Genomic DNA, 72089 nt, shown 5'->3' on the forward strand with positions numbered 1-72089 from the left:
TGTTATGAAATGTACCCAAAAAAAAAAAAAAACTCAATTACAAAGACAAAACAAACAAAAAAAACACCAGTATTTGTTGCAACAAATTGCATAAGAGCATTCGGGCCAATGCGGAGAAAAATGGCAGAATTCTCACTTCCAAATCAGAATTGCAACTCAGGTGTCTTTCATCTCAGAATTTGGACAAAATCGAGAATTGTTACTGTGAAAATCAAAATTTTGACTTGACAGAGTTATGACCAAAATGAAAAAATCTGCTTGCCAGAATTCTGACCATGCTGAGTATTATTCACCTCTTGGGGGTCATAACTCTAAAATTCAGAAATCTGATTAAAACAAGACAGAATTCGTTCTTCATTTGAATATTCTGACCCTAAACCTTGACTGACAAATGAATAGAAAATAAAACTCATTTTTAAAAAAAAACATCTCACGGAAAACAAGTAATTAAAAAAATGGGTAAAAACAAAAAGTCATGCGTAGGAAAAAAACGCATTTTTTCGGTCTAACAAACGTTTAAAGTTGCCAATTCCTGTCATTTCCAAGTCTAGTATCATGTCGTGACGTGGCCAGGCCGCAAGAGGGAGCCCTTCGAAAGACTCCCGTCTGTTGGCCTGCTCCCAAACGATCACATGTACAATAGCTGTGAGTCATTTCGCAGAACCACGTCGTCCTGTTCTTTCCACGTGGTGCTGACTCACCCTCCAACAGGGAACGGACACGCACGCACACACGCACAGCTTCCGGCCAATTCAGATAAGCGAGTGTGGTAGAGTGACCTGAAACACGCTTTGCTGGGAGCGCCGCCTGTTATCACACTTGATTTTGTCCCAGGTTGGTGGAAGAATAAACTGAGCACCTGCCAAAACCTCCAAACCTAAGTGGAAAAATAGGATTAGGAGGTCAGAATTCGCGTTTAGGATATAGAAAATAAAATGATAGCTTTAGCCTGGGTGAAAAAGAGTTCAGCGGTAACTATGACTCACCTTGGCTGTCAAGTCATCAATCACCGCCTACTTGCTCGCCCAACCTTGAACAATCAAAACTTTCAAACTGTAAGCATGCTACAATGAAGACATGAGTACTTTTTATTCAATTTATTTATCTTTAAAGAACCAATAAGAACTGGGGGTTTTCAAAATGGGAACAATTAAAAAAAAAAAAGAACTGACCACCTGTTTCTTATCCACTTTTCCTTTCAGATAGGGGGGCTCTCAGAAGGGGAATCCTATTGTTACTGTGAAGAAAAAAAAAATGAATGTACCTATTTGCAGGTTTCATCCTGTGTCAGATGTAAATTGGTGCGAGTGTTGGGCGTGATGGCGGTTTGGTGGGCTTTAACTGAGGTGGACAGACTATTGCACTCCAAGAAAAAAAATAAAAAATAAAAACATGGCTCTCTCAAAAAAAAAAAAAAAATGTAAATCAGTGTCCTTGCCCCCTGCCAAACTTGAAACTCCCACACAAATCACCTTGTGAATAAATATTGCAGACAAATTCAAACTGTGAACCATGAATACAAAAAAAAATAAAAGTGACATGAAACAAGTGAAAGAAAAGGGAAACAATATTACTGCATTTTCAGGTGCCCCCCAGTGAGGAAAAAAAAACAAATACCAGAAATGGACAGTCATAATAAGTTTCAAAACATTTTATCGGATACATTAATCATTTCCAATTATATTGTTTGCAGAAATAAAAATCTATTTTTTAATATTGCATCCTTTCATCACCACTTATGTGTAAAATAAAAAAAAATAAAAAAAAATCACAAATTGGAAGTATAATATCCCACGATTGTAGCTCAATGAGGTGAGGGGGAGGGAGAAAAAGCAAAAATAAAAATGACAAAAAAAAAAAAAAAAAAAAAACAACCCTACGCCAACAGAATGGACATTAGTTGAAAAGAATCGCGGGCCGTGATTTGACAGTAAAAGCTGGAGGCGGGCCCCGTCTGTGTGCTTTGACCTTGCATTCATTGGTTGGGCTGGTGTTACCCCCACCATCGCAACCGGCTTTCATTGGCTTGCTCTGGGTCCAATTAACCACATGACTCAGTGTTTACAAATCAACACAACAATTAGCGCTAACACTCTCCTGCTTCCCCCCCCCCCCCCCCCCCCCCTTTCCTTCCCCTCCCCCCGAGGTGCATAGGCAGGTGCTGGTGGGCCGGCTTTACTGCACGCAGCAGCTGTGGCCGTTGGGATCCTTGAAGCGCAGGCGCATTTTGGGTCGGTATTTCTCGAGGTAAAGAAGCTGTTTGGAGTTGAAGGCTCCGCGTCTCTTCCTGCGGAACACGCGGGTAACAAAGGTTTTAGGCCTTAGTAAACATAGCACATTCATGTTACTTTTTATATATATATATATATATATATATATATATATATATATATATATATATATATATATATTGATGCATTTTGGGTATTTTGCGTCATTTTCTTCTACATCATTCTGGTAGAATTTTAGTCAATGGATGGCACACTTGGTAGTGTGATAAATTACCATGTTGAACTTCACCATCAAGGTGAAATTTCAGCTTCCTAGTGTTTTCTTTTAATGCGTTCCCTTTCATGTGAAATACCTTTGATGTAAAGATCAAAACATTGGCGTTTTTGGACAATTTGGGGGTCATTTTCTTCCACATCATTTCCACAACATTTTAGCCAATGGGTGTTCCGTTTTGAACTTTGACATGTTGTCATCTTCTGGTTGATTTTTCAGCTCCCTAGTGCCTTTTTTCGATGGTCTTGACATCAAAGGCAAAGGTTTACACAAAATACTGCACAAATAAAACACTTTTTCCCCATTGTGTTTAATTTGATCCATGATTGATGGTATCCTTTCGTGTTATTAGCAGGATTTTACAATTACAATTGTTTGGTGAGTTTTCCTAATGCCGTATGTCTTACTTTTTTTGACAATGACAACAATGACTGGCAAACTGGGTTGCATCACATGAATTTTTCTACAATAGTTCAGACACTTTTGTACAGCAAAATAAAGTGACTTGACTTACTGCCTTATGAACTGCACGGCATCCTCATACTTCATCCCGCTCTCGATGAGAGCCAAGGCCACCAAGACTGGAGCGCTGCGAGGCAGACGGGTCCGGCGCGCAAGGTGAGGGGGGTGAGAATCAAGAAAGAGAAGATTAAATGCCACAGGTTCACATGGCTCGTTGGTGTGACGGCGGGGGCTGGGGTGGGGGGGGGGGGGGGGGGGGGGGGGGGGGCGTGAACCTGGGAAACAGGCCCTGGGAAATCAACGGGAGCGTTCAGGTTCGCGTTGCCCTGCTGGGGCAGCGGGTTCACGCTACGCGCGCTGCAATATGACAGTGGGCTGCTTTCTCACCAGAAAGAGAGCGCGGAAGAAAAATAAATATTGAGCGAAAAAAAAAGAAAAAAAATCATAATAAAAACGGGTCAAATCTCAATGCTGGCAGGGCATTTCCCGAAAGTTTCACCCGGGAATTGGAGAAAGAAGTGGATGGGAGGGAAAGACAATGAAAGAGAACTGACCAAGCCACCCCCCCCCAACCCCCCCAAAAAAAATCCTAAGACTACTAAGTGAGAGTCAGTGTTATACAACATCCAGAATGCAAAATGCTGGAGGCCAAATAGATCTGATTGGCTCCATGTGCCTTTGCGGTCAGGAGACTTGCCCTCATCATGTGTTTCTGTCTACTTTGTTTTCTGGCTTGTTTTTTTTTTTTTTTTTAAACCGAGTACAGCTTGTGTGAAAATCTCTGCCGCGCTGGTCGCGGAGCGAGGCAGCGCCTGGGTGCGCTTCGCCTGGAGAAGCTCATGACCGGCCGGCAGATCACATGCGTATCGAGTTGACTTTCGCAATGTACACGTTTGATAACCTGATCATAACAGTGTAGCTGACAGCCTATTTCACTCATTCAATCCCAAAGACGTGATTTTACGTTTTTTTTTTTTTGTTTCAATCTCAGGTAGTTATGTTTGTCAATGTTTTTTTTGTTGTTGTGCTTTTTTCAGGTAATTGATCACTTTGGGTTATTAGGTACTACAGTCATCAATTTAGGTATTGGGAGTACTATAGTAAAATGTACTTTAAGTACTAAAGTAGAGTGCAGATGTTCAATTCCAGGTAATTACGTTTTTCCAATTATTTTGCTAAAACATGGTCTAAAAATGGCTGGTACAGAGTAATTGATTATTTGGGGTAATTAATCGCCAAAGTAAAAACTACTTTAAGTACTAAAGTACTGAAGTAATCGATTGTGGCGCACTTAATCTATCCTAAAGGCATTATTTTTTTGTTTTTTAAAGCGTGCAGAAATTCACTCCCAGGAAGTCATGCTTTTTTATGAGTTCTTCCAAGTATTTTGTTAAAGCATTGACAAAAATAGCTGTTAGTCATTGATTACTTTTGGTAATTAGGTACTAATGTAATCAATGTATTGTAGTAAAATAATACTTTAGCTACTCAATTGCTCAAGTAATTGATTACTTAATGTAAAATTGATCAATTATTTAAAAAATGAGTTTAGGGATTACTGCAGCCATATTAAAAAAATGCAAAAAAAAACATGAATTGAAAAAAATTAAAAGTAGTTGAATGTCTGGACTTCTTAAAAAAAAAAAACTATTAAATATCTCTTAGGGATTGAGTTCAAGAGAAAAACAAGATGTATACACACGCACGCACAGCCCACCATCATGTGAGTGTGCTAATTTCATTTATCCGTTTTGCATTTACGTGTCATCAAGGTGCAATTTGGTCAACAAAAGTTAGCACATTGAAATCGTTCTATCGTTTGCAGAGTCTACAGCTTGCACGGCTAGCCGGGGCCAACACTAATACGCTAAAAATAACTTCAGTATGTTGAAGGTTGTTGTAGCAACCGGTGGGTTTGAAAGGGATGACGCCAATGGCAGTTGCCATATTAAAACGCACCGCTGCTTGGAGTGTAAGCTCCAAATCTCCCCAAAAATCCAAAGGCTGCCTCTGACATAAAACATACGTGTAGCTAGGCAAACTTAATAAAGTACAGTGGAAACGTACAGCTTTCAAGGTACGACCTATCATTTCAATTTGGATTGTCAAAACTTGACGAACACGTTAAAAAACAACAAAAATTATGGTACTACAGTGACCTCACAAAAGGGCAAACTAAAGTCCAAAACGTATTTTCAGACAGGTTTTCAATAAGGGTTCCACATTCAAAATCCGCCATGTGCCTCTCTCAGTTATGGACTCACCGGCCGAGTCCTGCGACGCAATGCACGGCAATGCAACAGCCAGGTTCCTCTCGAAACTTGGTGTTGAGCAGCTTGAGCCATTCGTCCACGATGTGGGTGGGGGGAGGGGCGCCGTCGTCGAAGGGCCAATCCTTTAGAGACGGAACCAAGAAAAATATCATTAAAAATCACAATATACAGTATAGAAAACATTTATTTAAGAATAGAATTCTTTTGATCCCTCACCAAAACCTGAATCCCTTCCTTCTCCACAGGAGCCTTGTCATAGGTGGCTTCACACACTCTCACCAGTGTGTGCACTGCAAACTTTTTTAGCTCCTGGCGGGCGAAAAATAAGACCACGCATAAGGCAACGCCAGACCGCTTATAAATAAAGACATTTCCAATAGAGAAAAGTTGCTAACATACCTCGGTGAACTTGTTAAGGGTGGCATTGGTGGGATTGTGGGTGATGAGGAACCTCATGCACTCGTAGGTTATCTCGACTGCAGCGGGGCGGTTCATGTTGGCGAGACGGCTTGGGGGAAAAAAACAATTACAATAGAAAACGCTTACAAAAAAAAAAAAAAACTTTTGAGCTCAGAGGTACGTCAAGAAAGATTCACGTGAATGGCTGAATAAATAAAAGACAACAAGGAGATGATGGGTCAACTAATGAGGGCGGATGTACACAAAGGACAGGGAACAAAAACTAGTCCACAACACCCAAAGATGCAAAAATAAAAATACAAAACCAAACCGAATCTTAAAAACAAACAAAAAAAAAGGGGGGGAAAGAAAAAGATTGGAGAGACTATCCGAGAGTCAGTTTACCCCATTCAGGAGAGCTGTTTGTGATTGGCTGTTCAAAGAGAAAGCGGAAAAGCAAAGAGTTGCGCTATTGGCGAGGGCAGTCGGGCCGATGACTGTGTGTTTGTTATCCAGGAGGGCTTTTTTTTTTTTTTTTCCCCAATTCCAAAGTCAGCACTTCAAATGGCAACGGCCAGTCAAGGAGGTTTGTGGGTGGCGTAGTCTTTCAGGGGGCAGCCGATTCACTTCTCCACTGTGGTGAGGTGCTGTGCCTGGCAAAATTCCCCGCTCACACACGCCATATAGGTACGGCCCAAGTTAACACAGAAAGCCTGCGAAGACAGGAAAGAGACAAAGTAGCAATTATTTTAACAAAGTGGTCAAACAGCTAAATTTAGTTGACCCCCCCTTAGAAATTACAGCATGAACCAACATGAATGCAGACCGACCGTGAGAAAAAGAATGCTGATTTTTCAACACAAGCGCCTGTTATGCTCCAACCTCAATGAGGCTCTGAAAGTGTGTGTTTGCTTTCATTTAACGAACAAAACCCTAGTGTCAAAAAAGATGCTCGAAAAAAAAAAACATTTATGAGTCCAAAAAACATTTAATTTATGAGTCCACGCTGACCTGATGCCGCCTTTTATTTAGATCGCTGACTATTATAAGGGCAGACACAGGCGCTTCTCCAAGTCCTTGACAAGTCTAATTCCTGCCGCCACAAACTGGCTGGAGCCGTCTCGAGGCAACATGTGAAAGGGGGCAGGCGAGCGGGGCGGCGCCATGGAACGCTGTGTCTCGTTACGGCGGCTACGTACAAGAGGCGGCGAGCGGGAAGCGCAGGGGGAGAGAGCTTGGACTTTAGCACTATGTCACAGGCTGTAGTCACAAGGTGAGGATTACGGGGTGGGCAAAGCTTCAAACGGCTGCCCGAGTCCAGTCTCACGCTTAAAGTCTTCATTGTCTCTCCAAACTTAAAATGGACTTGAGGCGGCAACACCAATTTTTCACATTTTGGAAAATGTTAGCAAACGTGAATGCCGATAAAACTAGAATGTGACTGTTAGCGAACGTAGCAAATATGGCATTTTGGTTAAGGTTTGTAAAAAGCCTCAGAGATGTTCTCAACTTGAGAATTTTGAAACAAAGATATTTATTCCTGATATTTTTAGAATTTGAAAATATTAAAAGGCTGTTTTAACAAACAAGCTTAAAGTCCCCATCCCGCGGATGTTGACGAGCGTCTGTGAAGGTAGCGACTTTTGCTCTCGTTGGGGTGCTTTCAAAGTCTCCAATGTTCCCAAGATTTTGCCAGGTGTCACAATATTAAAAAAAAAAACAACAACAACAAAACACACACATTAAAACTGTTGTGTTTTGCAAACTTTCGACAACATTTGGCAAAATTTTGGCAAATGACGATCAGCTCCAAACACCGGTCAGCAGCCCCCATGATTGATAATCAGTATCAGCCCTGGGGAAGAAAAAAAAACAAAGAAAAAAAAACACATACACACAGGGGCTTATCTCTAATGCATATAGAATGCAATTGATCCCATCATTGATTTTACCTAAATGGCTTTGTTCCAAAGATGGCAGGTTCATTAGAATCTATTCTGCTCCGATAAAGTGGGTCAAGCCTAGCCTGCTGTCACTGGTAAGGCATGCAAATCACTTGAAAAAAAAAATTGCTACCTCATTCTAGTCATACTGTTTGTGGAAGCCAAAGCTTGTTTACCACACAGGAAACACAATGCAGAGATGAAAAAGGTTGATCGGAATTTACGCATTTGAATGGTTATTAGAACACCGTCAAATGCCTTACAGCTCAAGTAATCGATGCATCATAAAAGTTTTCATTTCAACCCCTTTATTAACCATTAACTACATAAAAAGTGTAAAAAATTTTCGGGAGTGAATGAGTTAAAAAAATGGACATTTTCAAATGAACGATGCAGAAAACAAATGATTTACAATCCGGTTATTGGTTTGGTTTGTAACAAGTCAAAAAATGGGCGGATTGATTTTTTCTCCAAACTAAAAGCAGATGTCATTTATTTATTGTTAAAACAAAGATAATCTGCTATCATGAAGGCCAATCGATGTCAGAGAATATTTACTGTAGAGAGGCGGAGCTGCTGAGTATTTGGAGAATGTTGAATCGAAAAAGGTATGCAAAACATTACTGATCAATTATAATGGGTTTGTTGTCACATTGCACCTCTTTAGATCAACCATGTCATTTTTTTCTTTGCATTCAAAATTAAATAAACAAAAAGGCTGATTTCCAAAGAAATCTTTAATATTTTATTAGTTAACTGATTCAATCCCAAGATGTATTTTTACATTTTTTAATGTAATTGAATTCAATTCTTGGTACATTATAGTACTTGGGTAATTAATCAACTAATTACCACTGTCATAGATGATCTAGTATGTAATCTCACTGTAATCAATTACCTTAGACCTTAATTACCTAAAGCAAACGGGTATTGAATTACCTCAAATAAATCATTTTAGTACTTAATTCATTTAGACCGCAGGTGTCAAACTCAAGGGCCCCCCACATCATTTTATGCTGTTTTGTTTTAAAGTTTCTAGCTGAAATACCGAACTTCCAAGTTGTCTTCGCCTTGTAAAACTTTTGGGGGCCAAAAAAACACGCATTTATTTTTATTCCCAATCTCTTTAGAACAGTTTCTGCAGGCCTCTGATTTCAAAACTAGGTATGTGTGTGACAAACACCATCATCCTGGTTCTCAGACAGAAACTTACTAAAATGTGGCCCACGATAAAAATTAGTCTGACACCTCTAATAGACCATCATTTAACTATATCCTATAACTCACTTGTATTTTATAATAGCCACATTTTAAAAGAACCAAGATAGCTAGCGGCTAAACGTACATAATAAACTGGCTCCTATAGAGTATATGTATACAGTATAAATAAAACTAGGAGAAAGGTCAGCTGAGAAAGGCTGCAACCCAGTGAACGGTCCCTTGGGGAAAGTTCCCTTGGCGCCCACCACATGCTTTACTGGTAAGGGAAAGGCCTACAAATTCAGTATGTGTGTGTGTGTGTGAGAGTAAGTGAGAGGGGGAGGCAGTGAGGAGGGGGGACGGTTATCAAATTGGCGGAGGGTTTCCCAAAATCAGCTGGCCTCCAACAAAAATCAACAGTGACTGAAGAGAAAAAACAGAAGGCGGCCGAGTGAAAAGAGGAATTGTGAGAGAGCCCAAAGAGGCTGCGCTAGCCGATAAGGGGGCCGCGCTATCTGGGAGCAGAAAACAACACGCAAAGCGAAACAGGTGATAATGATAGTGTCAGAACAGAATGAGAAGCAGGGCAAGGGGTATCCTGCAGCTGCTAACTCATCATTTTGCACTAAGGTCCAATAACGCTTCCATTATCTTATATTTAAACAACTGCGAAAGCTGATTCTAAAAAATAGTCGCCCTGAGTGGACTGGAAGAAATTGCATAAATGTCTCAATGTGAACTGTTTACTTGGTAGCTGTGAAGTTATTAAACGTCATGTCTGAGTCCATTTTCTGTGTCTTGATCCAGCCTGTCCTGTCTAGTGGTCTGAGGGTTGTGCCAGAGGCTCGCTCCTGTTTTGTCTGGTTCCAGACTGGGCATGACCAGAACGTCAGGCAGCTGGAGGGCTAATTTGCTGTGTGGGATCTGAGTCAATAGAGCAAAGGGGTGTCGTCGGTTGCAGCTTGCACACGCGGGACATCGAGGGAGGAAGTTGTTCTATTGGGAGTCGGCCTATGCCCTACAATCTGAAGACACCTGTGTGATAGGCACCGTTGTGTTGTTGACAGTTTCACAACTCCAGGGAAACGGTTAAACTATTTCCAAATGGCAGCAAGCCATGTTCTAGGCAAAGGAAACATTAGATTAGCAGTTATGAAATGGGGCGCAAATTCCCTTGGTGGTATGAGAAGACACTTGGCTGCCTATGTTAAATTGTGTAACAATGACCTTTTTGTCAAATGTTGTGTCACTTGAAATTTTACTTGCAGAAATCCGGTATCAGCACATCTAAGGCAGTGACAGTAACAGTCCCTTTTCTTTTCAAATTAAGCGCCTATTTATTGGAACATGAAGTAACTTGTTGCTGTATTGCATTGTAGCGACTCCAATGCAAAATGTTTCACGGCTTTATTTTAAGTTTCCTGCGGATGTGCAGTCCGAGGCAAATTTCCAGTAGATGAGGCAAAAATAAAACTGATGATATAACACGATGAAGCTTCTGGAGTTTCTGAATAAAATACGCCTAGAGAGATAACATGACAAATATAGTTCCAAAGTGTTATTAATCAAACACAGATGGGAGAGGACTCTTACTCATACAATCCCGAGAATGTATTAATCATAATCTCCTAATATTAGGGTAAAACGTAGGTTACGGGTTTGACTATGGCGTTCAGTGTTTCCTCCGGGTATTCCAGTTTCCTCCCATGTTCCCCAAAACATGCATGGTAGGTACACTAGACCCTACAAACTGCCCTTAGGTGGGTTTGTGAGTGTGATTGGTCGTTCTTCCGTGTGCTCTGTGATTGGCTGGCAAACAGTGTAGGGTATACCCTTCCTGTTAGCCGGGTTAAGAAAATGGATGGATGTTTTCAAACCAAAGTAAATATTTTGTTGACATAATTGCAGGGCTCATACGCGCTAATTATATCAAACAGGTCGCAAATGAAGAATGAAGCCGTTTCCAGGTGTTACTGAATTATGTTTCCACACTGCTTAAAAGTTCAGAGGACAAGGATTAAGGCGTTGTCAAAATCTATCCGGAAGAAATTAACATGAGAAATACATGACATGGATATGAACAATAAAGGAGTCAAAGGCATTGAAAAAAAAAGAAAAAAAAAAACGCCTGTGATAAAGCCGAGGATAACACCTGTTGAGTGGCTTTACTGGCTGCGCGCTATGACGTCAGTCTTGTTGACTGTCCGGGTGGGCAGATTACTCGAAATAGAACTCCAACCGTGTGCTCGCATGTAGAGCCCTGAACAAAGGCAATTCACGGGGGCTAGAAAACTCTCAATATGGCTCGAAGCGTTTTTTTTTGTTTGTTTTTTTTACAGTCGCCTAAAAAAAAAAAAAGACTGATCATAGAGCAAATGTGAAAGCAGAGAAAGACCAGGATCGAAAGCCCGTGAGTGACGAGTAACCGTGCCAATTCAAGGAAAAATACCTTGTGGGGTTTTTGTTTCTGCTTGACAGCAACACAAATGATTCAACTGGAATTGGAGCAAAGGCATGATGACTGACATGATGATATAACCACTGCGCTCCTCAAATGTTTCCGTTGGGACATCTGAGACTTCAGATTACCGTTTTAGCTATGTTAACTAGCAAGCGTCAACTTTGATGAGACACCCCAGTTAAGTTTGTAAGGCTGCCTCAGTTGCAGAACGCGCGTCTTTATGGGCATCAAGGACTCTCCACACTTCACTTTTTAGCCACAGTTCATAGAAACTTAAAGCCAATACTAATATCAGTCGTTTTCTTCGAGCAATTTTACGATCAGCAAAAAAAGATTACAAATTAGATGGAAAAAAATGCCATTAACTCACTAACATTGCTGGCTAAAGACTTCAAAGATCCATTCTTACCAGCAGCGAATGAGTAAATTTGATGAAATATTATTGAAAAATGCTGTATTGACATCTATAGATGTTTATTCTAAGATCTATATATCTTGTAAATACAATATGTTCCCGGACAAGTCGGGAAGGACTATTTTGAAAACTGTGTCAAGGGTTTTTAGTGTGCATATATTTGCCGCGCTTTCTTTTGTCTTCAAATATATAAGCATAAACTTATATTTTCCAGGCATGTTGGCATGCCGACGTTTGAGATCACTAAAGCCTGCGATATAATGAAAAAGGGAATGACACCAATATTCTATAACAGATCAGATTTGCAACACACCAGGTTAAAGCAAAACTATTCAGTCGTTCCTTGTAGTCATTCTGGTTTTCAAGTCTGTTAAAATGTGTATGTAAGAAGGAGGGGCAAGTTAATACACAACTGTTCTGAGTTCAATGAAAAAGCAAACATCCCTCACACGCGTGCTCTCACAAATGTTAAAACCCACTTATCAAAGTCCTTAGCGGTCTCTTGAGAGGGCCCGGAAAACAAGTGGGATGATCAAAAGGCTGCTTGCTCCGGCTTGCAAAGCTCTGGGAGCAGCCAGAGCTCCACGATTGCTACCTTTGAGATACCAAATAGTAGCATGATTAGGACCGACATAAATTGAGGGATTACAGTTGACAATCTTACTCATTCAATCTTAGATTTAGGGGATAATATAAACAACAACATTCAAAGGTGGTTTTAGGTAGTTTCCTTTGAATGCCTTCCAAAAAATGCAATGGATTACAGAGTGACTGTTGAAACACAACCATTCAAAACAAGCACTGTTGATGTTGCAAATTGGTCATTTTAAATGTAGGCTTCTTCATGGGGGGGTATTATTTTCATCTGCCAAGTGTTAATCTGCCAAGGAATGAAGATTTCTCTTTTGGACGTCGTGTTCGTAATTTAGGGGAGCGGTTCTAAAACGGGGGTATGTGAAGGCACTTCAGGGGATCTGTGGGACTTTAACAGAAGTCTGTAATGCTTTTTAATACCATGATAGGGACAGTTTTTTTTTTTCAAATTAAGAGCAAATTGATTGGAATAAATGATATGCGCTGTTTAGGGGGGTACTCATCAAACAGTGAACAGTCACACTACTACAAATAAAGGGTGTAATTAATTACATCATTGCTCACTCAACCTATCAATGATCTTAAGATAATCATAAATATTGGCCGATCGCATTCAAGCCGATCCCATCGGCGTAAAATCTGGTATCGTTACTCGGGATGGCAGCTGATACTCAAATTAATTGTGCTTTCGGTGCAGTTTTATGATTGCAGATTGGAAATTACAAACTTGAATCGAAAATTGACAAAATTTTGAGCCAAAAAATGCTTTTTTGGAATATACAGGTCTTCAAAACTGTCTTTTTAGGGTAAAGTTTCAGTCAAATGTATAAGTCATATCGGCAGTCCGTATCAATGACTAGAACAGAGTAGTCATACTGGTATCAGCCGGATAAAAGTGGCACCGAAACAAAAAAGGCAGACAAAAGAAAGTTCTTCGGCTCACATTGTTGCTGAAGAGTTGCTTAGTCCCACTGCAACGTTCATATATTTTTTTCTGACATTTAGAGAGCAACTTGGCCTTCTGACAGCCACATGGGGGAGAGCCTGTTGCTATACCAACAATAATCTCAGTGGTGGTAACAAATGCGTCTACAGGGAATTTAGGTATCCCCTGTGAAGGGATCAGAGAGGACCATCATGGCGCTTTCTAAACATTCGCACAGCCAAACTTAACAGCCGACAGCAGAACATTTCATGTTACTCTTTCACACGAATCTGGTCATTCTGAAACTTTCAAAACCTCTCATTTAAGAAAGTCATAAAAGGAGGCGCGCGCGCATGTCGGTATCGCGGCCCTCATCTTACGATTACGCCCGGTCTTCACAGCTTGAGGTCGTGTTTAGCGTTGTCACACATTTCACGCGTTTAATAAGCTCCTTAAGGATATGAGCAAAATAGCGTGAAGCCAAACATCGCTGTGGCAACCAGAAAATACAGCTTGTTCTTGTGCAACCGCCCCGTCGTTTCTCAGCTGCAGTTGCTTGGGATCGAAAACAACGGCCTGGAAAAGTACAGGCTAACGCCGATAGACGTTGGCTCACAACAACGGCTCCAACTGTACTAGAAAATACTTTGGCCCAGAGAAGTTTAACGCTGACGAGATCCTAGCGCATTTCCTACCTGCCGCTTTAGTGTGAGCAGGTGACTGTGTAGCAACTTCTAGAAGAGTCGTCGGTGTGTCCGACCGTGCCGGCGCTACTGAGCCTGTGCCTTGCTCTATCACAGCGCTGTGGCAACAACGGTAAACGAACATTGTGCTAACAAGGGCATGATTCATTAACTTATACAGGGGCAACTACGCGCAACTACGGCTACGCGCAATTCTCTATGGCCGTCCGCTAACTGCCTTGAAATCAGAGAAAACTTTAAATGTTAGCATTCCGCAACGGACCAAGATCAAATCATGTTCAGAGGGATGCTTGTGATGTTTTGTCAATTGGCCTTTGCAGGATATTTGAGGTTAAAATGTCAGATATGCTCACATGTGAAGCTGCGCAATAACTCGAACTAATTTCGTTATTGATTAATGAATCGTTTGAAAATTAGCTAAATTGTGATCGAGATTTTGCACAAGTGGCAAAATGCTGGATAGCTAGTTCGCAAGATGTCAATAGAATAGAATAAAAAAAATGCCTTTACTGTCATTGAATTACTGGTATACAATAATAGGGGGATTGATAGTCCGATCATATTAATATAGTACTAACAATAAAAAGAATGATATAGAACAAAGAGCATAGTTTTTTTTTTTTCATAGCGTCTAGGATGAGTTATGTCTGACAACGTCCTACGCTTTAACATTAGTGACTTAATTTCGCCACTACTCTGTTTCGAACACTGATTTGCTTAGTACATGCATCGTATCAAGCATTTAACATACTACGGCTGGAGCAAATTTTTCGACTCAAGCATTTAACAATCACTCAATCAGTTCTTCGGATTATAAAATATATTTTCTGTTGTTAAACAGTAATATCAACACATAATAATCACAAATATGCATGTGAAGTACATTTCAGGGATTCCCCCAGAAAGCTTGATTAGCCTGGTGATTAGGGACGGACTGGGAAGAATTAGCCTGGTGGGGGGGCAGTAAAAGCCTGGGAGCAACTACAGATATAGTTGATCACGTGGGGTCTGCATCTAACTTTCTACGCTGTAGTACCTGTAACTGAGTTTGTGTGGCTTACAACAAATTCATAGTGAAATGAAGCAATTAGAAGTACATCCAGCAGAGACCATTTGCGGGGGCATTAAATCTGGATGAGGGCCTTCCGTTCTGCTTGCGTGAATTGAAGACTATTCACTGATAAAAAGATAATCTGCTGATAGTAGATAATAGAGAGCCTTTTCATTAAAAGTCACATTTGACTGTCCTACAAGTTGAACTATACAGTATAGCGTCCATATATCTCCACTGACTGCGCCATTGTGGGATCTGTTACTGCGATATCCGCAGGTGGTTACAGTGCAACGAACCATTCTGTGAAGGTAATTTAGTTACGGATGTGATGAATGACAGGCTTGTACCTTTTGGATAGCTAAGCTGTTTTGGCCCAAGGTGATCACATCGACTTAAGGTTTCATTCAGCGAGTAAAACAACAAGTAGGTGTGCTTTGGATGCACAAATACATAAAACTGCCAAAGTAAAAGTCGGGTTCTGCTCCCGGACAGTAACCAATACGCCAAACAAAATTTGAGACAAAAACGACGGTAAACAAAAGAGCAGACTTTTGCGCATTTCTCCCCCTCGTCGTCAATGCTCATAACTAGTATCATAAGCTACACACCAGAAATTATTACTGACCAAGGGGACTCCGTTAGAAGGTCATACATTGAAAACTGAGAGGCATGGGAATGCGCTGGGCCTTTAGTGTCACAGCTGCTCAAGTCCACTTCCTCTCCAAGTACATTTCCTCCTTTCACCTCGGCCTACATGGCTGACTCTTTTATGCCTACCATTTTACAGTACTATAAAAACACACCTAGTACACAGCACAGTTCTCCATGAAAGGCCAAGAATCTCTCACGTATATACACAGCACAATGAATAAACCTGTGTTGGAAATAAATTCCACAAGTGGCTCATGAAGTTTTTTTTTTCCCCATCACCAGGAATGGGCGAGTATCGATATAGATATTGACCTAATTCCAAGGTATGGGTATTTGCGATGGCTGCTGATATTTGTATTCTCTTGGGAGCATATTTACAATCACGAAGCGAAAATGACAAAAAGAAGGGTATTACATTGCGATCAATTAAATCAAATTTAAAGAAAAATTAAACGACATATAGGTCTGTCTTTTTGTCTTTTTCGGAGGTTAATCGTGTATAAATGTATTGGAGGTTTCGATCATTGATATCAATATTAGTAACTACTCAAAGGTTGAGTCATACTGGTAATGGTCGTGAAGAGAAAAAAGATCATTTCTAGTTTGTGATCATAAAACTGCTCAAAGAAAGCAGCTGAAACTAGTATCAGCTGCCTTAAGAGTATTGACGCCTCGACATAAGGTCAGGTATCTGACAAATATCCATAATTTGTAACAATACTCATCCATCCTAATTTCCAAACTTTGAAAACATGATGATCAAGAAATAAATGCAAGTTAGAATCACACACAGTCACACCTCAAAACTGGAACACTACCGTCTTAACATTAAGACTTTGAACAGCAAACGCTGCATTTACACGGCTTTTATCGAAAGTCATTAATTTTTTTTCCTCAGGAAAATTGCGCTTAAATCACTGGTATATTGTTTCAAAGATCTGATAGCGTTGATCTCGTGTACATCAATTTTCTGCAATTTTATACGCATTCTTACTAAAGTCACAGCAGATACGGTTGTAACCACCAAGAAACGGGTATCTTTTTTTTTTTTTTTTTTTTGCTAGTAATCTGTGAGCATGAATGTTAAATATGAGACAAAATGGGTCAACCATGCCCTGGGTCAAGCTTTGCCACAAAGGGCGGAAGGCAGCTAGCTACATATATTATTCGAGCTCGCAACAGCAAACGAGGACAAAAAAAAACTCACTTCCACACCAAATCTAATATATTTACCTCGAAATGACAACACTCGAACCGATCAAACCCTAAAATTTCCCGTTGAGTTAACGAGGAAATGCTCGTTTTTTCCCCACCCCTAAGCTAATAGCTAGCATTATCTTCATCGTTTGTTGATGAAACAAGCGGAACAAACAGCCTCGATTGTGTTTAGACATTTACACCATGATAGCGGCGTGTCAGATTTGCTTCAAATAAAAACAAAGCCCCGAGGATCATTTTGATTAAGCTTAGTCGTGACCGTAAAAAGTAGCCTCTTTTTGCACCCCCCCCCCCCCCCCCCCCCCCCATGCTGATAGCTAGCGGTGTAGCATCGTTAGCTCGCAAGCTAGCTCCACTTTCGACACTTTTTCACATTACTCAATTATTAACACAGCGGTTGTGCCGCAACAAATTCGCCCCGACAACGTCCCTCAAATAAACCCCATCAGAATTAATACAAAAACCAAAGCGACGCGGTAGTATCAGATTAACGCCGTTAACGGCCGAATGCTAACGTTAACGTGGCTGCATAGTGCTCCACACTGAACTTAAGCTAACCGCGGCTAATGCTAATCTTCGTGTAAGTCTACGTGTAGTGCGGTTCAAAACTACAGCCCCGCTAACGTGTATAAAACGGCCACTTTTCGTTCGCCTCTTTCTAAAGTGTTTTACTTACAAAGCGCAGGATGAACATTGAAATCCAGTGACTAGCCCGGAGAAAGAGGAGCGAGTGCAGAAAGCGCTGTCAAGTTGCCTTTTTGTTCCTCTTCAATGTGGCAGCTTCGTCTGTTGTTTAGGGAGGAACCTTGCTTGGTGGTTACTTTCATGGCGATCGGAAATGTAGGCGTGTGAGGAACTGGCGACAGAGATCCAACCACTTGTCCAGTTATTTTCCTTTATCGAATCCTTGTTTATGATTTATTAATAAATATCTATCTTACACGCATATGTTTTGATTGATTTCACTTATGACAATAAATTAAAAAATAACACGGAGTACGTTAATGGTAAAAAACAACAAAATAGCCCGGATAGTCAAAACAAAACAATAAACGGTTCAATTACGTATGTTGCTATCTAAGGCTGTTTATAAAAGTAAATAGTGCTTGTGTAAAGCGAAGTTGAGTCGTTTTAGCGCACAGGCCGATGTGGATGTCCGTGTTTACGAAGTCCACAAACGTAGCACGAGATGTCTGGCGTCAGTGTGACGTCAAAAGAATCCGGGTCCATGATGACAGTTCCAGAAAGCTCACATTATCTTAGTACTTGTGGCTTATTTTGCGTCATTGGACGACAGACAACGAAAATCCATTGCTAAGAATGGCGTATTGTTCCCTAAAAATATGTTTTAATCTATACAGAACTGGGAGAACGATCCAGTTACAGCGTGTGAATCTAATCGTTTATTTTTTTTAACGTCCAATTCCACTCCATAAAAAAACGCGGTCAGGACTACAAAACAAAAGTGACTACAACAAATTAATAAGTTAATAAGAGCAATTCAATACATTTACAACACCGAACCCCAGGTTGATGTATCTTTGTGTTTTTCATTGTTTATTAGTAAAACATTGTCCAGCAATTTCCAACTTTAACGGATACTGGTGACAGAATATTTGATGACCATATATTCCAAGAAACGGATTCACTCTGGTGATCTCACCCGACACCCGTTGGACTAAGCACGAAAAGGTTTGTAATTTTATGTCTCCCTCTAGCGATCTTTTTTGGCACTGCACCATCAACATTTACGGTAACGCTTAAACACATTCCGTTATTTTACCACAATCCCACACAAATAACAGAAAACGGATCTGACACATAGAAGGTCTTTATTGATATAGTATCAATACAATCACGTACTTGTAGATCTTCGATAAGCAGGAAAAAAAATTCCAAATCAAAACGAGTGCATTTTATACTCACATTTTACTGCGCAAAAAGGAACGCAATAGCCTTGTGTGGAAAACAAATCTGCTAAGTAGATACATCGTACATTACACAAATAATAAAATCTCCACAAATAATCCACAAAACATAACACTAGGGTGCTAACTACATGTTGTAAATGCTTTTAACTCATCGTGTTAAATACCTGTTATACGTTCTTGGCTTCGGTGGTCGGTTTTGGCATCCCTATTTAAATTATCATAAATGTATAAATATCTTAATTAATTTCATGTGCAAATGGGAATGGCCGTATATTTATGAAATGCAACAACAAAAAAATCCCTTCAAAAACCGAAGCAAGGTATTTTTTTATGTTTTTGTTTTTTTTAATATAAAGCAAAACAAAGCGATGTGTGATAAAATGGCGCTTACTGACACTTGTTGAACGATTTGCGCAAAGGACAAACTACAAACAAGTGACATCGTCTCGAAAAAAATAAGGACAGAGAAAAAATAAGCACGTGTTAATTCACATCACCGTTGCATATGTCCAAAAATAAAAGGCTAACAAAATAAGCCAACGTACAGTACAAAACGAGCCTCAAACTGTCTTTGTTGTTATATTGATTCATAGCATTTGCTTGTTTGTGTTATGGAGACAAACAGGATACATATAAGTGCATTTTTTTCTCCCCATTACATAATCATGAAATACTGATTAGGTCTTATCCTAAATTGTCAGAATACGAGTGGGATTTCATGTAAATTGTGATGATAAATCAATATTTTTTTTCTCGCAGTGGTGCCTTGAGATTCGAGTCGACTTTGTTTCCAGAAATGAACAGAAAATGATTCAAACAAGATGATTACGTGGGTGTCCAAACTGTGGCCCGGGGGCCGTTTGTGGCCCGCTGTTCATTTTGAAGCGGTCCGCGGCACATGCTAAAAATGACATTCGATAGTAATAAATTCATTTCATATGCTGTGGAGCTTTTCTTAACACACAAAAAACTACAACCAAACGAAAACAAATTTCCATCAATCTGTAGCGAATAACGATAATAAAGAAAAACGCTTTCACACGGTTAGACACAACAGTATTTAACTCAGCAAGCTGCAATAAGTCATTTTTGCAGAGGATAAATAATGTATGCCTCCGAGTTGTGTGGTATTGTTAGTCTAAAGGTGTTGCTCCACTGTTGGTGTTCAAATATCAAAAGGTCACAACAATGCAACTATTGCTGTTCATTTTTTGTCCGTCTATGGAGTTTTCAATTGTACGTTAGCATAAAGCTAGTGGAGGCATTCCTAAGTTTCTGCATCCCAATTAATTTATCGGGCTGCTCCTTTTGGCCGTGCACACCTTGGCCACCAGGAGGCAGTATAATGTATTCATACAATCAAATGAAACCACGCTACCTTCAGTGACTTAGTAAATTACAATAATAGTTGTTTTTGCAAAAGATAAAGAATATATGCCTTTGAGTTTTGTAATATTACTTGTCTAGTCGTGTTGCTCCACTGTTTGTATTCAAATATCAAAAGTTTGTAACACTGCAATTATCACTGCTATTTTTAGCCCATCTATGGAGTTTTACATTATGTGTTTGCATCAAGCTAGTGGGGGCATTCCAATGTATAATTTGTTCTATGTTTACTTTGACTGTAAGCTATAACTAGGGGTAGTATTAAAAAGATTTTTTTTTACCAAAATGCTGCTTTTTGTGAGGTAGGGACTTGTGATAAAGTTTGGCCTCATAAGTCAAACCAAACAATTTGCAGGTTGGCTCACTCATATCTCAAGACACCACTGCTATGACATTCTTGCATCAAGGTATACCTGATGCTTTTGGGCCGTGTAATTAAACAGAAATATTGTTTTACGATGCTCCTTTTTTTTTTACTGCACTGCACTCCTCAAATGTTTTGTTGACAGAATTATTGCACACAAGTCATTTTGACATAGTCAGTGTTATCATTATTATTTTTTTTTTCAATCCTGGAAAGTCAATTGTTTTGTCAATATTTGCACTTCTGTTCCCTTACTTTACACCATAAATCTGCGTGGGACTTTCTGTCTAAAATAGAGGACGTACAGGTCAACATTCTGATGGAACATTAACAGAGCTGCAAGTTTGATCCGGATTTTGTAACTTCACTCCAGTTTATTATTATCTTTTTCAAAGCGCCCATGACCTGAATGCCTGCGGGACAATTTGACACGCGGAAGGCCACATACAGTACACGCGCAAACAGCATGTATCTTAAACACTTGAGTCATCCGAAATGAATACGTTAGACGGCTCTGATCCTCGGACCTCCCACCTGACAGTGAAATGTGCCAGAGGTTTGTTAAATGTTACACAATTTGTATTTCTCAACCTGCGGGGGGCGCTCAGTCAGTCCCTTTACTTATTTGCAGAGTTAACGCGGAGTGATATGCATTTCCGGCTGGTTCTACTTTTTGTTCGAAAACGTCTTGTCCTTGTCGCCGTGTTTTCTTAAACTGTAACTATTTTGAAAACAGTGGCTTGGGAATTTAAAAAAAAAAAAACACACACATAAATTCTGCAGGTATTCTTTCTCTGGCACCAAATGAATTATGTAAACATTATGCATCATTTGATATAGACTTTGTTTAATCCTATAAAGTCCTGTTTTTAAAAGCTCTAGCTCTAGATGACCTTTTCTTTTGGATAGTTTGATAGAATAAATTAAGTAGTAAAAAGCAACCGATTTACTTTAAGTCAAAACACCATTCTGTGATTTTAAAGTGAAAACTGGACAAAAATGAATAAGCATTAAGTGAACGTGATGTTCCACGTTTAATATTTACAATTGTTCGTCTTCGGTTGTGTGTGATTGTCTGGCCAATCATGGAATAAAAATGTCAGGTGATACACACCTGAGAGCCAGCCTATTCATTTGTGTCCACTGTAGTGGACATTAGTTTTCGGTCTATATTTTCGGACTCTTTCGAGCAGCCCCACTTAGTTCTAGTGTCCTCATTAGAGGACATCCTGGCCTTTGCGATTATGTCTCATGTTGGTGTGTGATACAATTATCAACTTGCTACGACAAGTTGGACACAACAGCGTCCACTGTAGTGGACACTTTTTTTGTGTATCTCTTTCCACATCTGAGCCACCACACTAGGTCCTAGATTGCTAAAAAGAAGACATCCTGGCCTTTCCGATGATGTCTCGTGTTTGGTTGTGATGCATTTATCATTGGTGTCTTGCTAAGACAAGTTGGACACAACTGTGTCCACTGTAGTGGACATTTTTTTGTCTATCTATTTCCACATTTGTGCCACCACACTATGTCTTAGTGTGCCCAAAAGAGGACATCCTGGCCTTTCCGATGATGTCTCATGTGTTTGGGTGGGATGCAAGTGACACTTTGAGAACCAATGAAATGATTCATCAGGAACCAGAACGAGGAGTGCCATCGACGTCGAATGACGTCAACGACTTATTTTTACTTACGGGATGATCGAAGAAAAATTTGGCGGCTCTAGTTTGATCACTGGGAAAAAAACAAACTAACTATGGTCAGTTAGCTTTAAAAGAGTTAAAAAAAGATAATTTGTTGTCTTGCAGAGACAAAATGGACAAACCAGAGGACATAAATAAAAAAGCTGGCTCTTAGAAGGATTTTGGTCCTTGTGATGTCGGCATGCGGTTAAGACAAATGACAAATTTAAGGCACTGAACAGTCCGACTCAAATAAACATCAATGACCAAATAATAATAAAACAATAATTAACATAAAAATACATCCAAAACACTTGAATGACAACAAAACAAAGAACACTGAATAAAACTCCTTCCGCTGCCTTTGAAATCCTCTCCTTTTAAATCTTTCACTGAATCCTATTGACTGTAAGCGGACAAAAAAAAAGAATAGCGAAAACTGACTGAACTATGAACTGTACTTTGAATTTTTATTGCTTATGAAATCGGTATGACCGCAAGTATTTTAGGTTTTGGTCCGCTTGTAAAGGGACCGATTGGAATCAAGGGGAAGGTTATGTGGGGCAGAGCAGGAATCCTGAGAACGAGGAGTGGATGTACTCGGTGGAATAGAGACCGTTGGCCTGATCCGACGGCATCTGGACCCAGACCTGGTCGCCTTCTTTCAGCTCCAGGACCGCACTGCCGGACGCCTGGTCCATGTAGCCTTTCTTGTATTCATCGTAGGTATAAGTCGCCGGTACATTGTTCTTGTACAAGGCCACCCACAAGCTAGTTCCCTTCACATGCACGTGGTACGCAAAGTAGTAAACGCCCGATAAGGGGGCGGTGAAGATACCGGTGGAGGGATTGTAGGCGTTTTGCCCATTGTACAGAGTCCTGTCAAAAATGATCGGCATACCGGAAGGAGGGAAAGGTTTGGAGAGGATGGCGGTGAAGGCCGGCGCTAACGAGGCGGAGAGCGGAACTTGACTGTATGCCGGCCCCTTGCGGTCTCCTGGTACTTCACCCCCTTCCAGCTGAGAATCCGTAGGACCCGCAACGACTGTTTGGCCGTTTCCCGGGAGGCCCGGGGGACCCGGAGGGCCGGGTGGGCCGGGGTTGCCGTTAAGTCCCGTCGGACCTGGTTTCCCCGGAGGACCTTGCGGACCAATGGGGCCTTTCTCGCCCACTTTACCAAGTCCCGGAAGCCCCGGTGGTCCGGAGTCACCCTTCAAGCCAGGGGCCCCCTGAGGTCCCATGGGACCCATGGGCCCCTGAAGCCCAGGGATACCCGACTGACCTCTGGGGCCAGGTGTTCCCATAAATCCCGCTTCACCTTTAGGTCCCTGGACACCTGTCAGCCCAGGATTACCCGGGAGACCAATATGTCCCGCTTCACCTTTGGGCCCAGGTTTTCCAGTCGCCCCATTTGGCCCGGGTAGACCTTTGTCCCCGGGCATACCGGGTTTTCCCGAGATTCCACTTGGACCTTGGTCACCTCTGAGGCCAGGCAGCCCGGGAGGTCCTTGGGGCCCGACTTCTCCCTTCAGTCCTGGCATTCCATGTTTACCTGGGAGTCCCATGGGGCCGTGAAGTCCGGGAGGTCCCGGTTGTCCATTTAGACCCGGTTCACCGATTGGGCCCACCATTCCTTGCTCTCCTTTGTCCCCGGGTTGACCAGTTAACCCAGCATGGCCCTTTTCTCCTTTAGGCCCACTTAGACCAGGTTTCCCATAGCCTGGAGTTCCTGGAAATCCTGGGGAACCCCTGAGGCCTTGCTCACCTTTTTGACCAATGTGACCAGGTGCTCCTGGTGCTCCATCAATTCCAGGCTTTCCTATCCCAATAGGACCTGGTTGACCTTGCAGACCTGGAAGTCCAGCCTCTCCTGGTTCCCCGCGGGTCCCCGGAAGTCCTTGATCACCTTTAGAGCCAGCTGGTCCGGGCAAACCTTTTAGTCCAGGTTTGCCAATACCTGGGAGACCGGGTGGTCCTGAACTACCTTTCAATCCAGGGGGACCCCTTACGCCAGGAGGTCCTGGGGTCCCATTTCCATTCTCACCTTTAACCCCACGCTCACCGGGGGGGCCTGAAATACCTTTTAATCCCGGTTCTCCCCGAGTGCCAGGAGGGCCCCTGACACCCGGAAGACCAGGTTTCCCGTTCAAAGAGAGGCCAGCTGGTCCCGGCAGTCCCGGCTGTCCCGGTTGACCCCTGAGCCCCGGTTCACCGCGGGGACCAACCTCGCCAGTAAGTCCCGGCATCCCCTTCGGGCCAATCTTTCCTGGTAGTCCCGGGAGTCCTGGTTTACCAATCCCTGGAAAGCCGGGAGGCCCCTGAGGTCCTGGCTGCCCGTTGAGGCCGGGGTTCCCAATTCCAGGTTTTCCTGGAATTCCTGGAGGACCAGGGGGCCCTCTTGGTCCGGGTTTGCCTTGGGGCCCTGGCTCCCCCTTCACATCTCCCATGGGTGGCCTGTCTAAAAGAAAAAGAAAAAAAAACTCAAGATCATAAGTTATGTTTTCAATGGTTCTCCGCAAAACAAACTTCATAGAAAATATGCCAGCCCGTGATCTAAATCTATCAAAGTTATCAAAGGTTCCATACAATTAAAAAAAAAAAAATCTATTTTCTTACAATGACTTTTTAACTGTGCTGGACTGACTCAGTCAAAAAGTCTTGTGGAGTGGACTCACAACCAGCAAGTGGCAGCAAAAGCAAAGCATTACTTTCACTCCTCCAGGAGAACCTAGGTGGAGCTTTCCACATGGAAGATTCTTTGACTCAGTGCAAGCGGTCCTATTTTTTTCATCATCTTTTTAGATAATCGTGCATGTATTCCAAAACGGTTTCTCTCTGGGAGAAAACTAAATGATTGATTGGCAAAGCCGACTAAAGGGAATTCTCCTATAGTCTGCTCCATTCCAGAGCGCGAGAATGAGAGATAAACATCACATAAACGGCATCCAGATGGTTACTTCAGGTCAGCTCTGTAAAAAAAAAAAAAAAGCTGCAATCATACCTCCTTAGCTCACCCGTGTTGGACTGGAGAATTCGGATTATAACAGCCGGAATGGAAAGGCTAAAATATCCATCTGAGTATTTTAAAAGGATGGAGTATAAAATAACTCCTAATGGGAAATGCTGCAGTAAAAATAAAAACAAAACAAGCAATTGTTTTTGAATTGACTAAACTTGGTTTCCACCAATTACTCCATAATCATTTTGGATGAAAAAAATGTACCATGTATCATTTATTAAACTTTGAAAGTGCAGTTATAGAGGTATCTCCAGGGGTAATTTATTCATCATCTTTAGAAGATAGATTGCATATTATCATGTGTTTTATTTATAGCTCGCTTATTGTGTCACTAATGACAATGGTTCACATTTTGGAAAGACTTAATATATGGTAATTTAGCATTTGCTTCATGTTACAATTAATTTGCTCTTAATTTGAAAATGTTGCTCTCACAGCATTAAAATGCTTGTTAAAATCTTCGGTACTCCCTCTTAAGTGCCGTCACATACCCTTAGAGGTAATTGTACCCCCATTTAAGAACCTCTGGTTAACAGGACCAATTAGTCAACAGAAGTGTATAAAAACATCTCACTGTGATGCACCAAGGCACGACTCACCGACATAATGTCCCTTGCCCTCTCGGAACGGTGGTCCGACAGGTCCTTTCATCATGGGTTGCATGTACTTCATGTGAGGCATTGGGGGGTAGCCACCGGCAAGAACGTGCCCCCCCAGCATTAGGAGCAGGCAAACGGGGGCCAACAGCATGATGGACGGCATCCCGGGCAGCCAATGTTACACAAAGAACTGAAAAAAATATGAAAAAATTGTGAATATGTACTGATTGTAGTTTCAAGTTGCAATATCACTATTCATCACTAGATGGCAAACACGGTTAAGATACACCTACACTTTTTTATACAGTCCTTTGCTACAGCATTATAGTATACCTAATGTTTTTTTTTTTTTTAGAATTGGACTTATACGCAGGCCATACATATCCAGTATATTATTTTTCATAATAAAAATACAGAATTTGAGTGAGTTGATTGAAAGGTTCTTCCTTGAAAGGTAATTTTTAAGCAAGACCACAAATAATGTTCACATGTATACATTAACTCATTCAATGCCAGGTACGTATTTTGACTTTTTTTTTTTTTAAGTGTTCGGACATTAAATCCCAGATACTTAAGTATTAAATCAATACTTAAGTAAATTAAGGACATTAATTTCCAGATACTTAAGTATTAAATCAATACTTAAGTACTTACAAAATAAGTATCCGTGATTGAAAGTCTGGACTCTTAAAAAAACGTAAAAATACGTCCCTGGCATTGACATGTTTTGATAGTCAAAGTTGAAAGTAAAACGTTCAGCTCGCAAGCTAGCATGCTTTGCCGAATGTTTTCTCAACTGTGGTCAGGTGCGAACCCAAAACCACCAGAGGTCAGCTCATGTCTACCCTTAAGTGTACTGACTCAGCGGGTTGACATTTTGCCAAACGACGTGTGAAATTCACATCCATTTCCACTTTTTTTCTCAAACACAGAGACGTTTTTGTCCGTTTTCCCGACAGATGATGTGCGGCCTCGGCCGGCTAGCATGCGATGCTTACATTAAGCGTGAAATTGTGGAAGCGCCAAAGAAAACATCTGAGGTTAAAAAATGAAAGCGGTACCTCGCAAGCGGGGAACGGACGGATTAAAGGGCCTTTAGAAGTGTACAGGGGATAAGAGTTACTAAACAAACAGGACTATGAGTACTTATGAGAGGCGTTAAAGCAGCCTTACCGTATGAGCAACAAGGACACACGCATTTTTATTTGCGTACATTTGGTCAACCTGCGATTTGGGGGGGGAATTGTGAAAAATCAAAGTTCGAAAGAAGCGGTTTTGCATCGCAGGTTGCTGTGCAAATTTTGGATGACGAAATCCTGTGTGCTTCCTCTAAACATGGGCGGTATCGTGAAAGATTGATTTCCGTTGCTTAAAATTACAAGTATTAAATGTAATGTGTGCAACACTGCCATCCAGTGGTCACAGTTGATCACTACAGGGCTCCATTGGCTTGATATTCAAATAAGCAAGGGTCTCAGCTACCCTTTCATTAAAAAACACGTATTTGATGAGAATTCTTGTCATGTATGTATGGTTTTCTTCCCCAACGTTGCAACACTGCCATCCAGTGGTCACAGTTCATCACTACAGGGCTCCATTGGCTTGATATTAAAGTAAGCAAGGGTGTCAGCTACCCTTTCATTAAAAAAAAAACATATTTGATGAGAATTCTCGTCATTGGCACACAATATAAGTATTTTAAAAGACGAGAATCCTTTTCCGTGGCGCTGAAAGAGTTAATCGATGATCTGTGCAAAATAGTAGGAGGAATAGTCATGGAAAACGCCGCCACAGCTTAACCTAACACACCACCGATGCGCTAAATAGATCCATTTTAAAATAAACACTCCAAATAATACATGGACATCATTGGAATAGCCTTATCAGGCTTTTATTTTGAAAAATTTCCTCTCAGCACTTGCATTCTGATTAGTTTTACACATTCCAAGTCTCCGATGACGTAAGAATGAGACGCATGGTGCATTCAAATGCAGTCCGGCATTTAAAACTCATACAGGATGAAAGTCCATCGATGCATTCAACATTAATAATAAAAACAATTAAAAAAAAACTAATAATTTTTGTTAAAAAAAAATGCTTTAGGTCCTTGGGATAACCTAAAAAATGCTCCACAAAATTAGAAAATTGCTCCTCAATTTCGGCTGTCTTCTTCTCCTTTCGGCTTTCCCCTCCAGGGGTCTCCACAGCCAATCAATCACTCCCACTCTTCCACTCTTAATCTCATTCACACACTCCTTAAAATAAGTCAATGATTCACACAACTGTGCTGCAAAAATACTCAAAGAAATAAATACATTTCAAGCCTCCAAATTAATAACCAAATTGCCTGGTGTCAGCCCCGAAAAACGCCAACCCTGCCGGGATCTGCCCCGCGTACCAGATGCTCCATCCCGCATACCCACTTTTAATCTTTGTGTTGATATAATCAGAAATAATAGAATAAGAACCCCAGACAGACCTACAAAATCCTCACCAGACTGGAGCGGACATTTTGAAGGTGTTTTTGTTGCCACATCTGTGTAGAGCTCAGGTCTGCTTTCCAGCTCGGCTCTCGGTGCCGTCGTCTGCGATTGTTAAGCGACCGCACGATCTCGGCAGGCCAATTCTTATTTTACAGCCGTTTAATAAAGACTTTGCCTGGGTCACTGAGCATTTTTAAATACTTAGTCACACGTCCGCAGTCTCTTTCTGCGACTAAACGGCAATCGAACCAAATTGACGACGAAGCTAAGAATGTAGAAATGGCCGCAAAAGGTGCGCTGTGGCATTTTTTTAATTTACTGGCCGACTTTCAGGCTGGCTGGCAGATAAACACGTCTGGTATGGTGGGGGATCTGCGGTTTTGGTGCTAAACGTGATTCATCAGGAGACCCCAGGTACCCGACATTCATTCAGCAGACCTCTCCAAAGAACCGCAGGGACTCGCATTAAAAACAGAAGCATGAATAGGTAACAGACACAAGCGGGCGGCTCGCAGGCTATTTGTTGAGTGTTTTGCTTGAAAAGTCTCCCCAGACGTCCTCTAAAGTGTCATCGAATCCTTGCTGGCTTGCAGCGGGAACCTTTTGGAGCCCGACTCCAAAACACCCACATAATCAAACAAACATGCTCAGTATGCATGAGAACACAATCTAGCTGAGAGCATTTAAGATTGCAAACTTCAGTGTCAGCCGATGCACTAATATATATATATATATATATATATATATATATATATATATATATATATATATATATATATATATATATATATATATATATATATATATATACATATATATATATATATATATATATATATATATATATATATATATATATATATATATATATATAAGTAGGACTTAGTGGGATCGCTCAAATGATTTCCAAGATTTAGAGTAAAAATATTTAATGTAGTGGTGACAGTTGTGTCCATTGTGTCTGAACAAGACAGCAATGTGAATTTCATCCCACCCAAACATGTGATATGTCATTAAAAAGGCCAGGATGTCCTCTAGTGAGCACACTAGGACTTGATATTGGGATGAGTCAAAAGGCATATACCAAAAACTAGTGTCCGTTACATTGATCACTGCTGTGTCCATTTTGTGTCCCGTCAAAGCATGTGAGACATCACTGTAAAGGCCAGGTGGTCCTCTATTGAGCACACTAGGACTTAGTGGGGTATCTCAAATCAGTCCAAAGATATAGAACAAAAACAAATGTCCACTACAGTGGTATTGTTGTCAATATTGTCTCAAAAAGACAGAAAAGTAATTGTTTCCCAAACCAAACATGCTTCGTTGAAAAGGCTAGGATGTCCTCTACTGAGCACACTGGGACATGGTAATGTATCTCGGATCAGTCAAAAGTCCACTACTGTGGTCATCGTTGTGTCCATTTTGGACACCATTCTCAATAAGACAGCAAAGTGAGTTGCATCCCACGCACACATGCGAGACATCACTGGAAAGGCCAGGATGTCCTCTACCGACGCTCGGATGAGTCAAAATATATCAAACAAAGGACAGCATCCCAAGTGGTCAGCAGAGAGAAGACGGAGACACCGCAAGCAAACCATCAGCACCAGAGACGAAGCCGCTCGACCTTCCCGGCGAGCGCGGATCTAGACGAGCAGCTATTTCCTCAACCGCACGCCCACGGGGAGATGAACGGTAAACCGAGCGAGGATTCAGTGTCACGGCGGAGAGACAAGCTGCTGTTTTTGTGGTGGACATTTGAGCAGCGTCTTTGAGTGCAAGACACTCCTGACTTTGTTTCACCGTGTGACGCCAGGCTTGGCAGAAATTTCCGTTCCTCAATTACATCTTATACATCTTACATCCTTTCGAGAAATACAACCTTGAACTTAACTCATTCAATCCCAAAGACGTATTTTTACGTTATTCAAGAGTTTGTTCATTCAATCCCAGCTGTTTTCTTATTGTTGTCTATTTAAACAAAACAATCTTTTGCAAAAGAGGGAGCGAAAACCGTGGGCATCATAAAGTGGACCGGACCAAAAAAAAAAATCATGATATATATTTATATAATTTTGAAACAACAACTTCAGATGTAGTATTCCCTTTTAATACTGTCCAAAATAATATAAGTATAACATCATTATTAATCATAAAACATTAACATTGCCATTAGCCACAAAACATTGCAAGTTTTTCATCTTTTGAAAAAATTCAGCTCATTTTTATACTTTACATTAAAAAAATCATCAAGCGGGCCGGATCAAACCAGTTTGTGGACCAGAACCGGCCCGCGGGCCGTATGTTGGACACCACTGCTTTAGTACTTCAGTACCAAAAGTAATTGATTCCTTTAGTACTTTTGTATAAATGAACTTAAGGACGAAAGTAAGATTACGAAAATACAAAAGTAAAAGTACAAAAGTAATTTCTTTAATACTCATCCATTTTTTTTCGCAGAGAAATATTGATTATCATTGATAATCATCAAATGGTCCGGATCAAACCTGTTTGTGGGCCAGAACAGGCCCGCGGGCCGTATGTTGGACACCCCTGCTTTAGTCCTTCAGTCCCAAAAGTAATTGATTCCTTTAATACTTTTGTATAAATGAACTTAAGTACAAAAGTAAGATTACTAAAAAACAAAAGTAATTAAAGAACAAATAATTCATCCATTTTTTTTTGCAGAGAAATATTGATTATTTTGGTATTTAATTATCCCAAGTAATCAATTACTTAGTGTACTGAGTACCAGTCATTTTTAGCCAAACATTAAAAATAGAAAAAATATAAACAGATGGGACTGAATATCCGGACTCGCGGGGGGAAAAAAAAAGTCTTTGGGATTGAATGAGTTAATAAAGCAAGATTACACGGTATATGGGTGGTTTAGCTGTCATTCAACCGCGGCCATCCTTATTTAAAATAACATCCTCATGTTTGGAAATTTTAGCACCAGAGGAGAGAAGAGAGAAAAAAAAAACACGTTCTCCATGCTGTAGTCTAGACATATGCATAATAATGATTTGAACAGAAGAGACTAGCAAACACACACAAATACTAGAACGCTATCGCTAACAGCCAAGAGGGAATTGGAAAATGAAGACAAGAACTTTGAGATCTCTTGAGGGAAACGTGTGTGTTCTTGTCATTTTACAGAAGAGATCTGTTTACAAAAATAAATCATTAACTTAATTTTTCATAAATATTTTTCCACAAAAAATAACCAATATAAAGTGTCAGATCGGTTCTAAAAAAAAAGAGTTATAATTATTTGTTCATAGAAAAATAGTCAACATAAAGTATCCTGTTTTGGGATGATAGTAGTGATCTCTTCACAAAAATTTCACAAAATTTCACAAAATTTCCATAAATATTAAAACATATTTGTCCCAGAAAAAAGAATCATCATAAATTGTCAGAAATGTTCAAAAAAAGAAAAAACTATGAATATATACAGTATTTGTCCACAGAAAAATATTCAACTTTTGGGATCATAGTAGCCATGTGTTCACAAAAATAAATCATTAACACGACAGGTAACGAGAGGTGGGTCGAACCATTCTAGCATTGGGGAGAATCTGGCCGTTTACACTAATGAATCTACTGAACATAACATTTGTTTTATCAATTTATATTTTTACTGAAACATTCAATAAACGCAACCATTATGTTTAAAGGATTTATTTTATTCAAAATCTGCAGTAGTTCCTTCAAGTACCCCCATTTGAGAACCACTGTCTCAACTAGCGTTTTAAAGTTTTACAAAGTGCGTACATGAAATTTTTTTTGACCCTTTTGAATATATTTTGTCTCAACGATTGAGTCTCATGAAACCGAGAGGAAAGTGAGGAAAACAGCCTCATCACTTGAGGAAATTGGACTTTTCTGGGGAGCATTTTGGATTCCTCACATCCCCGCAGGTTACGGAGAGCTGAGTGGTCGCCGATGGAGTGCGCGAATCGAGCAATTTAGAAAAGGAAATAGGAGGTAAGAAGGACGGGGGCAAAATAGAATGGGGGGGGTCAGGTGGAGGTTTTTTGATTACTTCATGACATCATTCGGAGGAACATTTTGAATTCCCTGTGCACTCAAGTGCAAAAGCAGATGCGCTATTTTTAAAATGGGGTGAGACATATCCCCGTTTGTTGAACAGGCGCAAATAGGCTGATGGAAGGAAAAGAGAATCTTCCTAGAAGGGTTCGGTCCAAATTCTGCACTCGTGATGTCGAAAAACTAGAAGCCGCAACTTTTTTCTCATGGTGTGAGCCCTGCGGGTTATCTGCAGTTTTTTTTTTTTTTAACTTACCACCAGGGGGCAATCCACCGGGAAAGCAAATGACTGTGCTCAAAACAAGTTTAAAAAATATAGTATTAAAAATACAAAAATTATATATATATGATTTCTATATACAGTGGACCCCCATGTTACAGCGTCCCCGGCTTCCTGTTTGAAGCAATACATGATTTCCATTTTATTTGCTCTTAATTTGAAAAAACATACTGGTTCTCAACATTTCTTCAAAGATGTACCCACTCTGATTTTTTTTCTGCCACATATTACCTTACCAGCACAAAAAAAATAAAAAATTGTGTCACTAATGATAACAAGCATTGGTGTATAACTTAACAAAATAAAGGCAAAAGAGTAACTAGTACACAATGTAGCAAAAATGAGCTTAATGTTCCAATTAATTTACTCTCAATTTGAAAAGAACGCAGTCCCTACCCTCTGACGGCACTAAAAAGGACCGCATTAGTTTTGGCGCCATTTGAGGACCGCGGCTAAAATAAAAATCCACACAGACGTGAAAGGTATTTGTCATTAGCGCACTCACAGCCGAATTGAGAGTCCCACTTGGCAGTTATTTATTATTGATTGACTTCCGATTGCAAGTACTTGTTTGCTTGATACTAAACGGAGACAGAGGATCTTCGCCTTGCCAGAAGCAATAATTAAACTCCGCTCGGCGCAGAGGAGGAAGCGAAAGTGTCAGATGGAATCGGTTTTATCTTCTGCTGATAGAAAGACGAGTGCGGAGAGCGAGGCCGCAGAGTTCATAAAATAAAAGCTGAGTTATAGCTCGCGTTGGCAAACACCGGTCATCAAGTTTATTTCCTGTGTTGCACGTGATTGTACATGCTTAGGAAGATAAATGATAGGTTGAGGACACTTAAATGTATTTAGTATTTGCAACAAAAAAAAAGAAGCAAGTAAAAGAAATTGTCAGAATATATTGCAGTTCAAAGAAGTATAAAAATGATCTAGTCCTACTCCTTGTATTCTATTTCCTCATATGGAGATATTATCTCATATCACAAGACAAGTCATGCTCCTATTATTAGGTGTCAGCATTTATATACTATATTTACAAAAACTTTTTTCTCATGGGAACCCTGAGGCTTATAGTCCAGTGCCGCTTATTTGTGTTCATATTTTTAAAGCCACAGTGACACAATCCGCCCGTAAAGCAAATATATCTGTTCGAAGTGATGATTTATAAAAGAACTAAGAAATAGCACTGGAAACATGTGAATCAATAGCTGTGCTTAAAAAGTGTTTTAAAATTATAGTATTAAAAACTATAAAAGAAATATGTATACGGTGAATAAGATATTCTAATATATATATATATATATATATATATATATATATATATATATATATATATATATATATATATATATATATATATATATATATATATATATATATATATATGTGTGTGTGTGTGTGTGTGTGTGTATGCGAGTAAGTGTGTGTCTGTGTGATTGTAATTGTATATGACAATTATGTGTATATATATATATATATGAGAGAGAGAGAGAGAGAGAGAGAGAGAGAGAGAGAGATGTATGTGTGTGTGTGTGTGTGTGTGTGTGTGTGTGTGTATGTAATATCCAAATACATACAGTATTTGTGGATAAATACATAGTAATATCCACATACATATTTCTAATTTTCACATGTTCAGTACATACAATATTTTAAACAACCATAAACAATTTTTGACCACAGCCATTTTCAGTTCTATTTCCTACCTGCTCCATAACACAGATACACATATTTGCTTTATGTCTGTTCTTATTTTCAATATATTAAAATCACCCATAGCCATTAAATCATAACTAGAACCTTCCCTGATTTCGAACAGCTTCTGAATAGTGTTCCAAAGTTGATTATTGACTATCTTATACATTTTTTTTTTTAGATTAGACTACATCATACATTTTGAAAAAAATGATTAACAATTGGTTATATTTTGACCGGTTAATAATTCACTTTTCTGGAGCTGTTGTGTGATTTATTGCATCACACTCATATTCAAACCACATTTCCTGATTTAATTTGTCTTGTTGCCCCAGTAGAGCCACTCGGAGACAAACAACGGGGCCGATTTCTTGTTATGAGAACCAAAACGTAGATTCTCGGTCTTCTGCAAAGCCCCTCACATATGTTACAGCTGTAAACCCCAAACAATCAAGACAAATGGGCTGCAGAAGTGTCTGCTTTTCTTGCCAGAACGTCATTTTTGACTGCTATTCATCTGCGAAAAAAAGGCAAAGGCATTTAATGACAACAAAATTCCCATAATTGCGCCGCTTTGAATGAACTCTCTCGGCTTGTTTACCTGCCTCATGGAATTCTTGCAGCGCCGCCAAAAGCCAATAAAAAAAAAAAAAAACGCACGGTTAACCTCTCCAAGGCTAGACACGATAATAAGCTGCTCGTTATGTGTTAACGGTTGACATTGAGAAGGGGAAACAGGAGAATATAAATGATTTTAAATGGGATCTGTATTTAGAAGCTTTAATCAAATCATCAATGGCGGAATGCGATGCAATTTGGAGGGATATGATCAGGCGGAATGCATATTTTTGACCTATAACCTGGCGGCCTCAACGTGGGGACGTTTTTGAGTGCAAATGGATCAGCGCTCACATAGATAATCACCACATGCACACACACACCCAAAAAAAAAAAACACTTGGCAGCTGAACATGATGAAAAATCGGTGGGAAAAATATTCCGCACATTCCTGAATGCTAGGAGATCTTGGGAGCAACTTTTCTCGCCTGATTGTTTTTTTTATAGGAAGATAATAGTTGCTCAAAATGATTTTTTTTAACCCTTGTGGCATTATGTTACAAATGATGGAAATTACCGCAAATTATGGAAATTCCTTTGATTTTTTTATGATATCATAAAAGATTCAATGGGAAAAAAGAACACTAGGGAGCTAAAATTTCTTGCAGATGATTCTAACATGTAAAATTTCAAAATGCAATGATTATGACATTTCTATGTGAGTGCAGCTGGACGTGCGAGATTTTGTGTGCAAAAATAATCATTGTCCAAATTTTGGACCATATAAAACCATTGTGATTACAATTTTTAAGATGCATTTTAAGAGGATTTTCTACATTGATTTTCCTGCGATTTTTGCAACATTCAGTTGAGCGGCGGTCAAACTATGTCAGCGAACAGAAAATTCTTTGTTGACTTGTGTTTCACCTCAAGACAGTAGGTGGCGGTAGGGACCAGTTAATGGCTATGTCAAAGTGTCATCATCCCGTCAGACTACAAAGACAGACCAAATCATTTTTCAATTTTTTTGTCGGCGTTAATATATTTAACCTACATACATATGGATAAAACTGTTGACGCTGAAAAATTTGAGTGGTTGAAGGAAAAAATAAATAAATATCTTTAATTATGACACCATTAAAAGCATTTAGAAAATTATGAAAAAAATGCAACGTGTATAGTTTGAAAAGTATGTGCACAAGGTTTAAAATATCAACGATTTCAACAGCAGGGAAAATGCCCGTGAGCATTGTTGTATGCTTTGCTCCTATGTTGGGGTAATATGTTAGCATAAAGCAATGTTTCTCAACTATATTTTGCCAGTCCCCCCCCCTAGAAAAGAGAAAATATTTCGCCCCCCCCCGTTGATGCACTGAATATAAATAAGATTATTATTGATGAAAATTGTTTACGCATGTATCCATTTTACCATCAACAACAGAAAAACGCAATATAAATCAAATTTCAACAGGTGTTAATTATTTTAATCGTGTTTATCCGGGTTATAGCTTAGTCTAAAACGGAAAAAAAAAAAGAAGCAAGCGCACCAAAGTGCCTGAAACTTAAAGAAAATGATGAAAATGATGACTTTATTGCAATTACATTCCACATGACAAAAACAAAGCCTTTTTCCTGGGATCATCCGCGCCCCCCCCCAGGGGGGGCCGCCCCACTTTTTGAGAAGCACTGGCATAAAGGGAGCAGATTTTCGCTGGATTAAATTTTATGGTTTAAAGTGTCCATGCTTAAATATACTGTGCAAATTCTCATTTCTTGTATTTGGCAGTTTTACATTAAACTCCATGTCGGGGTGATAATGAAAAAGCTTTTTTTGGAAAACTGACGGGTTTTTTTTTTAACTGAATCCCTCGCAGGTATTAATTTTCTGTTTTCAGCGGCGAATTCACGAGTTTACCTGTAAAAAATATCGAGTTAAAAAGAAACGAATGAATGGCATTAAAAGAAGTGAAGGAAGCCATTTTAAAAGTTGAATTATTTGAAATCCCATGTTTTGATTAATTCCCTCCTTGGAATGCTTACAATATTCTTCAATCCAACCCCCCCCCCAATTTTTCTCCATCTCAGCCACTTTCCTCCCACATTAGCAACCCTGCCTTTCATATCCAAGCGAGGCGAGAGATTAAAGTCAGGGGTGAGGGAGAAGAGTTTGCCAGATCCGGAAAGTTATTCGCCTGCGGGCTGGCCAACCTCCTCTTGTTGTGGTGACCGAAGACAGCCGGGAAATAAAGCCAGGCGTTTGTTTCCTCTCGCTGACGCGTTCATCATCGAACGCGAGTTGGCGGGCGCTCCGCCCGGCGTTTGATGCGAAACATATTCACTCAATCCTCTGTTATCCATTTACAGCTCGTGCTCAAACATCTCGAGATGGATTTAAAGGTCTGCGCCCGGGAGGAATGTGACCCTCCAGCTCCGTGAAAACAAGCGACGCTTAAGCTTCTTTTTGAAGCGCTCGCCTCTGCTACCGCTTCACACCTCTCCGCGCCCGTCCGTTTAGCACCTGTCACTCAAGCGCCGACGCCCCCTTCTCATCTCGGACCGAGCCCCGGAGCAATCACGTGGCGGGAAAGGTCTTTTGTTGCCAAGCGATTGGAGGGGTCCCCCAGGGATCAACCTTGTTCCCCCTGTCACTCTTCATTGCTTTGCGGTGGCTCTCTACCACAAACACAGAGAGGGGTATTTTTACTAGACTCTTTGCAGAGGGGGGTAATAAATATTCATTTTTTATTAAGACTGGGAAGGACTCGCTTCCTCCTCAGATGAGGTTAAGAAAGTTAATCCAGATGACGTGATGGAGGATGAATCACTTTATTACATGCGTGTCACTCAAAGTAGGGGAGGATTCCAATTTTATGGGATGTTTGCAGCAGATTCATCAAAACTCAAGAACAGAAAATATCTGTAAGCATGTTTTAACCTATGTGAAATATCTGCCCTAATCGTTGACACTAATACACAATAAGAATATTTTAACAATTGGGAAACATTACCCCCTGGTGGTAGAGTCACAAAGTGCTTGACTTGACATGTACGGTAGCGATTAATTGTGCAGCCCTAATACATATATATATATATATATATATATATATATATATATATATATATATATATATATATATATATATATATATATATATATATATATATATATATATATATACAGATGACAGGGAGATGCAGTAAGATGTGCGGATGTTTTATTTTTCATTTTTAGGAGAGCGAATTTGAGGAAAAAACAGCTCTCAAAACTGATAGGTCAGATCACTCTCATCTCTGTTCACTTTGTAACGAGGAAACCGTTTGAGCACATGCTCGCAAACAGAGTAAACAGCTTTTCCCCGTACGAATCCTCAGCATGTCCATGCCGAGGATCGGGGATATGACGTTCAGCTTGGAGACTCTGCTAGAGCAATCATCTTGTTCCTCCAAGCCGCTGTTGAATGGAAATCCGAGGCCTTGGCCAAACGACATGCCTGACTGAGGTATGAACCTGTGAAATGATGCACGCCCCCTCTTCTCCCGCTCTGATTCCATCAAATATTTTCATCGGATTTCAGCGACTCGGTCCGCAGGTGTGAAAAGCAGCGCAGTCACATATGTCGCCAAGGTTAATCTGCCACCATACGTTATGTAATGTAAATGTGAGTGCACGTGTTTATTGTCACAGTAGCGGCAAAAATGGAACCTGTTTCTTTTGTGTGTTTACACTTGAACAAGGTTGCTTATATTGACATGGAGTTATTATTACAGTTATTATTGTTATTACTTTGAGTATTACTACATTGTGATTGAAGCAGTTTTAAAATATGTCATTAATTGAGGGTGCGCCTTATAATCCGGTGCGCCTTATATATGGAAAACGTTTTAAAATATGTCATTAATTGAGGGTGCGCCTTATAATCCGGTGCGCCTTATAGTGCGGAAAATATGGTAATTAATTTGAGAAAATTAAGGCTGCGTCCTATACACAGGTCTATCTTATATTTTTGTAATAACGGTACTTGGAGGAAAAAAAGCAAAACAACTACCTGGGATTGAATGTCTGCGCTCTTAAAAACACGTTTGTGATTGAAACGTCACATATGATAAGCTCCCTTGAGATATATATCGGCAAAAACGTAGCACGAGGTCTCCCCGTCCAAACGTAGTAGGTATGCGAGCTTCCAACTGGAAGACGGTCGCGTAAGAAAGACGCGGAGGGTTTAGCGACGTCTCAGACGGCCGGCTCCGTATTTGCGCTCGCCCAGCTATGTTAACACAGGCCGAGGCGGCGTGGTATGAGACTTGTGTTTGGACGGCTTTTCCCAGCCCCTCAGCTGAGAGCAGTACAAATAGACCCAAATGCCGTAATAACACTTGCGGGAATGCAAGGAGGCATAAGTGGTTGTTGGGCTTGGATGAAGATTTGAGATCTGAGGCTGACAGATAAACTCGCCCCCGCGTCGCTGCCAACACGCTCGGCACGTTGTCCCGCAAAGCGTCTCGTTGTTTATCGTCGCAAAGTAAAGGCGAAAAATCAGAACGGTGGCTTGTATCTTGGAAAAAACATTTTGGCTTACTTGTATCAATGTCTCACAGGATTCAGGCTCAGGTTTTACTTTGTATTTCGGACTTCTGAACTCAGCCCTGCTTTCTGTTATTACTTTGTATTTTTGAGTTCTGCAGCCCATCTTGCTGGTTTTTTTTTTTGTTTTTTTAACTTATGTATTCAGCCCTGCTCTCTGTTAGTACTTTGTATTTTTGAGTTCAACATCCAGCCTAGTGTTGTTTACTTTGTATTTTTGACTTTGAAATCCAGCCCTGCTTTCTGTTATTACTTTGTATTTTTAAGTTCTGCACCCCACCTCACTGTTCTTACTTTGTACTTTTGACTTCTGCATCCAGCTCTGCTCTTTGTAAGTACTTTGTATTTTTGAGTTCAACATCCAGCCTAGTGTTGTTTACTTTGTATTTTTTACTTTGAAATCCAGCCCTGCTTTCTGTTATTACTTTGTATTTTTAAGTTCTGCACCCCACCTCACTGTTCTTACTTTGTACTTTTGACTTCTGCATCCAGCCCTGCTCTTTGTAAGTACTTTATATTTTTGAGTTCAACATCCAGCCTAGTGTTGTTTACTTTGTATTTTTGACTTTGAAATCCAGCCCTGCTTTCTGTTATTACTTTGTATTTTTAAGTTCTGCACCCCACCTCACTGCTCTTACTTTGTACTTTTGACTTCTGCATCCAGCCCTGCTCTTTGTAAGTACTTTGTATTTTTGAGTTCAACATCCAGCCTAGTGTTGTTTACTTTGTATTTTTGACTTTGAAATCCAGCCCTGCTTTCTGTTATTACTTTGTATTTTTAAGTTCTGCACCCCACCTCACTGTTCTTACTTTGTACTTTTGACTTCTGCATCCAGCCCTGCTCTTTGTAAGTACTTTGTATTTTTGACTTTTGCATTCAGCCCTGCTCTCTGTTCGTACTTTGTATTTTTGAGTTCTGCATCGAGCCTGGTGTTGTTTACTTTGTACTTTTGACTTTGAAATCCAGCCCTGCTTTCTGTTATTACTTTGTATTTTAAAGGTTCTGCACCCCACTTCACTGTTCTTACTTTGTACTTTTGACATCTGCATCCAGCCCTGCTCTTTGTTAGTACTTTGTATTTTTGTGTTCTGCTTTTTGCATTTTTCGATATAAAGACTTTTACCTTTCCAGTCCCATTTCCTGTCCACTTCTGGGTACAAACTATGTTCCTTGTGCGACAGCATTCACAAGCGCTACAAACAACAAAGACTGGAAAGTAAAATGCACTAACAAAAATGGAATACAATACATCTAGTAGCTATGAAAAGACCAAAATCAGACCAAAGGCAACAAAACTTTAGATACGTATATTACTTTTGTAAATGTCGTACATGAGCTATCCATGGACAAGAAGATCGCTATGGACGTGCACATGGGAAGATGCACGCCTTACTCAGGGGCAAACGACAGCGCCCCATCAATCAGTGCCTTTTTAGATTCTTTTGTTCCACTGTGAGACTTGGGCCAACGTTCAAGCCAAGACTTTTCCTACTGAGCCAAAGCCTCCCTAAAATATAATTGGCAAGAAGATTTGTGTCTTATCAGCAAATCCATTCTTCAGACCGGAGTTATTCACCCTCGCAATAGAAAAAGAACCACGTGAATAAATGCCGCATTTCTTACTATTACTACTGCTAACTCCCCCTGCCTAGCCTTACCTTACCCCCACCTGTGTCTCCCTCCCGGATAATGTATTAAAACGTCTGTGGTTTCTATTAGTATTACTTAAAAAGCACTTTTGTGCTTTCAAGGATGGGTGCTGCTGTCCGCTCCCTACTTGCGTGCACATTCGTCAAAGCGTAAGTGTTTATGTGCAAATGTGCGGCGGTTCCAGCCTACGTTTCCATCAAGCATGCCAAATATCTTTCACCCCGCCACACAACCCCCCCAACTCTACCCCAAACCTCTTGATGTTCGCCACGACTCCCACATGGGTCACACTCCTCTTTCGCCTGAGCCACAGTATGGGAACAAGCGAATTTCTCTCAAACAATCATAAGCTAACGGCTACAATTAGCTTATCACATAAACACAGATGTGTAATCAAGTCTAGACCGATAGGGAGACAAAGGCCAACCATCTGGGTTTACACGAGGATCTTGCCAATCCTTATTTTCTTGAGGACTGTTTTCTTGTTCTGCCGACCAGATGATTCGGCCAAGAAAATATCGCCTTTCATTATTTTGTCTGGTTGTCCGTATTGTCTACTTACGCAGAACTGTCTGCACCCTTATAGAAAAATGTAAAGGGCTCCTTCCAGACTCGCCGGATTTGAATGATGAAAACGAGGATATCCATCCCTTCATTTTCCGACATTTATCCTGAATGATGGACGCGAAAAGATACTTATGGAGTCCCTCTACTTGGAACATGAGACAAATTCAAGCCTTCCCATCAGAAGCAGTTGGATCAATCACAAGTAAAATGATGAGCAATAGCCGCTTGGAGACTTCCATGACATCTTGTTGTCTTGCTACCAGAGAGGAGATTTTGAGATTCAAATGAAAAGTTTCGGAGGAGCGCAACTCTGCCCGAGAGCGTTCGCCTTTGTGCATTATGTTACAAAATATGGAAATTCCTTTGATTGTTTTTTCACACCATAAAAGAATCAATGAGGAAAAAAACTAGGGAGCTGAAATTCCCAGCAGATGATTAAAACGTCAAATTTCAAAACGCAACGATTATGACATTTCTATGTGAGCGTAGCTGGACGTGCGAGATTTTGCGTACAAAAATAACCATTGTCCAAATTTTGGACCATATAAAACCATTGTAATTACAATTTTTAGGATGCATTTTAAGAGGATTTATTACATTGATTTTCCTGCAATTTTTGCAACATTCCGTTGGTCGGCGGTCAAACTATGTAAGCAAACAGAAAATTCTTTGTTGACTCGTGTTTCACCTCAAGAAAGTAGGTGGCGGTAGAGACCATTTAATGACTATGTCTTGAAGTGTCATCATCACGTCACAGACCACAAAGACAGACCACAGCATTTTTCAATTTTTCGACTCAAACGTTCGCTTCAAAACTGGCCAGGTTTCGCTCGGGGCCGGAAATGAAAGACATTGAAAGTTTAGCTGATTGCCGGAGCTTTGAGGTATTAACTGAGCTTATTGCAAAACGGGCCGGGTGTTCTCAAAGGGGTAAACAAAGAAATGGAGGAGCAGAATACATGGCTGAGTGAAGCAGAATTATTTGGAGCAAATAGGAAGGTCCTGTGCATGTTTTTGTTGTGGGGGCGTCAATGCTTCACTTGACAATTATTCCTATTCGTTAATATCAATCTTATTTTTAAACCGAACATTTTTATTTGTCTAGCATCTCCTTGCACATTTTTCATCTGATTCAATTCATTCAAACTCCATAAATTTCAGAAACTTCATACCATCCAGGCTATCCCTTTGAGTATTACTATATTGTGATTGAAAAAAGTTTTAAAATATGTCATTAATTGAGGGTGCGCCATATAATCGGGTGCGCCTTATATATGGAAAACGTTTTAAAATATGTCATTAATTGAGGGTGCGCCTTATAATCCGGTGCGCCTTATATATGGAAAACGTTTTAAAATATGTCATTAATGAGGGTGCGCCTTATAATCCGCTGCGCCTTATATATGGAAAAAGATTTAAAATATGTCATTAATGAGGGTGCGCCTTATAATCCGGTGCGCCTTATAGTGCGGAAAATACAGTAGCTATTGAAAATACACCTTTAGACCAGGGTGGCTGCACGGAATGTATTTTTGTCAAGAAAAATTGTGAATTGACATCCATTATGGCATATACTTCCTAAAGATAAATATTCTCACATAAACATCTCAATACAAGCTCTCAGCTTCATTTCTTTTTCTCCGTGGTCTGATTATTTTCTGCTTTTCTCCTAATTACAGGAAATGATTATAAGAAAAGCCACACACCCAAAAAAAAAGAACCGGTAGTGTTGTACACAGGCTAATGCCAAGGAAGGTTGCACAATAAAACATGTTGCTCAATAGGCTCAGTCTGCACAGAACGGCTTTAGTTTCTAAGCCAAGGCCTTTTAAACACAGAGCCAAGGAGAACTCAAATTGGAACAATCATGGGATATCGTAATGTCTCAAACAGAAATTGTGTGTTTTCTTAAATTGTCAAACTTCTTCAGCCACTAATTTTGTGCTCGGCCACAGTAGGTAGAAATCTCGCTTAATAGCTTATGACAAATTTGCACTAGTAACAGCATACAACTTGTCCCGGTTGACATGAAAGAACGAATCGCTTTGTATTTATTTCCCCGGAGGGAAAAGTTGAATTTAAGATGTTTATGTGGGCAGAAGAGGACAAAATTCTTGAGTTGGTTTCAAGTTAAAGGACAGGGGCTGGCACATCAGAAACCATGCAGAAGGCGAATGAAGACAGAATGGTAGTAAAATTACGTCTGTTCCTGAAAAAATATACTGTACACTCCTATTCAAAAGTACTAGAACATTAATGCCAGGAAGTTTGTGTCTAAAGACACAGAAATGGGCAAATTACATTATATTGTTGGACCAACATTCGTCAGATCCCCGCCCCCTTTGTGTCATCGTCAGTCCGTCATTCATCAGGCGCTGGTCTACATCTGTCTGCATTCATTCCATTTTGTTTTCTGTTATAGTACTTACACTTAAAGTTAACACCATGTCTGTGGTTCTAAAGTTACAAAGCAATTGAAAATCAATACTGTAATATAAGTGTAACACGAAAATAGGTTTAACCCTGGGTTATAATACACCATCATAGAGACGAGAGTATAATTAGCAGTCATGACCACTGGATGGCGTTATCATGAGTGTTACTTCGCTTTTGTCTCCCAGGCTGTTGTTGTCCTAAAATTTGAGAAGAATGCCCTCAAGTTGGACTTGTTTTGTCCTTTTTTAGTGTACAGTATATATGTTGTTCTACTTACAAGCTTCTATTTAAAAAAATGTGGGAATGAAATTGTGTAAAATATACAAAACCGTTACGTTCATCTCACCTAAACCTCTGACCCTCGACCCGCCCCTGAGATATAAAATTCGATTTGATTCAAGCCTCGATCAAAACCCCATTTATGTTCAAGATTAAAAATTCAATCAACGACCCCTGACAACTGTGGTTAAGCCACAAAAGCATACGGAAAAAAAAATAGATCAGTGGATTTAAACTTGTCAGTTGATATTATGCTTGCTGTCATCAAGTCATATAAGTGTAAAACGCAAATGTCACTCCGAAAAAAACTCCCAAATAAAACGCCTTTTTAAAATGATTCTAACATCGGCATAACCTCTTTGGCGCGATTTTCTTTTTTTAACAAAGTGTTTCATAGCGGTCTAAATCAGGCTCAGACTCGAAGAAAAACAAAGTCTGGAGCGAATGGTCCCGAAAGAGCCGTTTCCAATTTCTTACCCGCTGACCCGTCTCGAGACGACTCGGATACGGTCACCTAGCATCCAAAGCGAAATAATAAAAACAAATATATGGCTTGTGAACTACGTCTGAAGACCATTAAAAGAGGGATTGTATACATTTTAAACGCAACTAGTGACCCTTATTACGAGTTGGCCTCATATTCTGCCATAAACTATTTCCAGCCGGTGAAGTGAGCAAGCCAAATAAACCAACCTGTGTGTATTTTCTTGCTAATTTTGCACAGCTACCTGAACTCCCATGCCAACACGCACGCTTGATTTATTCACCCCGGCACCACCTGCATCGCTTAAAGTTGAGTCCGCGGCCAATCGTAAATCAAACAAAATCACGTGATGTGTTTCTGTTAGGGCTTGGGAAAAAAAATCAGGTCACTTGAAAATATCTGTCTCGAAACATTTTTCTTAGCGGGCCTTCACGAAAAACAATATTAGCATATGGAGCTTCCGAAAAGAAACAAAGCACTATAATCTGTCACTACAAACAATCTATGACGGTGAGGTTTTAGGTCATCTAAATTTTAACCATTAGGGGGCAGTCAAACATGAAACAGAATGAAACATGACAAGGAGAAACAGAAGACAAAGAAGAACAGGAAGTTACTGACCTCGCTGTAGCTAAGAGAAGAAGTCTGTAAAGAAGAATAGGCTGTAAATTACTTTAGGATACTGATATCCATTTAATGTACATATGTAACATTATGTAGGTGTAAATCAATGCGTAATGTTTGTTGATTTTGCTAAAGCTAACTGTTAAGTATAGGCAAATTTCGTTGGTCAAGAAGAAGAAGAACACAAAGAAGAACAGGAAGTGACCTCGTTGTTGCTATGAGGCAGCTCCACTCTTAGGTTTATTCATGGGATATTGTTCTTCTATAAGTTACTTTAGGACCTCGATACATGTTTAATTTATATATATACTCTTATTTAGGTGTGAAAAAACAGGTAGTGTTTTGTTGACCTTAAAGTGTAATCACTCGTGTGCTAATGCTAATCACAATTGCTAACTGTTAAGTATTGGCAAATTTGGTTGGTCAGGGAGAAGAAGAACAGGAAGTAATTGACCTAATTTTAGCAAATTGAGGTCAACTGTTAGCTAACTGTTAATGATAGTCAAATTTGGTTGGTTAAGAAGAAGAAGAAGACAAAGAAGAACAGGAAGTTATTGACCTTGTTGTAGTTACAAAGTAGCTCCATTGCTAGGTTTGCTTATGGAATGTAGTTGAAGCGTCATCGCTTAATGACTTTAAAGACACAAATACATATGTAATGTACATATATAACATTATTTAAGTCTAAACTAGTTTTTATTAACCTCAAAAAGTAATCGCTAGCTTGCTCATGCTAATCACGATTTCTAATTGTTAAGTAGAGGCAAATTTGGCTGGTCCAGAAGAAGAATTGACCTCATTCTAGCTAACTGTAAAGTATGGTCAAATTTGGTTGCTCAAGAAGAAGAAGACAAAAAAGAGCAGGAAGTTATTGACCTCGTTGTAGCTAACAGGCAGCTTGCTAGGTTTTCTCGTCTGTTGAAGCACTGTCTCTAAATGACTTTTTAGTGCTTTATGTGAAATGTAACATTATGGGGGTGTGAATTTAATGGTAGTTAGTGTTTGTTGAACTTAAATGGTAACAACTAGCTTGCTAACGCTAATGACAATTACACACGCTTAGCACAGGCAGATTTTGTTGGTACCTCATAATGTATTTACAGTAAATGGCATAATTTAAAATCACTTTTTTAAAGATTATATAGTGACAGCCTTGGTTCAGGGCGCCCTTGTGTGTGTGTGTGTGTGTGTGTGTGTGTGTGTGTGTGTGTGTGTGTGTGTGTGTGAGGGGGGGGGGGGGGGGCACAACTCTCACAAACCTCAACCTCAGTGGGCGAACACACAATGTCACATCCCATTAACTAGCAACAACACTTTTACTGGAAGAGCACCGAGAGTTTTATTCCTCTGTTTGTTCCTGTTTGATTCCCTTTTGAAAACATTAGCTTGGAAAAAAAAAAAAAAAAAGTCAGACATACCATTGGAAAAAAAATCTCAAGATTTGGGTCTGGGAACTATTGCTCAATACCGTACGCTTGTTTTGACCATGGCATAGCCAGTGCACTTTTCTGGGCTCAGTGACTAAAAGCAATGCCTGGCACTGAAAAAGACTTTTTTTTTTTCTCCTTTTTTTTCACCTGAGCGCAAGACTCGGTCCATAGTCGGTAAATCAGGATGGAAAAACGGGGAAGGCGTGTGGAATGAAGTCAAGAAATGGTGAACAAAGCCATGATGAAAGCCTTCCACTTTTTCCTGCTTATGTCTGCTAAGCAAGGCGCGCGATAAGCTTCATAGAGCATGTTGACAAGTCCTTTTAGGTGTGAGAGCCTGGAAAGACGGACTCAACGGGGGACGGATGTGGAACAACAAGTCATACTCTTACGACCAAGCTAGTGTGGGAAAAAAAAAAAAAAATCCCTTTGTCCAGACTTAAAGTAATGAGAAAATGGGGACTAATCGCAGATTAAATAGGAGAGAAAGGGGAACTTAAAGAAATATAAGGGTCAAGAGGTCAATGAGTTTAAAAAAAAAGACACCCTCTGTAATTGCTTAGAAATGCCACAAGGTGGCAGCAAAGCACTTCTTTTATTTTTAGTTTTTCTTCACAAGCAAAGCATTTTTGGATAGAAAAAAAATGCTTTTCCAGCAGTTGTTTTGTCAATAATTAATTTGTTGACTAATGCATGATTAATTTTATTTTTTTAAACACATTTTGGCACTTGCTGTCCACTTAGAATTAAATCACTGAAGGCTTAGGTAAAGACCAATTGCAGCTCAGCTTGTGAATGTCACGTGACCAAAAAACGAGCCGCGATTCGTCGATGCCCGAGCCTTGAGCACAGGTGATGTCATTTTTGGTTGACAGTAAAAATGAGTCTTTCTAGCTATTAATTATACATGAAAAGTAATTTAGTTATGAAATTTAAATCACACATAAAATCATACACAATATATTCACTTTAAAGTTGAAAAGTATGCTGTGTCCATGTATGTTTTAATAAAGTTAAGAACTACATTTGTAGCAACATATCTAAGTGTGTTTTATTTAAAGTAATCAATTGGGTTAGTACTCAAAATACCTATAGTAATGAATTACTTTAGTGCTTAAGTACCTAAAGTTCATTAATTACTTAATTCATAATTGATTGGGGATTTTTAGACAAGTTTTTTTTTTTTTTTTTTGCCAAAAACTTGCCCAAAAATTGTAAAAATCAAAATTTTACTTGGGGCTCGTCTCAATACAGTAAATGGTAAAAGGGTACAACCGCATCTGTTAAAGTCTGTCTGATAAAAAACAAATTAATCAAAAAATAAAATACCTGGGATTGAATGTCTGGACTCTTAAAAAACATCAAAATATGTCTTTGAAACTTGAATGCATTGGAATTAGTTAATTACAACACATAATATATATTTGGTAACTATCTATGTCAGTGACGTATAGTGACAGTCAACGCAATCAAATCCTGTTCCACTTGAGTAAAAATCAAGATAATTCTTATTTCAGCATGTGGTGTATATATATATATATATATATATATATATATATATATATATATATATATATATATATATATATATATATATATATATATAATATATATATATATATATATATATATATATATATATATATATATATATATATATATATATATATATATACAGCTACTGTATATTGGAGGAGATTTGTTATATGTTTACATTAAAGCTTGGAGCAAAAACACACAAAAGGCACATGTGGAAACAAAACATGCTTTTCCTTTTTTCACCTTTAAGACTACATTAGCTAAAAAAAAATAAAAAAAAAAAAAACTGACGATTAAGCTTGAACGCTACAGTTCAGACTTTGATTAAGTCCAGTGCCTGTTTAATGTTTCCACCAGCCTTGTGAGCCATTCTTTACGGACTATCAGCAAAAGAATAGCATTAAAGTTGTACGGAATTTAAAAAAAAAAAAAAAAAGAACTGCAGGCAGTAATTACAGGCAAAAAAAAAAAACTCTGTCAGGAAAACACATTGAAAGAAAGCATGAGCCTTGGCCGGGTTCTGAAAGCTGGGACATGTTTTCACTCTTGTGGGTGGGTGCGTGTGTAAACGCACGCACACACATATGTGTGTGTGTGTGTGTGTGTGTGTTAATGATTTCTCTATGTGTCAAACACATTCCTGTCGACTGGCATATGAAATAGCAAGACGCGCAGAACTGAAGACGTCAATCTCACGTCACGTCATAATAATTGATTAGTCTTTTGGGAAAGCTAAAAATAACTTCAATATTGAAGTCTCTTACGGAGACTTATGGATTCCTGAAATTGATGAAGGCACTTGTTGATTTATTTTGAATGTTAGGAGCGGCTACAGGTTCCAAACAAAGCATATAAATGGATATTTGCCCCTCATTTACGAATTGAGGTTATCTAAGGCAGAAGCTACCGCTAGGGGGCTCTTAAGAGCAATTAACGATCCACAGAGACTATTGTACTCATTTTATTTTGTCTGTTGGGTCCTGAAAATGACAAAAATAAGAAATATTTTAAAAAAAGTAAGAAGTATAATCCACATTTTTTGCAGAGCACCTTCCAGACCTCGTTTTTCAACTTTAAATATGTTTATTCTGTAAATGTTTTCACCTTGTATCATCATTATTTAAGTATTTGCTTGACTTTTTTTTATTTATTTTTATAAATGAAAGTCATTTTATTGGTTTATGCATTATATTTCTGCTCTTTCTATTGAACTAAAACTGATGGACCAGATGATTTTTGAATTACATAATATACTGGTTGATTAGTGTTACTTTTATTATGATATTTCACTTAATGCTAAAGAATAGTCCAATCTTGTAGTCACTAGTTTCTACAAAGGACAAATAAAATAAAAAGATCCTTCTGAGACACGGCAAATATAATTGTGTCTCTTGTTGTGTCCATTTTGTCTCAGCAAATTAACAAAATCCATTGGGAACATTAGGATGTCCTCCCCTGAGCACATTAGGACTTAGTAGAGTAGCTCCAACGAGTCAAAAGATATGGATGAAAAACAAATGTCCACTACAGTGGACACAAATGATTATTCTGGCTCTCAGGTGGTTATTGCTGGCAGAAACTTTGGGCCCCACACCTCGGCTCCTGAAAATGCCCTGCCCATCTGAGGGATGCTGCAAACACTGCCCCCTTGTGGCCATAAACTTCAAATCTCGACTGCAATTGCAGTACATTTTCTACTTGTGTTTACATGTGAAACATCTTTATGATTTTTGTATATGAGGAGCTTATTCATTCTATCCTATTCATTCGTGTCCAACCTTTCGTCCACTTTGTCTCAGCAGGACACAAATTAACTTCATCCCAAACAAACATGAGACAATATAGGTCATGATGTCCTCTACCGTGCACACGAGGACTTAATAGGCTAGCTCCAATGAGTCAAAAGCCCAAAAATGTCCACTAGAGTGGACACAAACGAATAGGCCGGATATGTAAAAAAGCAAAGTGGGAGTGAGCGAGTTCACGCAGTTGAAATGTGTGTCTGCACTGTTAGGATTGGCTGCTTTGTATTCAGTGTGATTATTTTGCCAGTACAGTCCGCTAAGCCTGGCGATTTACAGTACGGGCATCACCTTTAACTCCTAACTGCCTTCCAAAGAGGTTGCCATGGCAACCAACGAAAAAAAATACCAACACAAGCTCAATATTTAACCAACTTCATTTGTGTCCATTGTTGTGTCTATTTTGTCTCAGCGAGACGGCAAAATGAATTACCAGACCAGAACGTCCTCTATTGAGGACACTAGGATTTAGTAGAGTAGCTCAAACAAATCCAAAGACATAACCCAAAAACAAACGTCCACTGTGAGAGGACAAACGAATCGGCCGGCTCTCGGGAGGACATGGTGAGCGAGCGAGATCCTAAAACGCTTTACTACTTGATTTCCACATGGACAATCCAGTTGAGTTTGTCATGCAACACACAGGCGCGCATCCAGACCAAACAGAGCGGCGCTGCCAATTATTTTTTGGAAATCACAACTCCAGTCAGCTCACTTTTCCAGGGCCGTCCCCTTTCTGTTACTCTCATTCGACATTTCTCTCCATAATAACGTGTGCGAATGAAGACGTAGGAGATACGCACATATTTAAACACGGCGCTTTGGGGTGTTTTTTTTGGTTTAATTTTGCACAGGTGTCCTTTTCACACTCTGTGGAGACATCAACCGCTGCTCCTCCTGTTTGCAGTCGACGGATGTCGTTTCCAGTGGAATGCGCCGGCGCTTGCCAGTGGCATCGCGGAGGATGCGGAGTCAAATTGTGTTGGGGAGCAAAAAAACTAAATAAGGGGCCAGGATGTGTTGTTTCCTTTGCTTAGATTTTTTTTTTTTTTAGTCACCCATCTTCTACATCGGATAAAATGTCACTCAAATTTCACCTGATTCCACATCATGAGTATGTGGATGCAGCAATTCAAGTCTTCCAAAGACCCATTCTTTTTCATTTGTGTCCACTCTTGTGTCCATTTTCCCCTCAGCGAGACAGCAAAGTGAATTGCATCCCACTCAAGCACAAGAGACATCTTTGGAAAGGTCGAGATGTCCTCGACTGAGGACATGAAGACTTGGTAGGGTCACTCCAGTGTGTCAAAAGGTATAGACCAAACCAAATGTCCAGAATAGTGGACTTTTTGTGTCCATTTTGGCTCAGCGAGGGAGCAAAATAAATTGGGTCCCCCCAGAGCACATAAGACATCATTGGACAGGCCTCGATGTCCTCTACAGAGGACATTAGCACTTGGGTCACTCCAATTACTCAAACGAAATAGACATAAACAAATGTACACGAGAGTGGACAATGTTGTGTCCATAATGTGTCGGCAAGATAGTAAAGTGAATTCTACACCAACCAAGCATATGATGCATGATTGAGAAGGACAAGATTTCCCCTATTGCACAAACTCGGACTTAGTAAATTAACTCCGATGAGTCAAAAATAATGTCCACTACAATGGACACTGTTGTGTCAATTTTGTCTCAGCAAAGTTAATTACACACTACCCAAGCACATGAGACATCACTGGAAAGGAAAAGACATCCTCTACTGAGTACACTCGGACTTAATAGTGGCGCTCGAATGAGTCAAATGACATAGATCAAAAACCAATGTCCATTACGGTGGACACAAATGAATAGGCAATCTGGAAAGACACAAAGAAGCTCCTTTTTCTGGAGTGAATCATTTTGATATTGACGTTATTATTCTGTAAAGTGGTTTAGGATAAAAAAGAAAGAATTCTACATGTCCCATGACTAACGTCTGCTTTTTATTTTCACCCCCGTCCCCCGTCCTCCGTCCTGTCCTGCTCACTCCTTTTTGTTTCTTTTGGCTTGGCCGCTGCGGCCACATGTGATGAAGTGAGAGACAACGTCTGGCAGGACAAAGTTAAGGTAAGTCTTACCTTTTTCTCCTCAATGGCGGCGGAAGGGGGTGGCAAAGGGGGGGCAGCGCCGGGGTAGGTGTGATCTTCTGCTGGATCTTCTCTTCTACCTCCCGCCTTCAGCCACGTGTGTCTCCCATGGGATGGGGTGGCATTAGATGTTCAATGAAGCCCCCCCCCTCAAAACAAGAGGAGTGATGTCCCCCGGCACCTTCAACTGCTCCCCCCCTCCAAAAAAAAAAAAAATTAACCACAGGTGCACAAAAGTTCTAAAAGAAAAAAAAATCAATCCATAAGTGTGAAATCCTCCAGATCTGGGGATGGGCCCCGTCCCAAATCGCCGCACTCGGGGCTGGAAAACAGGAGCCGGTCAAGTCGTCGGCGGGCTGAGGGTCCGAGCGGGGTGCGCTCCCTTTCCCGGGACTTATAACCGGGGGCCGTGCGCCTCCTTTGGACCAATCTCCCTGGCTTACTCCTCGATCCCTCTCCCGCAGGCTTATTTTGGGAAAAGACAGACAGGATTGTTCACCCCCTTGGTACAAAAAGCAAGTGTCTGCGCGCCGGAGGAGAAGGGGAGTGTGCAGGATGGGGTGGGGTAGCCGCACGGAGGGGTGGGGTCGCCTGGAGAGGAGGGCGGAAGGGAAAAAAAAAAAAAAATCCTTTGCCCCCGTCCGCTCTCACCTCTCCAGAAATCATCCAAAAAACGCCTCTATCTTTCCCGCGCTAAATCCAGCAAGCCTGAGATGTTAATCCGAAAATCTCCCACAAAAACGTTTTTTTTCTCCTCTTGCCCGCAGCTCAAATGGGCAATTAATAATCTCCCCGCATGACATAACGCCGGGAACGGCAAAACACACAAGGGCTTTTGTTGCTTTCCTCTTACAGCCCCTTTTCTCCATAATTGTTACATGATGTAGAGCGGGGGGGTCACCAACACGGCGCCCGCGGGCCCCGGGCGGCCCTCTAGATGGCCCGCGGGCCCGTTCTGCAAACAGCTTTGAGCGTTGTGTTTTTCTAGGAATTTTATAATTAGCGTATTTTCCGCCTTAATTTTTCTCCCAAACTGACGGTGCGCCTTATAATCCGCTGCGCCTTATATATGAAAAACGTTTGAAAATAGGCCGTTTGTTGAAGGTGCGCCTTATAATCCGGCGCGCCTTATAGTGTGGAAAATACAGTGCGGATAATTACATGGGATATTGCACTTGATTTGCATATTTACTACAGCTGTTTCTTGATTATTACGAGAAAAAAAATGGACGTTAAAAAAATGAAAATGAACTAGTAGCCCTTCAAATTGAAAAGATGTAGTTCTAAGTTTCAAAAAGGTTGGCGAACCCTGATGTAGAACTCGTTTGGGTTTAATCAACTGAAAGTTGAAATTCATATTTGAATGTAGTCCATACCCAACGCTAAAAAAAAAAAAAGTACTGTCTGTAGTGGCCGTCTTGCCGTATTTTATCCAGCAACTACAGTGCAAAACCTAATCAAACAAAAAGGCATACAAACTTTTGCATAGGAGTCACTAGAAGACAAATTAGCAACAAATTATGTCATGTTCCAATTGATTTGTTCTTAATTTGAAGAGAATAGTGTACTGGATCTCATTTTTTTTTCAATTATGTGCCCCTATTTATGTATTGCCATGTCCACCTTAACAAGCGCAAAATATTTTTGGATTAAAAAAAAGGACTGAATAAGGGAATTCATTTGCTCTTAATTTGAAAAGAATACTGTAGTAGATCAACTTTTTTCAATTATGTGCCCATTTTGTTTTTTGTTTGTTTTGTTTTGTTTTTTGCCATGTACACACCAAGAAGCACAACAACTTTTTGGATTAAAAAAAAAAACTACAAAACAAAAAAACTTTTTTACTAATGTTGTAGTTCCTAACAATTGCATCACTGTACAATGCATAACTTGGTAGAACTTGACAGACTAAAAGCATACCCCATTCGCAAAGAAGTCACTAGAACACAATTTAGAAATAAATTGCATAATGTTCCAATTCATTTGCTCATAATTTGAAAAGAGAAGGTACCTATTATTTATTTATTTTTGCCGTGTGCACCCCAACTAGCAATTTTGCATTTATTGCCATATTTAGTCACTAAAACACAATTCAGCAATAGGTTGTGTCATGTTCCAAATCATTTGCTTTTAATTTGAAAACGACAAACAAATTTACAATTTTAAGCATTTGATTAATTCTAAAAAAATATTGATACATTTTTACAGAGCCTAGACATTCAATTTAGGGTACTAACATACAGATTTTTTTTTTTAATATTAGAGTAAAGGGGGGCATGAAAAAATAACTCTGATTGAAAATGTATTTATCTCCACACTTAACAGACAACATTCCCAATCTTCTCCTCTGCGATGTATTAATTTTACAGAGCAGTAAAGTATAATCTAACAACCATTAAAATCCAAATTGGGCACTGTATGTACTCAACAACATTTTTGGATAATTGTGGCCACTTTTCATACGCATAATTAGGGTACAATTTTAAAAAAAAGGCGTATTTTCTTTCTCTGCCTTTTAGTTATCATTCAACCGCCAACCCAGTAAAAAGAGATTTTTCATGTCTATATTAAAACGTTTTCAATCGCAAACGGAGCCTTTAAAATGGAATAATCGGAAACAAAATAAGCCCGAGCCGTCATGTCTGTGAGTGATCCGTGTCGCTGTCGCTGAATGGTTCTCAGAACGTGGAAAGGGTGGAGTGACCAGATGCCCAGTGATGATGTCATCAATAGGTTTTTTTCGGGTGGACTTCATCAAGGGCAAAGTGTGTGTGATGCAACGACTATGTTGGCCTGCCGTGTAAGAACGAAACACTAGCTGACTGCGATATCAAAAAAGAAAAATACACGACATCATCAGTGATGCTTAGTTATTCACGGCTTTTCGCGGGAAGTTTCACCTTTTACAAGGTGAAACATTCCCGAAAAGAGTGAAAAAGCACCTGATGATGTCGTGTTTTTTTTTTTTTTGGTTCCGCCAGTCAGGAGTGTAAGCAAACACGGCGGCAAACCATTACGTTGCATCACACACACTTTGCCCTTGATTTGAAGTCCACCCGAAAAAAACCATGAAAGGCGGGGTTGGCGTAACCGATACACTCCACCCTTTACACCACACCCACCCAACATAGACCCGCTATGTTTTAACATATGGGGCCATTGAGAAGAGTGGGGGGGGTCTGTTCTCGTCAAAGGGTCGTTTTAGGGGTGCGCGGAGCGTGTTTTTCAGAGGTGAATGGTTGGCGTGTGTTGAAAGGCGGTTTGTGAGATTGATTAGAAATCAGTTAAGGGGCGCAATTCTACCTTGTTTACTTCAATCTGGCTCTGAGGGAAGGATTGTATGGCGATAATTGATATAATAACCAATGCAGTGAAATGATTTAAAAAATAACGAGGGATTGAGATCTGTTCAAAATTAATCTAAAGAATCTCCATTGAATCTCTGCAAAAACATTCAGAGAAAAACCCTCTGAACTTTTTTTAGAAAAACCCTAAAAAAAAGTTTTTTTTTTAATTTAAATACTGTTGTGCTGTTGTCTTGAGTCAATCGTCAAATGATTAAAAATATTAATATTCAAATAAAACATTATCCATCCTGTCCATCGCAAACTTGGTGGTGTTCTCTAGTTTAGTTTGGCGAAGAGCTTTGTTATGGCTCACTATATTAGCGTCTTTACTGCTAGCATTAGCGGCGGCTGCAGCTGGGTGCTTTGCATTGATGTGCTAAGCTAAACTTGAGCTCCTTTCATATTTAAAATTTCATGATTATTCATTGGAGTGACAGCTCTGACATGCTCTTCCATTTTCAAACTTGGTGGTGGTGTTCTCTAGTTTACTTTAGCAAAGAGCTTTGTTATGGCTCACTATATTAGCGTCTTTATTGTTAGCATTAGCGGCGGCTGCAGCTTTGCATTGATGTGGTAAGCTAAACTCGAGCTCCTTTCAAATTTAAAATTACATGATCATTCATCGGACTGACAACTCTGACACGCTCTTCCGTTTTCACGTCTTCCTTCCTCTCCTGAACTTTCCCTCCCACCCACAACAGGAGCCAATCAGGTTATGCCAAACACAATGACAGCCAATCGGTGTCCACTTTGTTTTCCAATGTAACTCAAGCACAAGAAATCCAATGCATAAAAACGGAACTCATCCACATACAGAAATCTTATGGTTAGAGATGAAAAATTATATTAATGTGATAAAAAAACACATTGTTTTAACTATAATTGTGTATAATAGATTAAATGTAATCTGTTATTTATCAGAAAAAAAACACATAAATATTCAGTGAGGGCCCACTTCTTTCATTGAATTCAACAGCTTGGAGGCTAAAGTTGAAAGTTCACATGAGGACAACAGGCGTCCCTCTTTTTATACTCCGTCTCTTTGCCATTTTCCCACCAGCATCAATTCAAAAGAGCCATTTTCTCCCAGGTGATGTGGTCCACCTTTGTCTGTTCTAACCTCTCAAAGGAATGCCAGGCATTCACACGTGCACAAAAGGGAGCGGAATTATCTAGCGGAACCATGTCGACGATGGCGGTACACAAAACGGGAGGAGTAAAAGATGTCTGGTGGACAGGCAGTAAAGGAATGAAGGAATGTTGCATTGAAAAGAATGGCGCGGGATTGGGAATATGATTTTATGCATCAGATAAAAATTAAGAGCTTTTATATAAAACTTTTCCAGAGAAATTCTTGAGTGATGGCTTGGGGTTTTGCCATTATGTTCAGCTGGCACTGCGGCGGGGGATAGCGCGCTCAAAAACTGCAAATCAAAGACTATTTAACAGAGCTAAGTATTTTTCAGAGGTTTTACATTTATTAAGGCTTTGCAAGCATGTGTTTTGTGTTATACGCGGAAAAATAAACAAAACACAGATGTCAAATCACACCCGCTGCACCAGGCGATTGACACTGACACACTATATATATATATATATATATATATATATATATATATATATATATATATATATATATATATATATATATATATATATATATATATATATATATATATTCTAAAAATTTAATAGAATGAAAATATTGAGAGTAGATGAGACACACTATGTTGTAAATTCCATTATTATAGCTGCTTATCCCCACAGGGGTCACAGGCTTGCTGGCGCCTATCTCAGTTGGCTTCGGGCAGTAGGCGGGGGACACCCAGCCAATCGCAGGGCACACAGAGACGAAAAACCATTCACGCACCCAATCACACATAAGGACAATTTAGTATGTCCAATTCACCTGTCATGCATGTGTTTGGAGTGTGGGAGGAAGCCGGAGTGCCCGGAGAGAACCCACGCGGGCTCGGGGACAACATGTAAACTCCACACAGCAAGGCTGGAGGCAGGTGGAGTAATTAGCTAATGCGTTTTAGCATTTTAGTGACGCGTTGCAGCGTCGGCAGTTTGACGCGAACGGAAAATACGAGCAATTACCAAAAAACGCCTGAAGAGGGAGGCAAAACAACATAAATACAGCCAACCCCACAGGTCGTGACAGTTGTTGATATTGTGAAGTAGGAAAGAAGCAGTAAGGAGGGAACAAAAAAAAAACTTAGTATTCCACTTTGCAATGTGAAAAAATTGTAAGCCAGGTAACATAAAAAAGCTTCTACAATTTGGTGGCAGAGAGTCTCCACGCTTCGCTTTACAGCCGCAGGTATATCTAGTTTTACCCATTTCCAAAGTTAAGTGTGATTATGAAACACTGCTGCCTGACAATATGAGTCCATCGGGACAGCACAAAGCCAACCTGTCCTGCATTCAGGATTTATTCTCCAAAAACACAACTTTTTAATTGAAGTCCCAGCGCTGCGTGCAAACACATTTTTCAACCGCAATTTCCCCAGCAATTAACCTTAATGAAGAAAAGTCCATTCCAGCACAAACACACTTATTTAATTCTAACGAAGCCTACTAAAGATAAGATGAATTTGTCTGCTTTTCAAAGCTCCCACATTTCCCATGCCCGAGCTCAAAATGTGTTTTATGCAAACAAGCAATGATTAGTTTTGCAGAATTCAGTCAAGCATCAGCGTAGGCTGCAGCGGCTGTGAGGAAGACTGACAGGAAAAAAAAGAACTCTGAAATAAGCAATTTAGTGCTGAAGGGAAGAATTACAACAGTAAAATAGAGAACAGAAGTCGACGCAAGATTTGCAGTTGGCGTAAATTACATACTAAATTGAAAGCTGTGTGCTCTACAGCGCTTTTCCTGACTGCCAGAAGGGGGCGACAAAAGTGCCATATTGTGGGATCAACTCATGAACAACTTCATCCTGAAACGTAATTACAAAGTTGGGCCTTGTTTGTGAGTATTGAGTGAATATATGTAATCATATTTTGCGAATATTAAGTGGAGTAGCAAAATCTGCTTCAAATTTTTGAGACGTGGGTGGAGAATGTGAAGATGAATTTGAATTCTGATAGGTTAAAAAAAAAACGGTTCAATTGCTACTCTTAAATTACATCCACTAAAAGGGATTGATGGATTATTGATTTTTTTAACAAAAAAAATCTGATTAACCTATTTATCGAAAAAAATGATTATGAATAAAATAACAAGCTGATTTAATTTGGCCCTATTAGCTAACATTATGGATTTTGAAGACCTTAGCTCGATTTGACTGACATAGCAACACAGATGCTACAATCTGAGTGGAGAAAAAAATATATATATAAAATCATCATTTAAGTACTTGGAACAGCCAAGAGAAAGTCCAAAATGAAACAGATTGCTGGAAATGAATCAACACAATTTTACAGAATAAATATTTGAGTTTTGGCTGTAAATGTGCTTTTGATAGTTTGACCGCCCATACGTGTGGATTTAAGAAAAAATATGAGATTCCAGACCACGTCCAACAGATAATGATCTCATAAACCTACTCCAGCAATCTTCTTCCCTCACCTTTGACCTTTGTGTTCACACCTCACTGTCATCTTCTTATGCCTGCTATTGTATGGTCGGTCCAGTTACGACAAACGCATTTTGACACTTGACCTTGTGCTGACCTCAGCAAATACTCTCATTTTCACCGTATTTACCGCACTACAAGGCGCACATAAAAGCCTTCAATTTTATTGCCTTATTATTAACTGTGAGTTTTTGGGGAACGAAAACATAAAATAACTTAATCCTGAAGTAAATTCTTAAATTTTTACCTGTACATTTCAGTTATACTAATCATTATCGTTATATTAATCATTAATCAAAGTTAAAATTAATCATAATCATAATGTCTTTGACTGACTCAACGCAATTACAGCCACTACTATAGCTTCTATTCTGGGCGCCTTACAATGCAGTGTGTCTTATATGTGATAATAATTTTAAAACAGGCCATTCATTTCATTAATAAATTATCTGATTGATCTGCTGACAATCCATTTAGCGCAGCTCCATCTAGTGCAGTGCTCCTCAAATATATTTTGCAAAGTAGAACAAGAAAACCTTTCACGCACCCCCAGTCCTTGTGTTGAATATAAATGAAATTATTATCTATAAAATGTGTTGATTTTACCTCAAACTATATCATTTTTAACCTTAACCAAACCACAAAACAAAATGAGCTACTAAGTAGCAACTAACTAGTTTGTACAGTGTTAATATAGGTTACATATTAGGCTAAAACCGAAAAAAATAACCAAGTGCATCAAAATGCCTGAAATAAAAAAAAAACGTGCCAATCCTTATTTTATTGCAATTACACTTCGCGTGGCAAAAACAAGAGTTTTTTTTTACCTGGATTTGAGAAGGACTGATCTAGTGGATGCATAATGCAACCCCAGCTTCTATTCTATGCGCCTTATAATGCGGTGCATTCTATAAAAGAAAACAGTTTTAAAATAGAACATTTGTTAAATGTGCGCCTTATAATCTGTTGCACCTGATAGTACGGAATATACGGCATTTGTACGTGTCTTTAAAGCAACACAGTGATATTAAGCGTCTCTCCATGAGCTTGTCGGTAGGCTTGTTCACACACACACATCCACAAGCAAAGTGTAGCTTCCGATTTATAACGCACCCTGACCTTGATGCTCACAGGAACCTCCTCCCTAAACAGCTGTTTCCACATGTCCCGCCACCCACCATCAGCAAAACACAAAGGAAGTGAAAAATGACGCTCAAGTCACCTCAGTCGTATTACCCACACCGCATTTTCAACGTGCAATAATGTCTCGATAAATGAGCCATTTGGAAACCTTTCAATAACACGCAACTCGCTCGCTGAGAAACATTTAGAAATCGTAACCGTCACAGGTCATCATTTTTCCTACTTGATCACACTGGGCGTATAAAAAGGGAACAATGTGAGCTTTTTGGGTGAGGGTGGGAATTTGGTGTGCAATTTACCGTTTAATCCATTACGCGCTCTTTAGACTTCCTAATTAGCTCGACTTGCAGAGAGGCGGGATGGAACACGGATGGAAAATGTGTCTGTGCGTTAAACAAGATGTCAAAATGGAAAATAAATAAATAATGAGGTTGTAAACACTGCACCAGTTAACCGTTAGTGACGCTTAGCACAAATTCCCACATAAATACGTACAAAATGAGTGAGTTGCAATTTTTTTTAAGGCGGGGCGTCCGAAGCTCAACGGCATAGAATAAATGATTTTTACTCATGTCAGCTAGTTAAAAGCATCAAAATAACAATAATTACATTAAAAAACATTAAACAGTGAATTTAATAAAAAAAAAACCCTAACAGCAACTTTCATTAAGTTAGACAGTTAAGCATTCTTTGAAAAAAGCTTGCTTACCATAGAAACAGCTCAAGTTTAGCTTACCACATCAATGCAAAGCAAACAGCTGCAACTGCAGACATAGCCTCCTTTATCTTAACAATAAGTATGTAGCATTAAATTATTAGACTCGTGAAAGATGGGAAAAAAATATTTTTGGGGGATTGAATGAGTTAATTGTGACAATTAAGCAAATTATGCACTAGCTAGGAACGTCAAATTTATGTCAAAACTTAAAATCAGAATACGTTATTGATTAAATATTTTCCATGGAATTTCGTTTTTTTAAATAAATCAAAACATTAAATCAATGTTTTTTGGGTTTATTGCTTAAAAAAAAAATTGAATTGCCCAGAATGATCAAAATTGAGATTTTACTTGGGGCTCATCTCAATACAGCAGAAGGTAAATGGTTACCACTGCATTTGTTACAGTCTGTAAGAACCAATTACACCAAACACCGGTGGTACTTTTAACCTTGAAAAAAACAAAACAATTAAGCCACTTTTTTTGATATTGTTAATCAATCTTTTATTCTGCAACAATAATAAAATGTATCTCGATTAAAAAAAAAAACTCTGGGTAAGAGTGATATAATAACAAAAACAGATTAATTAGATCAATTAATTACAAATCTTAAATAATTAACCTCTTGTATTATATTCACAGCTCTGCCAATAACTAAAAACAAAAGAAATAAAATGAAACGCTAGCTGGGCTAGCTGGGCTAGCTGGGCAAGCGTAGTTCCAAAGTACCACATCAAGACATGGCTACGTCTCAATTTATTCTCTTTGGCCCTTGGTCATTCCTCATAAAGATGTTCTTGGAGCACATCTGTCTCCATCCATGCAAATTATGCCCGTTATCTGGTAGCAACCCAATCCAAGAATTTGGTTTTGATCGCGGTCTCCAACTTGACGCCTCGATGGGTGGTCCGTGCGGCAGTTTTGACGCTACATGTTTGTCTAGTTCTGAGGTCTTTATTTTTCTGGCGCGTCACTCAGTGCAAAGAAAAGCTGAAGGCACGCTGTCTGTTTTCTTTCGTATATACGCTACGCATCTCCAAGCTTTCCGAAAGACATCAGCACACAAACATGAAAATATGAGAAAAAGCAGAAGGGCACTCAGTGCAGCATAAACCTCTGCCAAACCCATGAAATACCATTGCTTTAAAATGCTCGATTGAATGACTACGTTGCAGCTGTTCACTATATGTTAAGGATGTTTGATGCCATTTTTTTTTAGACCGATACCCAAATCTATTTATAAAATCCACAAAATCCCGCCCCAAAAAAGTGACAATTTTTCGCAAAAATCTACATAGCTTCTGGAGACCACTCTACCTTGATCCAAGGTGCCATTAGAGCATGTTTGAAAATCGAATTCGCTAACCATCGGACCGACATCTTTCACATGCTCGTCCGTTTTCACGTCTTCCTTCTGCCCTCCCACCCGCAACGGGAGCCTATCAGATTATGCAAAACACAAAGACCTTCAATCAGGATGCGATACCAATCCCCAACATCTCAAAGCCTGATGAATAAAAACAGATCCCATTAGCATACCGAAAAGAGATTAATAATTGGATTAACACAATCAAAAACAATATCTGTAATCAATTCAAAGACATAGAATCCAAAGACATAGTTTTACAATATTTTAAGACTTCAGACATTCTATCACACCATTAACCTTTTGTCGAATTGAGACGAGCCCCAAGCAAAATCTTGATATTCCAAAGTTTTTCTTGATTCAACCCAACAAATATTTATTTAAAAATTTGATTGATTTAAAAAAAATCTGAGTATTTAGACCCGAAAGTATACTAATTTTAAATCAATTTTAACATAAACTTGTAGCTTGTGCATAATTTATTAAAATTTTTATCAGCGCCTTATATGCTCTGTTTGTTTCGTCGATTGTCAATAACTGTCCTATCTAATGAGACAGTAACAACTCAGACATTAAAATCCCGACGCATTACAAAGTATCTGAAGGATCAAAGCTACAGCGAGAAGAAACAAAGATCTTGAAGTATGCACAGTACCTGCGCTGTCAACTCAACTACCAGTCCAAATGTTTCCACATTTGCTCTTAGCTTCATTTGCAGATCGTTATCATCAGACACCATTTGCAGTTATCTCACACTTTGAAACCCAAATACAACAGATTACAGTTTAGAGATAAAACAAATTGCACACAAGCAAAGGAGACACTACAAAGAGGTTCTCCCATTAATCTGAGATCCCAAATCTTTGTTTCTTTTCTGTTTTCAAAGATTGAGACATGAATGACAGAACAATTACCGTAAATAATTACATAAGTGGAAGGAGAAAATGTTTACCTTTTGATCCTTTAAAGACATTCTTTTCTAATGCTGATGAATGTGACCTCTAAATTTGTGCATTGTACTTTTTACAGTAATAAGTCATTCCAAACCTCCAGTCGTTTTTACCGACCTGTTATGTTTGATTGCAAGGAACAGCAACGGTGTCTCTGGGTCACTTTGACCCGGGTCGTATTTATCTACCTAAACGTGCCTTAAATGTGTGTAATACAAATTCAATATTTCTTTTTAACCAGTTATTTCTGTTCATTTCTCGGGTGTGTTTAACGATCCATAAATACCAGTGTGTTATGATAATGACCTTCCGGGTCAATATGACCCGGGAGGTGTTTGCATTTACAAAAAAGTGTCAAAAACGTTTTTTTTTTAAAATCGTAAACTTATCACGAAATATCAAGGCAATACTTAATTCATACTTGTGTGTTATGATTATTTCTCCGGGGTAATAACATCCTGGGTCACTTTGATTCAGGTTTATGAATCAAGAAGTTGCAAAAATTGAAAAAAAAGAAATAAATATTCACAAAAATGTATGCAAAGGCCAATTTTGCGTGACATGTTGATTAAACAAAAGCCGAGTAAAATCCGTGTACTGAAAAACTCCGACATTGACTTTAACTTTCATATGGGTCAGTTTGACCCTCAAAATAAAACTCGGGTTAATACTCTCCTTTTCCAATATGTCCCTGGTAATCCCCTTTTGTTTATTTTCTCATCATTTTCAATTCCAAGACCGGCCCCCTTTGTGTCTTTCCCGACGAACACACGCTCCCACACCTGCGCAGCTGACAGAAATTTTGACCTTGTCCTATACGAGCTCCTGGCCGTCGCTCCAACAATAATGTTTATGTGTCTGTCTCAGGAAAGAAAAGACACGCCTGCTGCTAGCGGCTAGTCAAAGCAGGAAATCTACATGTCCTAAGCCGGCATCTCGTGAAGATAAACACCCGAGAGTGTACAAACTGAAAGGCCGCAAACGTACGGGGACGGGCGAGAGCGCCGGCCCGTTGGAATCCAAGAAGGCGCTAATTAGAGAAGTGATGAGTGTCAGTGGGTTCGCTGTTGGATTTGGAGCCGGACTGGAACTGGAGGACTGGAACTGATTAATGTTTTAACAGTCGCCATGCTGCGCGACCAGAATGTTGTACATTCACTGAAAACATTGATGGCCGTTGGAAAACGCGCTCATTTTCTGTACCTGTGAGTTCTTGGCGAAAAGGATGGTCTAAAAATGGTTACTTGAGTAATTGAGTACTTAGTAAATTCGATTAATTTGGCATTCCAAAAATGGAAGATTCCAAAATGAGCAAAATGGTGAACTTGGACAAGTGGTTTTCAAGACATGTTTACAATACAATTGAATGTTGAATGTTATTGGGATTGTGTGAGTAGACTGGGCATGGGGGACACATGCAAACTCCACACAAGAAGGCAAACCAGGGACCTCAGAACTGTGAGACTCAACTGCGCATGTATAGATATACATATATATATATATATACATATATATATATATATATATATATATATATATATATATATATATATATATATATATATATATATGTAAAAAACAAAGGTAATTTGAATACCGTAATGCCGCAGTATTTTTGCAAATAACCGAAAAAGGAATATACAGTACATGATCATCTTTTGATGTTTACAAATTCTCATATGGGAAGAGAAGAAGGACGGCTGTAGTGCCATGTGATTAGTCCCGGTCTCTCGTTTATAATTTCTGTATTACAAGCACTTGGTGCCAAAAATTCCCTACATGGAAAGAATGTCTTCCTAACCATCTCCATGTGAATTGTTTCGGAGGGAACCACAGCCCGCCGGTTGGGTTGAGGGCTCAACCTTAAACACACACCGGCGGCAGAAAAATGTGGCCTGTGAAGGGCGAAAGGCAGGAGAGGAGAAGGAGAGAGGAGAATGTGAAAGATGTTGAACAGAAGGTCAGGAGAAGCCATTGAAGGGATCAAACTAATAGAACACACATGTAGAGTACATGTGTGCTCTTTTCAGTTTTCCGTGCACTTATACACAGTTCTCACTCTATAACACTGAAGAATTGAGAATTACCATAAATTTGGGACTAAAAGATGCCACTTTTTTTCTCATGCTTTGAATCCTGCGCCTTATAGTCCAGTGCGGTGTATCTGCAGTTTTTTTTTTTTTTTTTTACCAGCCACTAGGGGGCAATCTTTCAGTAAATCAAGTGACACTGAAGAAGCCTCTCTGGAAGTATTGATTTTGAGTTTGAACTGCTATTTTACTATATATATATATATATATATATATATATATATATATATATATATATATATATATATATATATATATATATATATATATACCTCTCACGGTTCTAAGGTCCCTGGTTTGCCTTCCTGTGTGGAGTTTGCATGTTTTCCCCATGCCCAGTCTCCTCCCAGGATCCCAATAACATGCATGGTAGGTCAATATATATACGTTAATATATATATATATATATATACACACACACGTCTCACAGTTCTGAGGTCCCTGGTTTGCCTTCCTGTGTGGAGTTTGCATGTTTTCCCCATGCCCAGTCTCCTCCCAGGATCCCAATAACATGCATGGTAGGTCAATATATACACGTCAATATATATATACACACACGTCTCACAGTTCTGAGGTCCCTGGTTTGCCTTCCTGTGTGGAGTTTGCATGTTTTCCCCATGCCCAGTCTCCTCCCAGGATCCCAATAACATGCATGGTAGGTCAATATATATACGTTAATATATATATATATATATATACACACACACGTCTCACAGTTCTGAGGTCCCTGGTTTGCCTTCCTGTGTGGAGTTTGCATGTTTTCCCCATGCCCAGTCTCCTCCCAGGATCCCAATAACATGCATGGTAGGTCAATATATATACGTCAATATATATATACACACACGTCTCACAGTTCTGAGGTCCCTGGTTTGCCTTCCTGTGTGGAGTTTGCATGTTTTCCCCATGCCCAGTCTCCTCCCAGGATCCCAATAACATGCATGGTAGGTCAATATATATACGTTAATATATATATATATATATATATATATATACACACACACGTCTCACAGTTCTGAGGTCCCTGGTTTGCCTTCCTGTGTGGAGTTTGCATGTTTTCCCCATGCCCAGTCTCCTCCCAGGATCCCAATAACATGCATGGTAGGTCAATATATATACGTCAATATATATATACACACACGTCTCACAGTTCTGAGGTCCCTGGTTTGCCTTCCTGTGTGGTTTGCATGTTTTCCCCATGCCTAGTCTCTCTCTCTCTCTCTCTCTCTCTATATATATATATATATATATATATATATATATATATATATATATATATATATATATATATATATATAGGCAAGGTCTAGAAAAGAAGTAGTCATTCGGTTGCTTTTGACAGGAAAATTGGCATCCAGATGTAAACGGTATCTGCTCATGTGTTACCTCAGCCCGACACGCACAAGTGTTACTAACATGAGTCGCGAGTGATCCGATCCAAAATGGATAGCTTTTAAGTACATGTGTTCACAGCTGGCACGGACGTCTCAACGCGAGTCTCGAGTGACCACTCGCGATGGGATCTCGCGCCATGCAAATAAACACGGCCGGAGGCAGCCAAGCACTTCACGTGCCTGAAAATTTAAATAAGAGGAAATCAAAACAGCGCGGACTGGGCAGCAAAATAAACTGAGACGTTTTATGCACTTTGATATATTTGCATCAGCTGTGGACAAAAAAAAGAACATTTTTACCGTCAATATTTGTGATTTGTGATATTTGCCCCTTGTGGATCAATCTAAAAATTGAAAATGGCATCTTGCGAAGCATTCACTATGAAAAGAAATCAGCGATAAGTTGTTCCATGTTCCACTTGATTTGCTCCTAATTTGAAAAGCTGCATTGTTCCTATCAGAGGAAAACTTTTTCTTGTGGCCAGTTGATTATGAATATGCATCATTTGGTGGCAAAACTGCCCATATTCTACAGCGTACTGTAGAAGCACAAATACTTGTGTAAAACATAAATTTGGTGATTTAATATACAGATGGATTATACAAAAGTAAACAGAAAAAATTACGGTATCTCAGGTGCAATTCTGCTCCTCCCAAACATTTGTAAATCTTTTTTTTAATATCTAAAAAAAAAAAAAAAACCTCATCACTGAGCAAAAAAAAAAAAGTTTCTTCATGTTCAAATCAATTTGCTCTTAATTTGAAAAAAAATGTTTAAACCCCTGGTTTAAACTTTAATTATAAATCACAGTATAAAGGTATTGCAAAATTGTTGGGAGTCTGTAATCAATTATAAGAATGTAATTGATTGATCCAGAATATAATTGAATACCAATATAAATATAAATGAATATGAATTTGAAATAGATGGATAAAATGTGTTTGTACAGATTTCAGTCACATCTTGCTCTCTAGCGCGTCAAGTTGTCAATTACGTCAAAATGTAGGTTATTTGAAATCATGACTTAATCTTAAAATGGTTGAATTACAGATTTCATGAATGTTGTGCAGGTTGGGTTTCCAAAGGAAACAGCCAATCATAAGACCACTGAAAAAGTGCTTGAACCAAACAATGGCGACCTTGAATTTCGCATGCTTTTCTGCATGTAATGATATCGAGATTAAACACAATATTATTGTTGGCCCCAAGGAGCCAATCAGGATTTCTCTCACCCATGCATTTCTTACCACTTCCTGATACAGTATTAGACAGGAGAGGCAGTGGTAATTTAAGTATTGGGGGAAAAAAACAGCTCTGCTGGTTCAACCTGTTAACCACATTTGAAGGTCAATTCCTATTGGACATCGTTGTAAGAATCCAGCATGCAAACAAACCCTTAATATGGGAAAATAAAATGTGTAATTTTAAATTCCGTCTGAGTCAAAGTAGCCAATAAATAGACGAAAAGCAACATTGGATCGGGCCAGCTCGCAATCCTTCCAGACTTCCCATTCCGGTCTGGAGGCAAGTCTCCCAAAAAGTTTTATCTTCTGAAAACACCACTAATTTCTTGAAACAATGGGAAAGTGACATTTTTACCACCTGGGAGTGTTTAATGGCCCATTTTTCGCCTTGATTTAAGAGCTAGCTTAGCGCTGATTCCAACAGCTGTTTTACAGAATATGGCCGCAAACTTCCATCTATTCAGAAGCTCCCATCTGTCACGTCTTAAAGTGCCGTTTGAACTTTGAACTCCTTAATCGGCCCGAGCGAAAATGGCTGCTCGGCGCTCATACATCTCCTCGCCCTGTTTTCGGGAGCGCGGAGGAACGTGGAGTAATCTGTCTGGGCCAGGGTGCGGGGTTATGCACGGGCTCACGTTGAGGCCGGCCTAATCACCTTTCGGATCAGCCGGGAGAACAGAGGAGACTGTACCTTTTATCCCCAACCAAAGTCAACAAGGCGGGATTCCTGGGAAGCATTGCAGACATTCTTGAAAGCAAAAAAAGGAGGGAAGAAAAGAAAAGAGTCATTGACCTTTCTCTCCCAAATTTAAGAGCGGTAAAGAAAGGAAAGAGCGCACGTGAAAGCGCAACTTGGCGAGGTGTCGTTATGGCATAAAGCATGGCACCACCAAATCCAACAATAAGTCTGCACTTTACATTCTTATGTGGTCGAAAGCAGCGGTCCCCAAACTGTGGGCCGCGGACCAAAAATGGCCCAGCTCCACATCGTGTCCGGCCCCATGAACAATACCTGAGATTGAGTAATGACGCACAGATGTGAAGTTTTATATCGGCCGTATTCTTACTTACAATAATCACCCTAACGCAGTGCTTCTCGATGAAATTTTGCCAAGCCCCCCCCAGGATAGAGAAACATTTTCGCATCCCCCCCAATCAACACTCTGACTATAAATAATTATCGATTAAAAAGAAAAATTGTATAACAATACCTACACCTGTGTTCTTTTTAACATTAACAAAAGAAAAAAGCAATTAAAAATCAACTTTCAACTACTGTTCATTATTTTTTACAGCGTTTATATGGGTTACAGCTTAGACTAAAACTGAAAAAAAAATAACAAAGTGCATCAAAGTGTGTGAAACACACAAAAAAAATGAAAATTCTTATTTTATTGCAAATAAACATCACATGATAAAATAAAGCCTTTTCCCTGAGGTAATTTGCGCCCCCTCTGGCATCACCTAGCGCCCCCTAGGGGGGCCCGCCTCACTATTTGAGAAGCACTGCCGTAACGGGACGAGCTAGAGGCCAAATGGCTGTTAGCAGCCAGTGCCTTTTGCAAGTCGTGTTAGCTGAGGTTGTTACGGGATTATTTTCAATACAAGAAGCGAGCAAACTGAACCAACGTCCGTTTGGGGAATTACGGTAAATGGATAAAAAGTTTTCTGAATTGAACAAGTCACTCTGAATATGGTATTTTGCTTGATGTTGGGTTTTTCAGTTCTTCTTTCCTGGGTTTTTGTTGGGTTTTGATGTCTTTTCTGGGTTGTTTGGGTTTTTGTTCGTATTCGTTCATGTTTCTGTTTCCCTTGTCAGTGTCTTGGTAGTGTGATTGCATCAACCTGTTTGTGTTAACTTGCTTCCCTTATTGTTGGCCAGTCAGCTCCTTGTTCCAATTGTGTCTTGCCCAGGTGTTCCTTGTCGTCGAGTCAGTTTTGAGTGTATTTAGTTTCCTGTTATCTTTCAGATTTTGTTGGTTCAGGGTTAGGGTTGTTGTGTTGTTGTTCTGCGGCGTAGCGTTAGTCTCGGTGAGTTTTATTCTAGTGTTCCGCCGATTATCTTAGTTAAGTGTTTTGTAGTAAGCTTATTTCAGAGTTTTTGCCTTCCTGTTTTCCTGCGTTTGGTTCCACAACCTTTCACCACCTCACCTACCATGTTGAAAGCTGACAAATATAATCATTACAAAATCTATTGGGGTAAAACCCATTCTACAACTATAATAGTGGTGAAATATTTTAAGACGGTATGTGCTTTATCACTTAGTTCAGTTTTTTAGCCTGCTATCTTTTTGGGGTCATTTGGTTATTATCTATTGTATCGTGTTTTATTTCCATAATAGAGTTACTAATTATTTTCATTTTTTTTCCTGTCAATGTCCCATCAGGGAAAAGTTATTTGGCCCTCACGGGAAAAAATTTGGGGACCGCTGCTCTAAATGGACTCCGTGAGCTGCCTCCTATTTAGTGTCAGGCCCAATTTTTTTGCTGTTGACCCGGGGTAATAAATTACTCCCTTAGCTTGGTGCTGTTTGCACAGATGGACCACCTCCTTCAGAACTGGCCACCCTTCTGCTGGTGCTATTTCCTCTCTCCCGGTTAGCCCGAGCTATCACATGCTATCCAAACAGTGTCACTCAATGAACACGCCAAGCACAGCAATGCTCCTGTAAGAATTTGAACGCGTGTGACTTATTTTCCTTCATCATTGCCCAAAATTATACCCATTAAGATTTATGGAAGTAATTTCGCACATACGGTAAGCCAAAATACATCCATCGGTTTGTTGTGTTTCTCATAAACGTTATGGATTGCACACCTACAAAACACTTTCAAATATATTAAGGGCTAAAGGCACGGTATGGCATTAATATACTTAATAATAGCAACAACGTCAAAGCGGTATGAACACTTAGTTAAAACAATATAAGGTGTGCCATCCATTGGCTAAATTACTGTGACAATAATATGAGAAAACATGAACCAAAAAAAAAATGTAAAAAAATAAAATTATATATATATATATATATATATATATATATATATATATATATATATATATATAATATATATATATATATATATATATATATATATATATATATAAGCGCACTTAAGCTGAGGAAAATACATATTATAACTATATATATATATATATATATATATATATATATATATATATATATATATATATATATATATATAGCGCACTTAAGCTGAGGAAAATACATATTATAACTATATATATATATATATATATATATATATATATATATATATATATATATATATATATATATATATATATATATATATATATATATATATATACTGTATATATATATATATATATATACTGTATATATAAATATATATATATATTTGAAGTTTATGCGCTATTAATGGCACACTGGATTATAAGGTGCACTAAGAAAACGGAAGGCACCTAAATACGGCAAGTGGATAAATGAACAGACCGGGTCTCAGGAGGATGTAAAACAGATTTCAAAAGAAGCACGCTTAGTAAAACATTTATGAGTATTATGGTTGTTCCGTCCATCCATCCCAAAGATTGCTATTTCAATAAAGTATTAAAGTAGTCCATCTCCGATTCAAGACATTACCAACAGTCCCGGGGCCAAACCAGCATGAAACAAGCTGGAAATAGAACACGAAATATTAAACCTTCCAGAAGGATGCGCGTGTTTTTGCAGTTTTTGGTTCTACTTATTGCACATCTGTGTTTGAAAACACCAAAAGAACATATCTGGCTCACAATCAGTGCTGTGATTCTAAGAAAAGTGAACGAAACGGTGCAAGCAACCAAAGTGGGGAACGTGGTCGAAAGAAAGCAAAGCGGAGGTTGGGACTGGA

The 72089-nt window shown here is 39.4% G+C and overlaps 2 protein-coding genes across 2 annotated transcripts; both read right to left on the bottom strand.

The window, feature by feature from the left end:
• Positions 1-2131: 2131 nt before the first annotated feature.
• LOC148406226 (protein tyrosine phosphatase type IVA 2) lies at positions 2132-17789 on the bottom strand. Its single transcript, XM_088405267.1, has 7 exons — positions 17481-17789; positions 6045-6352; positions 5640-5748; positions 5457-5549; positions 5232-5362; positions 3020-3094; positions 2132-2287 (listed from the first exon to the last, which is right to left on the bottom strand). Exons 2-7 carry the CDS (start codon positions 6047-6049, stop codon positions 2176-2178), a joined length of 525 nt encoding a protein of 174 aa, XP_088261393.1. The 5' UTR covers positions 6050-6352; positions 17481-17789; the 3' UTR covers positions 2132-2175.
• Positions 17790-18619: 830 nt separating this feature from the next.
• col8a2 (collagen, type VIII, alpha 2) lies at positions 18620-52408 on the bottom strand. Its single transcript, XM_088405265.1, has 3 exons — positions 52375-52408; positions 25789-25978; positions 18620-24628 (listed from the first exon to the last, which is right to left on the bottom strand). Exons 2-3 carry the CDS (start codon positions 25949-25951, stop codon positions 22725-22727), a joined length of 2067 nt encoding a protein of 688 aa, XP_088261391.1. The 5' UTR covers positions 25952-25978; positions 52375-52408; the 3' UTR covers positions 18620-22724.
• Between the last annotated feature and the right edge of the window lie 19681 nt (positions 52409-72089).

Source organism: Hippichthys cyanospilos, chromosome 21, assembly GCF_059441005.1.
Source record: "Hippichthys cyanospilos isolate Australia breed blue-spotted pipefish chromosome 21, RoL_Hcya_1.0, whole genome shotgun sequence".
In the NCBI taxonomy this organism is placed as follows: domain Eukaryota; kingdom Metazoa; phylum Chordata; class Actinopteri; order Syngnathiformes; family Syngnathidae; genus Hippichthys; species Hippichthys cyanospilos.

What these genes read in the sequence shown, in the direction of transcription:
- LOC148406226 (XM_088405267.1), bottom strand. An exon ending in AGGAAGGGATTCAGGTTTTG is followed by an intron (nt 5,363 to 5,456) that starts GTGAGGGATCAA and finishes CCGTCTCTAAAG; the next exon opens with GATTGGCCCTTCGACGACGG. An exon ending in TGCGTCGCAGGACTCGGCCG is followed by an intron (nt 3,095 to 5,231) that starts GTGAGTCCATAA and finishes TCTGCCTCGCAG; the next exon opens with CGCTCCAGTCTTGGTGGCCT.
- col8a2 (XM_088405265.1), bottom strand. Translation starts at nt 25,951, where the DNA reads ATGCCGTCCATCATGCTGTTGGCCCCCGTTTGCCTGCTCCTAATGCTG. An exon ending in GGGCAAGGGACATTATGTCG is followed by an intron (nt 24,629 to 25,788) that starts GTGAGTCGTGCC and finishes TTTTTCTTTTAG; the next exon opens with ACAGGCCACCCATGGGAGAT.